This window comes from Muntiacus reevesi, chromosome 11, assembly GCF_963930625.1.
Source record: "Muntiacus reevesi chromosome 11, mMunRee1.1, whole genome shotgun sequence".
Lineage (NCBI taxonomy): Eukaryota > Metazoa > Chordata > Mammalia > Artiodactyla > Cervidae > Muntiacus > Muntiacus reevesi.
In genome coordinates this window covers 18,681,448-18,753,536 of record NC_089259.1, presented here as the reverse complement: position 1 = coordinate 18,753,536, position 72,089 = coordinate 18,681,448, and positions in this window count along the sequence as shown.

Below are 72,089 nucleotides of genomic sequence, written 5' to 3'. Positions count from 1 at the left end.
AAAGGTTTTCGTTGGATTAGTATACCTCCATCCCAACAGCAACTGGTATTATTGGAGAAAACTTCTCACCAAGCCTTTGTAAAGGCTGCTGGCTTCTCACATGTTTAGTACACATAGGTTTGCTCCTGGTTTCTCTATTGATTCCTGGTTCAGCCCACTAGAGACAGGGTAGCAAGAGTCATTCATAGAAAAAACGGAATGCTACTTCACTTTAAAATGTAGCCACTCTTTGGGGGGCTGGTAAGTGGGGGTTTGTTCAGCCCTAATGCAGCTATTCCAGTGCTGAATCCTCCCAGAATATGACTTATGAGAGTTTGAGCCCCAAGTGTCACAGCAAGGGGAGCTGCTGCTTTCCTTTCCTTCTCTAGAGCCCTTTGTATAAACCCGTCTCTTTTCTGATAGCCTGAGATAAACTTAGTGTAAAGTCCTTTGTCCTTCTGACGTGGGTTCGATCCCTGGGTCAGGAAGACCCCCTAAAGTAGGAAATAGCAACCCACTCCATTATTCTTGCCTGGAGCATCCCATAGATAGAGGAACCTGGCGGGCTACAGTACATTGGATGGCAAAGAGTTGGACATGACTGAGTGACTAAAAACAACAAAAATGTGTTTGCAGAGAGGCAGATTTATAAGCATGCACACATTCGAAGGTAGAGCCTGCAGAGTTCTATATACATACCTACTGAAGCACAAGAGGATAAAATGCACCCACTTTATCAAATAATAAAAGCTCATGTAACATTTATAACAGTGTTTTCCAAATGTACCCAAGGGTAAGTTTGAAAAGTTACCTTGGTTTTTTGTTAGACTTTCAAGTGCTCAGATCCATTGAATCAGAGTTGCTAGGAGCAAGTCCTGAAAAGCTGTGCATTCAATAAGTGTCCAAGGTGATTCTTATCAGAAAAAACTTAGGGAACCAATCCCTTCACTATAGCCACTTCTCTGGCCAGTCCTATAAATGGCCTGCAGTTGTCATCACCCATGCAAGATGGACCCCTTGCTTGGGTGAACCAATTGGATGTGCAGAAAGCAATTGTTAAACAGATCTTGATATTCAAAACAACCAAGGGAACTAATATCAATGTGGTCTTTCTTTTTTTTAAAATAAAGTTATGAGATAACCCTAGACAAACAGACCAAAGACAAGTGTTATGAACTCTGACCACTTTATGAAATAATATACTGAACAGAATTAATCTATTATGTTTTCCTTTCATCCAGGATTCTTAGAAATCTGTCTTTTTTTTTCCCCCCAATAAGAAATAATCCTGTAGAACATGCATTAAATTCTGGGCTATGTTCTTTGTTGTAAACTCAGAAGTGTAGCTGGGCAGCAATGAAGACTATATTACACAATTACTTAAATATGAGTCTTCAGCAAAGATGAAATGACTTGAGGCTTTTCAGCGAACACAGCTTTAAGCTCAGTAAATAATGGCTTGTATCAAATTTGTTTATTACCATGGGTAATTTGTTCTTAACTTAGACATGTTTTTACACTTGAAGTAATGTTTCACTAGAACTCCATAAAGCAACTGTGTAATTGATAATAAATATGTCACTACTGGTAAGTAATTAATTCATATGAAGTTAGTTAAAACCATGCAAGCACCGCCTAGAGTACAGAAAAAGAATGCATAACTAACTAAAGTAGTTATAGTCAAATAACAGATGGTATAAAGAAGTCAACAATGAAACAAATAAAGATGTGGACAAAGTATGTGTGTGTGTGTGTGTGTGTGTGTGTGTGTGTGTGTAACCATACTTATCAAGCACTTGTAACACACCTGACATCATGCCTGACCCTCCTCTCAGAACTTTTCAGGGAAGTATTGAATTCAATTATTATAGATGAGGAAACTGAAGATCTGAAATTTTAAGTCGTTTGTCGTATGACATACTGTTAACTAGCAGTGGAAATGAGGTACTGTTAATTAGTGATGAAATGAGTGCAGAAAGCAAATGTAGGTGTGCAGGCGTGCTTTTTCTACCTCTGTGTAGTGTAGTGTTACTCAAGCATGAGTTTCAGGGTTAGATATAGCCTGTTTGGGGCTTTCCCAGTGGCTCAGCAGTAAAGAATCTGCCTGTAGTGCGGGAGCCGCAGGAGATGTGGGTTCAATCCCTGGGTCAGGAAGATCCCAGGGAGGAGGGCATGGCAACCCACCCCAGTATTCTTGTTTGGAGAATCCCATGGACAGAGCAGCCTGGTGGGCTACAGCCGGTAGGGTCACAAAGAGTTGGACACGGCTGAGTACACACACATACATTCTTTGTGTCCTGGGTGAGCGACTCTCTAGGTATATCATCTTGGCAAGATGACCTAGTATCTCTTAGCCTTAAAAACAATAGCATCTACTACATAGAACTATTGTGAGGATTAAATGGGAAAACACATGGGTAAAGACAGTATCATGCCTGGTACATATCAAGCTCTAAGCAAAATTAGTTAATTATATGATATCTCCAGGAAAACCAATACAGAGTAAATAATTACTCAACAGAGTAAGAACTGAACTCTATTTTCATTTACAGTGAGAAAGATATTTTCTCTATACTATTCAGCTATTTGTGGACTGAATTTAATCAAAACTAATTAAACACAGACTTCAGATTTCTGAGGCAGTCTTTTTGCATGAAATTTGACTTTTGAAAAATATGTTTCATTTAATTCAACTCGATAACCATTATTTAAGCACCTGTGTCAGTTCCTTTCTTCAATGACCTCACAGTCACAATAACTGGCTATAAGATGGTAGTAGGACAGAAGAATAAGAAACGGCAGGTATATTGAAGGAGAAAAAGTGGAACTTCAGACTACAGAATATCTCAGAAGACCTAGTCCTACCTTTAAAATAGCAAACAGCTCCTAGTGAGCCTTACAAACTGATGGAAGAGGCATATAAGAGGCGGATTGTTATATGAATCTGCCTGCCAATGCAGGAGACACAAGAGACACAAGTTGAAACCCTGGGTCGGGAAGATCCCCTGGAGGAGGAAATGGCAACCCACTCCAGGATTCTTGCCTGGAAAATCTCAGGGACAGAGGAGTCTAGGGGGTACAGTCCATGAGGTCCCAAAGAGTCAGATATTACTGAGCGCACACGCAGCAGCACCCTATCAGGTCAGGGACGTAATCTGTCTAACTTGCTGTGTGATGAACATCTTTTGTGTGCTATTTGATTACGACAGTATGTCTGCATAACAAGCATATGCAGAGGTAACACTGAAAACAAGCTACAAAGGGTGAATAAAGGAGTGGGTCAAGTAGGTGACCAATGCAAGAGGCTGAATGTAAGAGAGAACGCTGTGGTCTGGCACATCAGAAATGGTTCCATCAGCTGCTTGGTATATGGGCTTGGGGGCCAGTGGGTAGGCCACACAGATTTGAAGGAATCAACTCACGAAGAAATTTGCACGCGCTTTATGCTCTGTCTGTGGTTTGTTACTGCAGGTGCCCATTAGAATCACCTGGGAGTTTTTCAAGATGACTGATGGAGTACTGCCTCCAAAACCAACTATCTAGCCTGTTTAGGTCCCACCCTTTTACTGAGAAAATACAAAACTGAACAAAATTGATTTTAAAAATGGGTTTGAACATCTGAAACTACCAAGAGCGTAAGAATTTAGAGGGCCAAGATCCAGATGAGAAAGAAATCCAGGAGTCATGATCTGACATTTGGGGCAATTTTTTCCCTCAAGAGGATTGACTGCCAGTTTCAAAATCAGTGCCTGAGAGACTGACGAGTTAGGGGGTTTCCAGTAGTTTCACAGGGCTGGGGGTTGGGGTGGTGAAAATTGGAGTTTAAGCCCACCAAGATGGAGTATACTTGGCATATACCCTTGGATTTCATTTGGGACCCTCAAAATCGACACAGTAAGAATAAGGGTGGCCTGGAAATAAATCAGACCTCATAAGAACTGGAGCTTCAGTATGATCATCTCATTCCTTAACTGGATAATGGTGAGCTTATCCTAGCCTAGTTGTCTCTTAAAAACAAAAGGAAATTCTCTCTGGTCAAAATAACATTAGAATATAATCCAGAAACTTCTATTACGTCTACAGTGCCCCACACAAAATATCCAACATGCAATCAAAAGTAACAAGGCTTCCAAAAAATGGAAATCTGGACTGAACACCATGAAAAAAATCAGCCACTATAAACAGATTCACAAAAAATAGTTATTATAAAGTCCATGTTTGGAATAGAGATAGACTTTTAATAGCCACAGTTAATATTTTTGAGGAATTACATAAGAGGGAGAATTTCAGCCAGAATGTAAATTGTAACAAATATGAAAATAAATAAAAAAAAACTGCAATTAAAATATCAATTAATAGACTTAACAGAAGAGTCAAAACACAGATAATGAAAAATAGGAGAAAATATCTAGCTGGGCATGTAGAGAAACAGAGTAGACAAAATAGATAAAAGAACCTAATACAAGGTTAACAAGTCTAAAATTCAAGTAACTTGAACCCCAGAAGTAGAAAAGAAAAAGTCTTGGAAGAAGTGATATTTGAGGAGATAATGGTTGTGAGTTTTTTTCTTAAATGGTCAAAGACACCAAACCATTAATACATGAGGTTCAGCTAACCCCAGAAAGGATAAACACACAAACAAATCATATATAAGCACATAATAATAAAACTTCCCAAAACCAAAGACAAAAGAAACAAACTCTTAAAGAGGTATGGAAAAAAATGACATATTACTTTCAAAGACTCAATAATAAGACTGCTGACTTTTCACAATGCAAAGATTATAAGCCAAAACCCAGCAGAATGTCTTCAAAGTTCTTAAAATAGCAGTTTATAAATTATATATTTTGTGAAAATATTCTTCAAAAATTAAAGGATTATATTGAGTTGGCCAAAAAGTTAGTTCAGATATCTCCATAGCATCACATGGAAAAACTCAAGCAAACTCTTTTGGTCAACCCAATACCTGTAAGAATCTTGTAATACATTATGTCAGATCAATACTCCAGAGACAATCAGATGCCACTATGAACATATTGCTGCTGCTGCTGCTAAGTCGCTTCAGTCGTGTCCGACTCTGCGCAACCCCATAGATGGCAGCCCACCAGGCTCCCCCGTCCCTGGGATTCTCCAGGCAAGAACACTGGAGTGGGTTGCCATATCCTTCTCCAATGCTTGAAGGTGAAAAGTGAAAGTGAAGTCGCTCAGTCATGTCCAACTCTTACCGACCCCATGGACTGCAGCCTACCAGGCTCCTCCGTCCATGGGATTTTCCAGGCAAGAGTACTGGAGTGGGCTGCCATTGCCTTCTCCGATGAACATACTAAAACGTCTAAAATTGGAAAGCTGACCAAAATTAATGTTATCAAGGATGAAGGGTAACTAGAACTTTTATATATTACTTGTCAGGATGCAAAAAAATTGCCACTTTAAAACAATTTGACAATTTCTTATAAAGTATAACATACTTCCTGTGTGAACCAACAATCTCACTCCTAGGTTTGTACCCAAAACAAACAAAAACTAATATTCACATAAAAATCTGTATGTTAATATTTACAATGGCTTTATTCATAATCACCCCAAACAGAAAAAAGCTCAAATGTCAATCAACAGCTGAATGGATAAACAAAGGGTGGTGTATCCATTCATACAACAGAATATTACTTAGTAATGAAAAGGAACTATCGATACAACACAGACTGATCTCAGATGCATTATGTTCAGTGAAAGAGACTAACCTCAAAAGACTACAATCTACATTCAAAACAGACAGGACTATAGGAGCAGGAAGCTTATCAGTCACTGCCAGGGCCTGGCAGTGGCATAAGAGGCTGTGAACGTAGTAGGCAGGTAATGGTCAAGCTGTCCAAATAAAAACTCTCTGATTTGTAGCATTTGCCGATTACTCTGGTGGAAATATTCCCACTACTGCCAACTTTAACCTCCCAAAGTGATGACACCGAACGTGGAGTTAGGAAGAGATGCAAAAGAACACAGTATTATAGGGTATTTCCACCACACAGATAAAACAGATATAAATAACTTCACAGTCACAGATAATGGTACAATGTAAAATAACTAGGAATCAACAAGTTTTTAGGCTTCCCTGGTAGCTCAGATAGTAAAGAATCTACCTGCAATGCAGGAGACCAGGGTTTGATCCCTGGGTCGGGAAGATCCCCTGGAGAAGGGAATGGCAACCCACTCCAGTATTCTTGCCTGGAGAATCCCATGGACAAAGGAGCCTGGCCAGCTACAGTCTATGGGGTCACAAAGAGTCAGACATGACTGAGTGACTACACACACACGAGCTTTTAGTACTTATTACCTTTTAAAAAGTATAATTATATCAATTATAAGTATATATAATTTAATTTTAAATAATAGTTGTTTTTAACTACTGGCTTCGAAAATTCCTTAAAGTTTAACAGTCTTCTGGTTTCAATACATCGCTAGGCACAAGGGAAGTATCTGAGGTGACAGAAGTACTCTTTACCTTGATTTTGGTGGTGGTGTACAACTGTAGGCATATGTCAAAACCTATAGACCTACATACTTAAAAGCTTTAAATTTATTGTGTATAAATTACAGCTCAAAAAACCTAGTCACAAAATTTGTATATCTCCTTTGACTCATCGATATCAGTTCTGGATATCTATCCCCAGTTATATTCCAACATGTCCACCACTGATTTTAATAACAGAAATTGGAATTAACCTGAAATTTACAGTTGGATAATAAATAACAGTGTCACATATCCAACAAGATATTTCATATTTCAAGAGATATTACTTGAGAATTTCCTTAGCAGTTAGAAAATGTGAGGCATAAAAAAGTAGTTGCTTCTGGAAAGTGGCTGAGGGATAGGAGTTAACCGAGACTTACCTATGTGCACACCTTGTTATAAAATTTTCTGTGTGCATATAATCCTTTTTCTAAAGATAAAGGGGCCCTAAAATGGTTTAATCAAAATGAAATTCAGATATTTTCAAACAAACAAACAAACAAGATAATTTACAACCAACACACCTTTGCTAATACTTAAATGCCTTCAGATATAGCCTCAAGCTTTGCTCGCCACTGTGTGGATGGAGAGGTGGAGGCCCAGAGACTGAAAAACTTCCTCAAAGGCACACAACAGTAGAAAATGCACACTTTAGCTTTGCTACACTACTTTTTTGTCAAGTTCAGGGAGAGTATGGGATTCCTCTGCAGAGCAGGGGGTATACCTGAAGTTGAGGTGAGCTAGCACTTCCCTGAGAGGGAGCTTATAAACAAGAAAGACAAAGAATCAAGGATAGAACCCTGGAGATGTTGATGCTTAGGAGGAGAAAGAGGAGGCTGACAAGAACACAGAGGAGAAATGATCAGAGAGAGACCATATAACTTAATGTGATCTATTGCGAAAAATTGGGCTTTTGCTTTAAAATGTGGGCTATTGCTTAAAATTGTTTCAAAGACGGTGGCAGAGGATGAGATGGTTAGATGGCATCACCAATTCAATGGACATGAACTTCAGCAAACTGGGGGAAGTAGTGGAGGACAGGGAAGCCTGACGTGCTGCAGTCTGTGGGGTCACAAAGAGTCAGATACGACTCAGCAACTGAACAGCAGTTGCTTAAAATGTTGGAAGAAAACACATTTGTGGGGGGAAAGTCACTTTATTCTCTGTTCCTTGAACTATATTCTTCAGACCTTGCCCTGATCTTTAAAGAGAAAACATGTTCACCATGTCAGTGGGCACATGCATGTTGGAGTGTGTTGACCAAATACCATGCCTAGGATTCTGGCTTCTCTATGCCCTTCTCTTCAACAGTTAGAACTGTCCTGTCCTCTTCTTGCCTTTCAGCCAGCAAAACAATTCCCCATTGTGTGGGGACTTAATTTCCTCGGACACTTTAGATTGGAGTTATGAAGAAATGGGTTTAAACCATCGCTTCTTCTTTTCTCTGTTCAGTGGTGGGAAAGAAATAAAAGTGATAGTACCTCCCTGATCCCCAAACAAAATGAAACCAGTAATATGGTGTGCGGAAGGAAGCTGGAGCAGGGAAATCAGGCACAGGTGGGCTTAAGGCGGTACAGTTACGCGTGTTCTTTCAGAAGGACAAATCAGGACCGCTCAAGAGAAGGCCGCAGCGACACACAAACTCCTAAACCCCTGGACTTGCCAGCTGGAGAAACAGATTGCGCTGGGAGAACTTAAGAGTCACTGGAGAGTGTTTAGTTCTTCAAGTGAGTAGCAGAACTGTGCTAATGAGGTCTTTAACACCTGTACTCCAACCAGCCGCCGAGTCTAAGCAGAACCAGGTGGGACAGCCAACAGCTTAGAGGTGGCCAAGGGGAACTCAGAAACCGAAAAAAAAAAAAACCCACTCTTCCTGGTTGGTGGGATTCCAATGACACTTGTCCTTTTTCATGGTCTGTTTTTTTTTTTTTTTTTTTTTTTCTATTTTCCACATATACATCAAGTGGGAAAAGAATGATATTTGGAAAAACAAAACATTGCTTTCAATTTATCTCTCCCAGTTACACATTCCCTGGTCGCTTGATTTTGTCTCGAGCATGTAGCAGTTCAGGCACTATAGATGCAGCTCTGATTCTGCCACTTGTCACCTCCAGTAAGTCTTCATACAGACAGCGGCAGGTGGCTAGTGCAGAGGAGACGAGATGGGGAAAGAGAAAATATCCTTCCAGGATGTCCCTCTTTGGCATGCTTTGTCGTTGTTTTCTGTATGTTTTCTGGGCTCTGTGAGCTCGAAGAAGACTCCTTTTAAGTACCCTACATCCCTCCCTCTCCTCCCCCTGCAAACACTCCATCTGTTCTTGCCTCTCTTTCCCACTCAGGTTTTGATGAAACAAATAGTGCTAATTGGGAAAATGAGACACAAAATATAAACTTATTAATCTGGGTAAGTAGTTGAAAACTGGAAAAGGCAAGACTTCAGATAAACTGGTTAGGAAAATCAAACTTAGAACCAAAGCAAATGTGAGGCTTACCACCTTGAATCTAAACCTTGCATTCTGTACGGTGTGGCGTCCTACAGATAGAGGGAAGAAGGAACCATGCCTGTCCCTGTGGAGCAGACGTGGAGGCTAATGACCCACCTGGGCACAGGTAGAACGGCAGGAGGGTGGACATTTGCAGACCATGCCCTCTGAAAATGGGGTCTGATCAGTTTCAAACTCTGACCAATCAGATCAGTGACTCCTGTAATGGCCAGTGTCAAGAGGTCACCAAGTGGGTATAGCCTGAGTGCCTTTTCATGGGCTTTGGCTGGTGGGCAGGGGGTGAAGAATGAGGAAAGCGTTTTTCTTGCCTTCTTTTCTCCTTTCCCAATAAAGATTGGAATCCAATTAGAGTCCCCTATCACTGGATTCTTTAGACCAGTGGTTAAAATTTTTTCTCAAGTCAAATCCTCATTTTAATTAAAAAAATATAAATGATGCAGATCTTTATGAAACTTCTGCACTCCTTTCAGCTCCAAATCTATTGAAACCTTCTGTACACTGTGTTCTATCTACAGTTTCCAAAAAATAGGAAAGGTATCTCATGGTATGATTACATTTGGTAAGAGCTGTGCATGGTGAGGAAGACAAAAGCTTATGGTTAAAATTTTTTGCTTTTTCTAACTTGAGTATAACAGGTTACAATTCTTTGGGTTACTGGAATTTTAATCAAGACTCCCAGATGTTATGGTAAATTAATAACGTATGATTGTTTCTCTTGGCAATTAATGTCAGCTTTTAAATCAGTGTTTGTTACATTTCATGTCACATTTACATTAAGTAATGAAATATTTGTTTATTGCACAATGTTCTTATGAATGCTCACAAGCATCCTCATTAATTATAAAGCATTGCTCTGGAAAATATTTCTTGTTGTGAGAATACTGAGATACATGTGTTCACGGTGTAAGTCTGCAATGCCTGTCTGGTCTAATGTTCATACATTGTATACACTAGAAAAGCAGGTGCTGAGGGCATGGTGTTGCACACACTCTAATTGAGCAGAGGTGGTTTTCACCCTCAAATGAATTGGACTGATGAACTCACAGGAAACACTGATTAGTTGGAACTGGGGGAATTTTTTTTCTAGTTATTCCTGGGATTTGTTCCATGAAAGTATTTTTTGGAATTGGCAGAAAAAACAATAAATGTCCTTTCTTTAACTGAAAGAACTAGGAAACTTCTTAATGTCTAATGTTAAAAAAGCATAAGAAAGCAAGAAGGTGTTCTGTTTCTTCCACACTGAACTAAGTAATTTCAGCTGTGTTTTGAGATGGGCCACCAAGGCGATTATGATATTGAGATAGTTTAAATAACAGCAAACCTTCTGCTGAGGACAAAGTGAACCTGTGGTGTTTAGATGATCTTTATATACTGCTGGAGACTTAAAAAATCTACTATCTTGTCCCCAATACATGATCTTTTCCCTAACTCTGAAGAAAGTCACACATAAAAGTAGAGTGTCCCACAGTGAATGAGTGACAGAACTCAGTCTAGTACAGGGCTCTTCACTCTTAGACAAAGGCTCTGTTGCACTAAGCCAGTGGTTTAAAAAATCTTTGGGGCCACAGAAATCTGTCTTCAATGACATTTCATCAGGAAGCCTAATATTTAAAGCAGAGTGGAGCTGGTTGATAATCCCAAGCCAGCTTCAGTGCCTCCATCAATTTTCAAAGTTCTTGCCAGGTTGCAAGAATTCCTAAGAAAACTGATTTTTCCCTACTTCATCTCCAAGAAATGGAATTCAAAGGACTTCTGAAAGCATCTTCATCTAAAGGTTTCATCACTGCTGATGGACAGAGCCATCGCCAGGCAGGTAAACACCACACACACTTCAGCAGAACCTGAACATGGGAAGCTCACATTGATCTTCGTAAATGGTAACAACTTCCATGCAGCTTGTATCACCTTCTACCTGGACATGTCCATGCATTTCTCTAAGTACTGGCCTTGCATTCTGGACCACGCAGAAAAATATCAAAAGGGAAGCCTAGCTGAATCCCTCAAGATTCCCATCTCTTGATAAGTTAACACATCCTCTCTCAGGCTCAAGAAAAGAAGAAATCCAGTACATATGAGTAGCTACTGAGGACAAGGTATTTTTACCCAGATGATTTTCGTATCTCACTTGACCTTGTGAGACATGTAATTTTGTTCTCATTTTACAAAGGAGGAAATCAAGACTCAGAGCAGCTTCATAAACTGCTCAGACAACTCTGTTGAGAGTTGAGATTTAGATCTGGGTGAATCAAATTCCAAAGCCCATGTTCCTCCCACCACCCCATCTCTGAGTCTCTCCTTGCTGACGTCTCTGATGAAGTCCAGACACAATATGCTGCCGGGCACAGGTTTTGTATTACTAGGTACCCTTTTGGCTATAAAAGCCAGATCTTCTCAGCAGACTGCATGCATTTTGAGAACATAGCATAGAGAAGAGATTCCTTGGTCAAATTCTCTCCTTCCAAAATGATAATGCTGCAAACCATTGTAATCTATATTTATGGTACATGTTATACTATTTATCAACTTGACAGACACTGAAGGGCATCACTAACAAAGCTTTCTAAAACATCTCTTTCCATTCTATTACAGGATGGTCTGTATTCATAAGATCTATGGGTCTGTTAGCTCGAATTTTGTTTGCTTAGAAGAAACAAGTTACTCAAGCTGATAACACAACTGCCATTCACGTACAGAGTGATTCTTTGACAGGAGAGGAGTACACATTTCTAAATACACTCATTGACTTTGCTATTCTTGAGTTTTCATGGCTATGGATGATTCTTTGCAAACATACCAGAGCTGTAATTTCTGAATGCACCAATGATGAATATCCCCTTACTGAATAACTCTTCCTGGAAGAGTTCCTAGAATTATATATCATTCAATATTACAATATCAAGAGCAGTTACCCATACAAAAAGACATACGATCATCTTTTTTCATTACCTGTAATTCTTTTGATCCATTTTTTTCTCTGCTCCCTCCTCTGTAAGTAATCTTAAGAGACAGGAAATTTGGGCTATTTTTTAGAGAATAATCACTTTTCCCCTCCAAGTTTTAACTTGCACTTGGCATTAAGTGACAGTAGAGGATTGGTATCAAATAATAAGCCTGGAGAATGTCTATACACGCACACACACAGAAGTTTGAATTTTAAAACAGATAATATCCTCTTTTTCTGAAAGCGAAGTTTCTTTAGTTGGAAGAAAAAAATCTGAATTTGCTCCACTCAACATTTTCTCCTCCTGTCTTAGCTCCAGCTACTGTAACAAATTACCCCATGCTTTAAACAATAAACACTTATTTCTTACTGTTCTGGAGGCTGGGAAGTTTGAGATCAAGGTGCTAGCAGATTCCATGTCTGGTGAGAATGCTTTTCTTGGTTTGTGCGTATCTTTCTCCTTGCTGTACCTGGTGGAGAGAAGGGGAGGACTCTGGTTTCTTCTTCTTTAAGGGCATTAATCCTATCATGGGGGCTCAACCCTTATGACCTCATCTTACCCGAATTACTCCCAAAGGCCCTACCTCCAAGGCTCATCATACTGTGTGTGTGTGTGTGTGTGTGTGTTAAAGCTTCAACATATGAACTGGGGGGAACAAACATTCAAACCATAGCATCTCCCTTCTCCCTCTCTACTTTTCACTTCATGCTCACACTGGACTCTGCAAAGCCAAACACAGAAGTCCCCATGTGCCCCACTGATGCTTGTTTCTTGAAAACACTCCCTGTATAACAAGGTAATTTCCCCTTTTCCATTTGTTTTAAACACAAAGCTTTGATGAACCAAACCAGTCACCCCCACACCCCACACCAGGCTCCAGAACAGTTCCCCTTCAAGACAATTGAATTCTGTAGGTCCCCCAGTGGCCACAGGAGGGGAGAGAAGAAAATTTGTAATAACAACGGATTTTTCATTTTTGAAAGGCCCCTTTCTGTTGCTAAAATATTTTATTTTCCCTGTAAGGAAAAAAAATAGTTCAGTGAACATTTTCAATAAATTGGAAAATAATTTTCAACATTACAAATGAATTTGTGTTCATTTAACATAGGACCAATAAGTTAAGGATATGTTTCTGAAGCAAACTTTGGGTTTTAAAAGCTTGTAAAAGCCTAATTATTTGCGGATGCCAATGCAGAGATGGGGGTTTGATCCCTGGGTCGGGAAGATGCCCTGGAGGAGGAAATGGCAATCTGCTCCACTATTCTTGCCTGGAAAATTTCATGGACAGAGGAGCCTGGTGGGCTACAGTCCATGGGGTCACCAAGAATTGGACACAACTGGACACAACACACACAAAACAAGATGCAGCTCTACAGCCAGAGATAACTCATTAGAATGTCCTGTGATGTTTCAGAAAAGGGCTGTGCTTTGAAGACCATCAGCAACAAAAACAAGTAAAAAGCAAAAACAACTGGCTAGATCAGAACAACGAGCATCCACCTGCATGAGGGTCGCTTGAAGCAACAGGGTCTGACTCAGAGTACAGGAGGCTGTTTCCAGGTCCTACATGAGTCTTCCCCTCTCTGTAGCTCCAGCACTTAAGCAAGTCTGCCAGACATGGAGCTGTCCAGACGGAAGGCTGTCCCTGCCTGCTTGGACCCTGGACGCTCAGAGGACAGACAAACCCCTTTGAGGCCTCCAATCTGTATAGTGGCAGATTACACAGCAGATCTCAGGGGGGGATGTTTGTAACAAGCAAACTGTTACTAAAAATAGTTAGAAAATACCAAATTTTTAGATGATCAACATAAAAACAGCAAGACTTCATCCCAAGTTACCCCTCCCAAAACACTTTGGTCCACTTGCACTCTAAGACACTCTCCTGAGCAAGGGAGAAAGCGGGGGGGCCTCAGCAGAGCTTCAGCAGACCTGCAGAGCTACGCTTCACTCCTGGTCTGTTTTATCCACGCAGCAGCCTGCAGTCAGCACCCTTGGGAGTAAGCCATTCCCCACCACGGGTGGTAGCAGAAGAAACGATGAGAACTGCCAGGTGATAAGACGCCCAGATGTCTGCCCTCTCTCCACACGGTGACTTTGCATCGCTGAGGTTTCTGCTATGAGGCCACAAATACTTGTGTGGTAAGAAGCAGCTAAAACACAAGGAAAGTTTACCCCTAACTCCTACCACTTAATTCCCCTAGAGAATTTTAGTGGAAATGTAATCAGATTAAGCTGAGGTTCTAAAGGAAATTATAGGTGGCCATGTTGCCAATTGGGAATTTACACACCAGTTTGGAGTGGCCTTGTGGATCTGTCCCTGAGCTATTTTTCTACTGAATACTCTTGTTATAGGAATAGCTCACCTTATCTGAAGAAGAAATGATAGAGTATTATTGTCCTGACAGAGAATAGCCACTTAAATTTTCTTATAGCCACTCTTCTTGTAAAGCAAGTAATTCTATACTGCCTTAACCTTTCTATTTGTTTATTGATTTGGAATTTCATGGATTTCATTGGCTTAAAGCAGAGCATCTCCATATTGTAAACCAGCCCATGAAATCTACAGTTTATTGCACGTTTTGTAAGAAGTGAAAATTTTCATGCTCTTTATTCAATGAGATGAACATGTCTTCATTTGAAATAAACACCGAATCTAAGGCAAAAATGAGACTGAAGACGATGGACCTGGACATCTAGCCTGATCTTTGTTTTGCTGTAGAGGAGTGGCTGGGGGAAAGGTCTCACTGGTGCTGACTCAGAGAGTTTTGACACCTTCACTGGTATGACTGCAGTTCATGTGGAAATCCATTTGCAGGTAGAATCCTGCTTCACTCCACAAAGACAGCATTCTCTGCCCCAGAAAAGCAGCTTCCCCTCTAGTGGTCATGGAAGCCTCCGCACACACACGTTGCTGACCAGAAGTTTCGTCCTGCAGGGTGAAGCTAGCCCCACTTATAGCTGCTGAGCCCTGGGACCTACTCCACGGGCAGGAAGATTGATCACGAGGTAGTTTATTTAGTCAGAGGATCACGGGTGAGTCAGGAGACAAGGAAATTCAGAAACCAAAGTCAGAAGTGATTGTGCATAGAAGAGGAAACCAGCTGCACCTGGCAGTCTGCTACCAAATCAGAAAGGGCTGTAATGGAAAACGGATGCGTTTACAGAAAATCCGTCTCCCGTCCTCCCCTGGCCAGAGTCGCTGCCCTCTTCACAGGGAGTCAGCGTATTAAGTTTGGCAGCTCTCGTAGAGCTTGCCATGCCAGGGAGGTTATTAAAACTGAACTGAAATGGTTTCATAACTCGGACTGGAAACAAGAGTGAGGAAAATGCTAACACCAAAGTGACAGACCAGAACGAAATGGAGCTAGATTCGTAGGCTCTCTGGCTCATGTTTCAGGAGGTTCCACGTGTTAAAATACGCTGAAAAGTTAGCTAAATAAAACAAAGTGCCAAGTGAGACATTTAACACCCTTGAGAGGGGGCTTACCAATGAGAGAATTCCGTGATTCGCCATGTTGACCGAACTGTACTGATGGGAGTCTGAAGACAAGAATAATTATAACCACATCCCCTAAAATATCTGTCACATGTGAGGGACTTCTCCCTTCCCCAGTGCTCCTCACTGATTCGAAGGATCTCAAAGATATTTTCTGGTTCTCAAGGATAGAGAGTACCAGAGATTGAAAAAGCAGACGAGTGATATGTTTTACTGTCACATATTACAGTCATTAAGAGTGTAGGCCAACAACTTCTTGGAAGGACATACTAATTTCAGAATTATACAATTTAAAACACTTGCTAAAAAAAAAAATAAAACACTTGCTAAAATTGTGGAGGGTCTGATATTAGCAGAGTGGTAGTTCAGGAGAGCCATCAATGGGCTATAGTTATTTTTCCAGGTGATCTTATGTGAGTCCAAATAAAAGTTATTTCTGCAAAAATATCAGCTGAGAGGACCTAAGTTGAGGAGCAGCAAACAGCTTTCATGTTTGAAGTCAAAAGAATGTTTTTAGGCCCATTGAAAAGGGTGGTCACAGGCTTTATCCATGTATGGCAAGACCAACTCATGCCAGTGCAACTCAGAGGAGTGAAAAGCCTGGGTCTATAACACCAGTGCCCATGACCAAAAATGGTGGAAAGAATTTTAATGAAGAAGACAGCGAATGTCAGAACAAATGGTTAAAATCTAATCTTCCTTGTGGCTTTTAGGACATTTCCAGGACTATTTTTGTTCATTTCAAAAATAGGCATTTATTATATTGACTTCCTTTCCAATGAGCTTTTATTTGCCTCTCATTCAATAGCAAATTCTGGTGGCTCCACCTTCAAAATACATCCAGATTAAAATATTTATCAGCACAACAACCCTGTGGTGGTCAAGTATGATCATTTCTCACCTGGATTATTGGAGTAGTCCCTTACCAGGTCTCCCCTTACCCACCCTGTCCTCCCTGTGGTCATTTCTTAATGCAGCATCCAGAGTGATTCACAGACACAGAGGAGCTCTGTTCAAAAACTCATCAATGGGAGAGGATTTGGGGAAGATGGTAGAGTAGGAATCACCAAAAATCTGTTTCCCCATCTAGACAACAATCGCACTGGAAGAAGAACTTGTCTGATGTAACTATTTTGTAACCCTGGAGTCTATTTAAGTCTTTCAACTTCCATGGGAAGGCTTGAACAGTAAATTGTGGTTAATTCTGATCAGCTTCAGTTCGTGCTACAGTACCATCCTCCCCTGCCCCCAACTGTATGGCAGGCAGCTGTGCCTGGGTTTCTGGAGCAGCTTGCACACAGCTTGTAGGAGCCAGGGTGGGCAAAATGCATCCTGTCTGCCAAATATCAGGCATCTGTTCTCTAATTGCTGTTTCTGATCACAGAAATGCAAAGAGGAGAGATCCATTGTTGTTACTTCTCCACCCCATGGTTGCAAGCCCTCTTCCCCTTTGGCTAAAGTAACTTGTAGGGGATTTAAAGGCCTGGAATACATCTCCCCTCATTATCCTCTTTTGTTAACTTTTGGAAGTCAAACATTAAGGCTAGGATATTCAAAAACAATATCATATATGGGGAAAATTAGAAAGTAACTATACATAACGAGGGAAAGGCATAGGCTCAGAAAAGACCTGAGATGATCTTAAGTTTATACCAGGATGATCCTTGGCATAGAGACAGACTACAACAGTTGAAAAAAAAAAACAAAAAAAACAGAAACCATAGCAAACCCCAGCAAACCCAGGAGAAAGGAGACAATATAGTTTCCAGAGTTCCAACATAATTTTATTCAAAGTTCTATTTTTCAACAAAAACTCAAAAAGCATACAAAAACAAGAAAGCATGACTCATTCAAGAGAAAGAAATAAATCAAGACAAACGGTCCTTGAAACTGATAGCAGTTGTACTAGACAAAGACTTTGAATCAATCATCTTAAGGATGTTCAAAGGTTGAAAGGGAGATGTAGAGAAAGTCAAGAAAAGGATGTGTGAAAAATGAAATATCAGTAAAGAACCTAAAAATAAATCAAAAAGAAAATTGTAACTGCAAAGTATAATACCTGAAACAAAACTTTCATTAGAGGGATTCAAAGGCAGATTTAATCAGTCAGAAGAAAGAACTGGTGAAGTTGAAGAAAGGACAAGCAAGGGCAAGAAAACTGTTGAGTTTGAAGAGTAGAAAGAAAAGGGAATGAAAAAACAGTGAACAGAGCCTAGAGGGTCTGTGGAATACTATCCTGTGGCCCTAAATATGCACGGTGGGAGTCCCAGAAGGAGAAGAGAGAGGGTAAAGTGTAGAGAGAATATCTGAAAAAAGAATAACTAAAAACTTCCCAAATTTAATCAAAGACATGAATTTAAACACGAAAGGAATTTAATGAACTTCAGGTAAGATGAACTCAAAGAAATCCACAGAGACACATTATAATCAAATAAAGAGAATTTTGAAGGCAGCAAGAGAGAAGCAACTCATCACGTGAAGTGATCCTCGGTAAGATAATCAGTAGGTTTCTCATCAGAAACTTTGGAGGAAGACAGTAGGCTGACACATTAAAAATATCAAAGCAAAAAAGCTCTCAACCAAGAATCCTATATCCAGCAAAACTGTCTTTCAAGAGCAGAGGAACTAACACATTCCCAGATAAATAAAAGCTGAGAAAGGTCATTATCACTAGACCTGCCCTGAAGGAAATGCTCAAGGGAGTTCTGCCGGATTAAACGAAAGGACATTAGAAAGACTAGAAACTGTATGAGGAAACAAATGTCTCAATAATGCAAATAACTGTAACACACGTGAGTAATTATAAAAACTGATATTACTGTAACCACTTTAACACAGTGCATGCATGTGTGTGCTAAGTCCATTTTATGTTTTCTACATGATTTTAGAGACTTGGACTTTTTTTTTTAATTATTAGTCTAAAAACTAGTATTATTCAACCTTGATTTGTAACCCCACATTTTGTTCTGTACATAATTTTAGACATTAATGCATTTAAAAGTTTTATTAAATTATGGTTTGTGCACACATGTATAAAGATGTAATCTTGTGACCACCAACAACTGGAAGGAGTGGGGACACAGTTGTAAAGGAGTAGGGGTTTTGCATGTTAAAAATTATTAAACTATTACTGTGTTAAAAAACTATTATTGAAGTTAAGCTGGTATAAATTCAAATCGGAGTGTTATAACTTTAGGATGTTAAATGTATTCCCCAAACTGAACAGAATATAGCTGTGTATACACAGAAAAGGAAGAAAGGTATCATTTCACTATGAAAAATCAAGTAAACACAAAAGAAAACAGTAATGCAGAAAATGAGGAACAAAAAGCTAGAAGGCAAGTAGCAAATGACAGAAGTGAGGCTCTCCTTATTAGTAATTAATTTACATGGAAATAGGTTAAACTCTTTAGCTAGAAAATAGAGATTGGCAGAATGGATAAAAACATATGATCCAACTATGTTCTGTCTGCAGGAGACTCAGCTTATGTACAAGATACAAATTAGACTGACAGTGAGAGGACAGAAAAAGATATTCCATGCAAATAGTAACCAAAGGAGAGCATGGGTGGCTGCACTAATGTCAGATAAAATACACTTCAACCAAAAAAGTTTTCAAGAAACAAACAAAAAAAATGACATTTTTATATTAACAAAAGTTTCAATACAACAAGAAATGACAATTACAAACACTTATGCATCTAATAACAGATTAGCAAAATATATGAAGTGAAAACTGAAAGACTGAGAGGAGAAATATCACTACAATAACAGTTGGAGACTTACATACCCTACTTTTAGCAATGGATAGAAAAACTAGACAGACAATAGTTATCTTAACACAATAAACCAACTAGATCTGATAGACGTATACGGAAAATTCAATAACAAGAGCATACCCTTTCTTCTCAAGTGACATGGGACATTTTCCAGGAGAGACCATAGGTTAGGCCGCACATTAAGTCTCAGTAGGTTTAAAAAGACAACTATGTGAACTTTCCAGTTGTACTTCTTCTGTTGTTCATTTCAAACTTCATCCCATTGTGGTCAGAGAGGATACTTTGTATATCTGTCTTAGGGTTAGGGTAGAACTTTTGGCCAACCCAATACTTAGGAATTGACTTAACCAGGCAGGTGAAAGACTCATATAACAAACTACGAAACATTTCTGAAAAAAATTAAAGACATAAATAATTGGAGACATATTCCATGTTTATGGATTGAAAGACAGTATTGTTAAGATGTCAATACTACTCAAAGTCAGCTACAGATTCAATGAAATTCGTATCAAAATCCCAATGACATTTTTGCAGAAATTGAAAAACCCATCCTAACATTCACATGAAATCTCAGTAGCCAAAACAAACTTAAGAAGAACAAAGCTGGAGAACTCACACTTCTCTTTTCAAAACTTACTACAAAGCTAAAGTAATCAAAACAATGTGGTACTGGCATAAAGACAGATGTAAACACCAATTAAACAGAATAGAGAGCTCTCACATGTATCGTCTAATGATTTCTGATAAGGTTTCCAAGACTATTCACTGGGAAAAGGACAGTCTTTTCAACAAAAGGCACTGGGGAAACTGGATATCCATATACCAGGAAATGAAGTTGGATCCTTCTTATCTAATGCCAACATGCAAAAAATTACTCAAAGTTGATCAAAGACTTAAGTGGAAATCCTAAACTATAAAACTCTTAGAAGAAAACATATAGCAAAACTTAAAGACATTGACCTTGGCAATGATCTCTGAGCCATGACACCAAAAGCACAGATGACCAAAGAAAAAGTGGACTTCATGAACATTAAAAAATATTGTGCATCAAAAGACACCATTAGGAACTTTCCTGGTGGTCCAGTGGTTAAGAATCTGTCTTGCAGATCAAGGAGCCAAGATGGTGAGGAGTAGGACGGGGAGACCACTTTCTCTCCTACAAATTCATCAAAAGAATAACTGAACGCAGAGCAAACGTCACAAAACTTCTGATTGCTAGCTGAGGTCAAAAGGTGCCCAGAAAAGCAGGCCATTGTCTTCGAAAGGAGGTAGGACAAAATATAAAAGATTAAAAGTGAGACAAAAGAGCTAAGGACGGAGATCCGTCCCGGGAAGGGAGTCTTAACAGAAGATGTTCCCAGACACCGGGAAACCCTCGCACTGGCGGGCCTGGGGGAAGTATTTGAATCTCAGAGGGCAACCTGACTGGGAAAGAAACAATAAATAAAACCCACAGATTACGAGCCTAAAAGCAACTCCCAGCAGAAAAGTACCCCAGACACCCGCATCCGCCACCAGCAAGTAGGGGCGGAACGGAGAGGAGCGGGCGGCATTACTTGGGGCAAGGTCCAGGCCTGAGTGCCCTGAGGGCAACCGGAGGGAGCTTTTGTGAGTTCCCAGCTTGAACTGTGGGAGAGCAAAAGAGAGAGAAAATTAACCGGCCGGAACACACTGCCGGCCGTTCACAGAACAAAAGGACCGAGATTCTGGATAGTCGACATCCGCCGGGAGGGCTGCAGCGAGACACAGGGCGCAGGCACCCGACCGGCGCTGGCGGGGACTGAGGCTGGGGACGCGGAGGGGGAGGGCAGAAGGGGCACGGACCGGACTGGCGCCGGCGGAAACTGAGACTGGGACCGCGGAAGGGAGTGGGCGCGCGCACCCGGGGAGAGTGCGCCCGTCAAGCGTCAAGCCCCTGGCTGCCTGGACCGCTCTGACGGGGAAGGCACAAAGAGCAGGCACAGCTTTTTGTTCCGAGCTTTTGTGGGACACCCGAGGGCTGGAACCGCGTGCAGCGCGGGGCGCACTCCATATAGAGCAGCCGGGAGCCTGAGCAGCGCCAGCCCCTCCCCGCAGCGTGAGGGAACTAGCTACCTGAATAAGTGTCCACCTCCGCCCGCCTGTGTCAGGGCGGAAATGAGGCCCTGAAGAGACCGGCAAACAGAAGCCAAATAAACACAAGGAACCGCTTCAGAAGGGACTGGTGCAACAGATTAAAATCCCTGTAGAAAACACTGACTACACCGGAAGGGGCCTGTAGATATCGAGAAGTGTAAGCTGGAACGAGGAGCTATCTGAAACTGAGCCGAACCCACACTGACTGCACCAGCTTCAGAGAAATTCCTAAATATATTTTTACTTTTTTTTTTTTTTAAGTAAGAAAAAAAAATTTTTTTTATTTTCTTTTTTCTTTTTTTCTCTTTTATTTTCCTTTAAAATTCTCTATTACTCCCCCATTACTCCTTAACTTTCATTTTCATAAATTTTTACGATTTTTTTCAATTAGGGAAAATTTTTTTTTCTCTTTTTTTTTTCTTCTCTTCTATTTTCTATTTTTTTCTCTCATTTCTTTTAAAGTCCTCTAGTACTCCTCTACTACTCCTTAATTTTCATTTTCAATACACTATAACCTTACAAAAAAAAAAAGAAGAGAAGCCCTATTTTTAAACCAAACCTCATATATATTTCTAAAATTTTCTTTGGCTGTTTTGGTTTTTGTTCTTAATATAGTATTTTTAAGAGTCTAACCTCTACTCTAGATTTTTAATTTTTGTTTTTCAGTATATGATATAAACTGTGAACATTTAACAATCCAATATTCAGTTCCCATTTTTATTCAGGAGTGTGTTGATTATTCTCTCCTAATCTTGACTCTCTGTTTTCTACCTCAGAACACCTCTATTTCCTCCTTTCCCCTTCTCTTCCCAATCCAATTCTGTGAATCTTTGTGGGTGTCTGGGCTACGGAGAACACTCTAGGAACAGACAACTACATAGATCTGTCTCTCTCCTCTTGAGTCCCCCTTTTTCTCCTCCTGCTCGTCTCTATCTCCCTCCTCCCTCTCCTCTTCTTCATGTAACTCTGTGAACCTCTATGGGAGTCCCTAATGGGGGAGAATCTTTTTGCCATTAACCTAGAAGTTTTATTATCAGTGCTGTATAGTTGGAGAAGTCCTGAGACTACAGGAAGAATAAAACTGAAATCCAGAGGCAGGAGACTTAAGCCCAAAACCTGAGAACACCAGAAAACTCCTGACTACATGGAACTTTAAGTAATAAGAGACCGTCCAAAAGCCTCCATACCTACACTGAAACCAACCACCACCCAAGAGCCAACAAGATTTAGAGCAAGACATACCACGCAAATTCCCCAGCAACGCAGGAACATAGCCCTGAACGTCAACATACAGACTGCCCAAAGTCACACCTAACACATAGACCCATCTCAAAACTCATTACTGGGCACTCCATTGCTCTCCAAAGAGAAGAAATCAAGTTCCACGCTCCAGAACACCGACACAAGCTTCCCTAACCAGGAAACCTTGACAAGCCAATCGTCTAACCCCACCCACTGGGTAAAAACTCCACAATAAAAAGGAACCACAGACCTCCAGAATACAGAAAGCCCATTCCAGACACAGCAATCTAAACAAGATGAAAAGGCAGAGAAATACCCAACAGGTAAAGGAACATGACAAGTGCCCACCAAGTCAAACAAAAGAGGAGGAGCTAGGGAATCTACCTGAAAAAGAATTTAGAATAATGATAATAAAAATGATCCAAAATCTTGAAAACAAAATGGAGTTACAGATAAATAGCCTGGAGACAAAGATTGAAAAGATGCAAGAAATGTTTAATAAAGACGTAGAAGAAATAAAAAAGAGTCAATTAAAAATGAATAATGCAATGAATGAGATCAAAAACACTTTGGAGGGAACCAAGAGTAGAATAACAGAGACAGAAGACGGGATAAGTGAGGTAGAAGATAGAATGGTGGAAATAAATGAAGCAGAGAGGAAAAAAGAAAAAAGGATCAAAAGAAATGAGGACAACCTCAGGGACCTCTGGGACAATGTGAAACGCCCCAACATTCGAATCATAGGAGTCCCAGAAGAAGAAGACAAAAAGAAAGACCATGAGAAAATACGCGAGGAGATAATAGCTGAAAACTTCCCTAAAATGGGGAAGGAAATAGCCACTCAAGTCCAAGAAACCCAGAGAGTCCCAAACAGGATAAACCCAAGGCAAAACACCCCAAGACACATATTAATCAAATTAACAAAAATCAAACACAAAGAACAAATACTAAAAGCAGCAAGGGAGAAACAACAAATAACACACAAAGGGATTCCTATAAGGATAACAGCTGATCTATCAATAGAAACCCTCCAGGCCAGAAGGGAATGGCAGGACATACTGAAAGTAATGAAAGAGAATAACCTACAACCTAGATTACTGTACCCAGCAAGGATCTCACTCAGATATGAAGGAGAATTCAAAAGCTTTACAGACAAGCAAAAGCTGAGAGAATTCAGCACCACCAAACCAGTTCTTCAACAAATGCTAGAGGATCTTCTCTAGACAAGAAATGCAGAAAGGTTGTATAAACGTGAACCCAAAACAACAAAGTAAATGACAACGGGACCACACCTATCAATAATTACCTTAAATGTAAATGGGTTGAATGCCCCAACCAAAAGACAAAGATTGGCTAAATGGATACAAAAACAAGACCCCTATATATGCTGTCTACAAGAGACCACCTCAAAACAAGAGACACATACAGACTAAAAGTGAAGGGCTGGAAAAAAATATTTCACGCAAATGGAGACCAAAAGAAAGCAGGAGTCACAATACTCATATCAGATAAAATAGACTTTCAAATAAAGGATGTGAAAAGAGACAAAGAAGGACACTACATAATGATCAAAGGATCAATCCAAGAAGAAGATATAACAATTATAAATATATATGCACCCAACATAGGAGCACCGCAATATGTATGGAAAACGCTAACAAGTATGAAAGAGGAAATTAATAGTAACACAATAATAGTGGGAGACTTTAATACCCCACTCACAACTATGGATAGAAACAGAAAATCAACAAGGAAACATAAACCTTAAATGATACAATGGACCAGCTAGACCTAATTGATATCTATAGGACATGTCACCCCAAAACAATCAACTTCACCTTTTTCTCAAGTGCACACGGAACCTTCTCCAGAATAGATCACATCCTGGGCCATAAATCTGGTCTTGGAAAATTCAAAAAAATTGAAATCATTCCAGTCATCTTTTCTGACCACAGTGCAGTAAGATTAGATCTCAATTACAGGAAAAAAATTGTTAAAACTTCAAACATATGGAGGCTAAATAACACGCTTCTGAATAACCAACAAATCATAGAAGAAATCAAAAAAGAAATCAAAATATATATAGAAATGAATGAAAATGAAAACACAACAACCCAAAACCTATGGGACACTGTAAAAGCAGTGCTAAGGGGAAGGTTCATAGCATTACAGGCACACATCAAGAAACAAGAAAAAAGCCAAATAAATAACCTAACTCTACACCTAAAGCAATTAGAGAAGGAAGAAATGAAGAACCCCAGGGTTAGCAGAAGGAAAGAAATCTTAAAAATTAGGGCAGAAATAAATGCAAAAGAAACTAAAGAGACCATAGCAAAAATCAACAAAGCTAAAAGCTGGTTTTTTGAAAAAATAAACAAAATTGACAAACCATTAACATCACTCATCATCAGAGAAATGCAAATCAAAACCACAATGAGATACCATTACACGCCAGTCAGGATGGCTGCTATCCAAAAGTCTACAAGCAATAAATGCTGGAGAGGGTGTGGAGAAAAGGGAACCCTCTTACACTGTTGGTGGGAATGCAAACTAGTACAGCCACTATGGAAAACAGTGTGGAGATTTCTTAAAAAACTGGAAATAGAACTGCCATATGACCCAGCAATACCACTTCTAGGCATACACACTGAGGAATCCAGATCTGAAAGAGACACGTGCACCCCAATGTTCATCGCAGCACTGTTTATAATAGCCAGGACATGGAAGCAACCCAGATGCCCATCAACAGATGAATGGATAAGGAAGCTGTGGTACATATACACCATGGAATATTACTCAGCAGTTAAAAAGAATTCATTTGAATCAGTTCTAATGAGATGGATGAAACTGGAGCCCATTATACAGAGTGAAGTAAGCCAGAAAGATAAAGAACATTACAGTATACTAACACATATATACGGAATTTAGATAGATGGTGGCGATAACCCTATATGCAAAACAGAAAAAGAGACACAGAAGTACAGAACAGACTTTTGAACTCTGGGGGAGAACGTGAGGGTGGGATGTTTTGAAAGAACAGCATGTATACTATCTATGGTGAAACGGACCACCAGCCCAGGTGGGATGCATGAGTCAGGTGCTCGGGCCTGGTGCACTGGGAGGACCCAGAGGAGTCGGGTGGAGAGGGAGGTGGGAGGGGGGATCGGGATGGGGAATACGTGTAACTATATGGCTGATTCATGTCAATGTATGACAAAACCCACTGAAATGTTGTAAAGTGATTGGCCTCCAACTAATAAAATAATATTTAAAAAAAAAAAAACAAAAAAAACCAAAAAACAAAAAAAAAACAAAGAGAGAAGAACCAAATTAACAAAATAAGAAATGAAAAGGGTGAGATCACAACAGACAACACTGAAATACAAAGGAATCATAAGAGACTACTACCAGTAGCTCTATGCCAATAAAATGGACAACTTGGATGAAATGGACAAATTCTTAGAAAAGTATAACTTTCCAAAACTGAATCAGGAAGAAATAGAAGATCTTAACAGACCCATCACAAGCAAGGAAATCGAAACTGTAATCAAAAATCTTCCAGCAAACAAAAGCCCAGGACCAGATGGCTTCACAGCTGAATTCTACCAAAAATTTAGAGAAGAGCTAACACCTATCTTACTCAAACTCTTCCAGAAAATTGCAGATGAAGGTAAACTTCCAAACTCATTCTATGAGGCCACCATCACCCTAATTCCAAAACCAGACAAAGATGCCACAAAAAAAGAAAACTATAGGCCAATATCACTGATGAACATAGATGCAAAAATCCTTAACAAAATTCTAGCAAACAGAATCCAACAACATATTTAAAAAATCATACACCATGACCAAGTGGGCTTTATCCCAGGAATGCAAGGATTCTTTAATATCCGCAAATCAATCAATGTAATACACCACATTAACAAATTGAAAGATAAAAACCATATGATTATCTCAATAGATGCAGAGAAAGCCTTTGACAAAATTCAACACTCATTTATGATTAAAACTCTCCAGAAAGCAGGAATAGAAGGAACATACCTCAACATAATTAAAGCTATATATGACAAACCCACAGCAAGCATCACCCTCAATGGTGAAAAATTGAAAGCATTTCCCCTGAAATCAGGAACAAGACAAGGGTGCCCACTCTCACCACTACTATTCAACATAGTCTTGGAAGTTTTGGCCACAGCAATCAGAGCAGAAAAAGACATAAAAGGAATCCAGATAGTAAAAGAAGAAGTGAAACTCTCACTGTTTGCAGATGACATGATCCTCTACATAGAAAACCCTAAAGACTCTTCCAGAAAACTACTAGAGCTAATCAATGAATATAGTAAAGTTGCAGGATATAAAATTAACACACAGAAATCCCTTGCATTCCTATACACTAACAATGAAAAAACAGAAAGAGAAATTAAGGAAACAATACCATTCACCATTGCAACAAAAAGAATAAAATACTTAGGAGTACATCTACCTAAAGAAACAAAAGACCTATACATAGAAAACTATAAAACACTGATGAAAGAAATCAAAGAGGACACAAACAGATGGAGAAACATACCGTGTTCATGGATTGGAAGAATCAATATTGTCAAAATGGCTATTCTACCCAAAGCAATCTATAGATTCAATGCAATCCCTATCAAGCTACCAACGGTATTTTTCACAGAACTAGAACAAATAATTTCACAATTTGTATGGAAATACAAAAAACCTCGAATAGCCAAAGTAATCTTGAGAAAGAAGAATGGAACTGGAGGAATCAACCTGCCTGACTTCAGACTCTACTACAAAGCCACAGTCATCAAGACAGTATGGTACTGGCACAAAGAAATATAGATCAATGGAACAGAATAGAAAGCCCAGAGATAAATCCACGACCCTATGGACACCTTATCTTTGACAAAGGAGGCAAGGATATACAATGGAAAAAAGACAACCTCTTTAACAAGTGGTGCTGGGAAAACTGGTCAACCACTTGTAAAAGAATGAAACTAGAACACTTTCTAACATCATACACAAAAATAAACTCAAAATGGATTAAAGATCTAAATGTAAGACCAGAAACTATAAAACTCTTAGAGAAGAACATAGGCAAAACACTCTCCGACATAAATCTCAGCAAGATCCTCTATGACCCACCTCCCAGAATATTGGAAATAAAAGCAAAACTAAGCAAATGGGACCTAATGAAACTTAAAAGCTTCTGCACTACAAAGGAAACTATAAGTAAGGTGAAAAGACAGCCCTCAGATTGGGAGAAGATAATAGCAAATGAAGAAACAGACAAAGGATTAATCTCAAAAATATACAAGCAACTCCTGAAGCTCAATTCCAGAAAAATAAATGACCCAATCAAAAAATGGGCCAAAGAACTAAACAGACATTTCTCCAAAGAAGACATACAGATGGCTAACAAACACTTGAAAAGATGCTCAACATCACTCATTATTAGAGAAATGCAAATCAAAACCACAATGAGGTACCATTACACGCCAGTCAGGATGGCTGCTATCCAAAAGTCTACAAGCAATAAATGCTGGAGAGGGTGTGGAGAAAAGGGAACCCTCTTACACTGTTGGTGGGAATGCAAACTAGTACAGCCACTATGGAAAACAGTGTGGAGATTCCTTAAAAAACTGGAAATAGAACTGCCATATGACCCAGCAATACCACTTCTGGGCATACACACCGAGGAAACCAGATCTGAAAGAGACACGTGCACCCCAATGTTCATCGCAGCACTGTTTATAATAGCCAGGACATGGAAGCAACCTAGATGCCTATCAGCAGATGAATGGATAAAGAAGCTGTGGTACATATACACCATGGAATATTACTCAGCCGTTAAAAAGAATTCATTTGAATCAGTTCTAATGAGATGGATGAAACTGGAGCCCATTATACAGAGTGAAGTAAGCCAGAAAGATAAAGATCATTACAGTATACTAACACATATATATGGAATTTAGAAAGATGGTAATGATAACCCTATATGCAAAACACAAAAAGAGACACAGAAGTACAGAACAGACTGTTGAACTCTGTGGGAGAAGGTGAGGGTGGGATGTTTCGAAAGAACAGCATGTATATTATCTATGGTGAAACAGATCACCAGCCCAGGTGAGATGCATGAGACAAGTGCTCGGGCCTGGTGCACTGGGAGGACCCAGAGGAGTCGGGTGGAGAGGGAGGTGGGAGGGGGGATCGGGATGGGGAATACGTTTAACTCTATGGCTGATTCATGTCAATGTATGACAAAACCCATTGAAATGTTGTGAAGTAATTAGCCTCCAACTAATAAAATAAAATTTAAATATAAAAAAAAGAAAAAAAAAGAATCTGTCTTGCAATGCAGGCGACATGGATTCAATCCCTGGTCAGTGAATTAAGACGCCACACGTTTTGGGACAAGTGAGCGCACATCACTAGAGACCCAGTGCACCACAATGAAGAGCCTGCATGCCACAACTAAGATCCGGTGCAGCCAAATGTTTTAGAAAGACACTATTAACAAAGTAAAAAGGCAACCCACAAAATGAGAGAAAATACTTGCAAATTGTATTCTGGACGAATATCCAGAATATACAGAAAACCCTAAAATCAACAACAACAAAAATTTCAAGAATAGGAAAAGATAAAGACTTAAATTTTAAAAAATGACTTAAATAGATAGATACTCTTTGAAGAAAAAAGATATACAAATGACCAATAAGAGTATGAATAGATTCTCAGCATCAGCAATGCTTAGGGAAATGCAAACCTAAAGTACAATGAGATACCACCTCACATTCATTATGGTGGTTTCTATCAAAAACAGAAAATAACAAATGCTGGTGAGAATATGGAGAATTTGCAGCCCTATGCATTGTTGGTGGTACAGGCACTATGGAAAACAATATGGCTATTCCTCAAAAATTAAAAATAGAATTACCACATGTTTCAGCAATTCTTCTTCTGGGTATATGCCCAAAATAATCAAAATAGTCTGTATACCCATGTACACCCATATTCATAGCGGCATTATTCACAATAGTGGAAGCAACTCTGGAGTCCATAGACAGATGAATAGATATATGATATATACATACAATGGAATATTGTTTAAAGAGGTAGTAATTAAAGAGGTAGGAAATTCTGACATATGCTACCATATGGATGAACCTTAACAATATTATGCTACATGAAATCAACCAGTCACAGAATACAAATACTGTATGTTTCCACTTACATGAGATACATGAGATAGACTAGTCAAAGTCATAGAAACAGAAAGCACAGTGGTGGTGTCAGGGGTCTGAGGCGGGAGGAGAATGAGGAATCAGTGTTTAGTGGGTACAGAGTTTCAGTTTTACAATATGAAAAGAGCTACAGAGATGGACTGTGGTTATAGTTGCACAATACGATGAATGTATTTAATACCGCTGAACTGTACATTTTAAAATTGTTAAGATGGTGGATGTTAAATGATATGTATTTTACCACAATAAAAATTACTTTTAGAAGCTTCTTTGTTGACCAACACTTCACTCAGGGTAAAAGTCATCAGGACCCCACATCAGTGAGTCTCATCTCACATGGGTATCTAAGTCATCTAAGGAACTTTAAATTCTACATATGCTTGTGCTACCTCTAACGGTTACATATGAATTGGTCCAGGGTGGGATCCAGGCAGAACCTGGTTCCTGTCCAGCATCATTTCCTACTACTTTCCCTCTCTCCCTGCAGGTGCACTAGCCTCTAAACACACTTCCTCCTCCAGCCCTACTTGTCTCTCACATGCCTTTCCTCCTGGGTCACTCCTCCTTGAGCTGACACTCAATAAGTATCTGTTAAATGAATAAATTTTTATTCTAATTCATGCAACATGATAAGTAAGGTGTGACTGAGTTTGGATGTCTGCCCCACTAATATACATACACTCTTTCCCTTGGGCATTTAAAATTTATCAGCCTTTTTTAGAAACCGATCCATTGCCTAAATTGAGAGAATCGAAATGAATACTGCCCTGTCCTCACCGTTTTTAAAGTTGAAGAGAACCTGCTAGGACATTTCTACTCAGCGCATTGTTTTAGAAACAATGATGAGAGGAAAGAGCAACCTCGTGACAGCTGACCACAGCTAGGGATTTTCTTTAGGGTCTCATTCATATTGATTTTCTACTGTATCCCATAAGATGTCCATGAATGATAAATATGGAGAAGTTTTCTTTAAAATTTTTATTGGAATATAGTTGATTTACAACATTGTGTAGAAAAAAGTTTTAAGTCACAGATCTTAGAAACATGCATCCTGATTCCCATAGTCCAGAGAATCCTTAGCTGCTACATATTTCAATGTCAAGGGTTCCCTAGACTGAAAAGCACCTACTCCCTAATTGAACCTGAAAGAACATAAGACCCAAAGGGCCAATGACTTAATTGAGATTACACAGTTAAATCCTGGAATTAAAACTGGAATCTGGCCCCCAGCCTTTGGGTACAAGGCTCTCCCTGTGTGCCTATTTTGTGTTCACAAGCACATGCAGAGTCCTTATCCCATTAAACACTCCACACCACCCCACAATTTCTGATTTCACATTATTACATGAAATCAACAGCAAGGAGGGTAACACTAAGAAAATTACCTGTAAGTTTTTCAAGCAAATATACATTTTCTGATGATGTGTTGGAATTTCTGTAGAAACACTCAGCAAGAAATCAAGTTATCTATTAATGAAATGCTCAGTAGGGTGACAGTCATGAAGCCGGACTTGTCAACCAACAGTGGACACATTGAAGGCAAAATTCTGACCTTCAATGGGAGCATGAGTGGATAAATTGTGGCAATATTTGAATCAAGGAATCTTTTGCTGCTTTAAAAAGCAGTGAAGAATCACTTGCTTGATTTCAGAAGAGAGCCGTCCATAGGTCACGTTAAGGGAGAAAAGCAATTGGAGTTATGCACATAGGACACCAACTTTAATAAAATTAATCAAATATCAACCCTCTGTGTATACTTAAATGAGTGTGGAAAAAGTTATTATGGGGATATACACAGCAACAGTTAACACAGGTTTTCATAGGCATATGGAAATGAAGGAAGCCTAGGGAAGGTTATTCACTTTCTCTTAAGGCAAGGTCTAGACCCCTTTCTCCTCAAGCAAGTTATTCTATTTTGAGTTCCAAAAAGTTGGGTGAAAATCATCTATCAGTGAAAAACCAAAGCATTTTAACTGCTTCAATAACAGTAATTTCATTAGGTGGACAGAGATACAAAGAAAAAGTCAAGAAGGCATTAATTGTCATGAATGAATAGATCTAAATCCCTACCAGGTGATGGAGTCAGCTCCCACAGAGAGAAATTGGTGGAGGGACGGGGGACGGGGGGGACAGAACAACACAAAGACAATGGGGAGTTAACAAGATTCCATCCAGAAAGAAAAGTAATTCAGGTAAAATCAAATGAGAACCTTAACTGCAATTTAGAGGTGGCAGTGCAATAAATTTAGATGCAATCTAAATTTAAGGACTAGACAAGATGATTTTGAGTGGAAGTTTTCTGTCCAGGCCCAGAAACATCCACAGACAACAGTGACTTGGAAAGATCTCAAAGAAACAGGTCTGACAATTATGACGAACAAACAGCTGAGGAGAAACACTGTCTTATCTTCTGAAGGGATTTGTCAAAGCTACCTTCAGGTTTTCTGAGAAAGAAAATGTGTAAGAATTAGCTTCTCGGCCTTTTGGCTAAGATCAAGTGTGAAAATGTGTAAGAATTATAAAACGGAGGTTAAGATTCTTTCATTCATTCACAAATATTATTAAACACTGACTGGTGGCCAGACAGTATTCTATGTGCAGTGATACAGTGGTGAATAAAACAAAACTCCTGGCTTCAAAGAGTGCCCATTCAAATTCATGATACTGATAAAAAGCAAACAAATAACATGACGGGTGAAAAAAGAGATGCCAAAGGGGCACAAAGTCAGGCTAAAGGAATAGTAGTGGATAGGTTCCACTTTAAACAAAATGGCCAGAAAGGATCCTCTGATGAACTTAGAGCAGAGGTATGAATAAACTGAGGAAGTAAGTCACGTGAAGTTTTGGGGAATAGTGTTGAGGGCACAGGAAACAGGAAGCACAGGGGCCTGGAGAGGCCCAGACTGGTATGTGAGGAGTGGCAAGCACGCTCGTGTGGCTGCAGAAGACTAAGCAAGCTGCAGCACCATAGGAGGTTAGGAGTGGCCTCTGGGCCAGGGGAAGGAATTTAGACTTATTTTAAATGTGGTGGGAAGCCACAGGAGGGCTTTGATGAAATAGTAACAGAATGTAAGTTACCTTTTAAAAAGGTCGTTCTGGTTATAGTATGAAGGACAAATTGTAGAGGAATATAAAGGAGCTGGCAGATTGGTGGGAAGGCTTTTGCTTTGGTTTATAGTGGTGAGAGACTGCTCCACTTCCTCCCAGAGCTTTGCATGCTAACAGGTGGTAGAAAAGACTTTGGTACATTTTTCTGGAACAGGCAGTGTCTGCTCATTTTATACTTGCTTAACCCAGTGGTCTTCACCCAGAGACTCAATGAAGGACAAAGCAGATTGAACTCAAAGTGATTTTTTCTTACTTTTCCTAGATTGGAAAGCAGCCGGCAACTTCACTGCTGAAACATTTTCTTTACTTGGGCTTCAAAATCACTGCAAACGGTGACTGCAACCATGAAATTAAAAGACACTGGTTCCTTGGAAGAAAAGCTATGACAAACCTAGACAGCATATTAGAAAGCAGAGACATCACTTTGCTGACAAAGGTCCATACTGCCAAAGCTATAGTTTTTCTGATAGTCATGTATGGATGTGAGAGTTGGACCATAAGGAAGACTGAACGATGAAGACTTGGTGCTTTTGAACTGTGGTGCTGGAGAAGATTCTTGAGAGTCCCTTGGACAGCAAGGAGATCAAGTCAGTCAATCCTAAAGGAAATCAACTCTGGATATTCACTGGAAGGACTGATGCTGAAGCTGAAGCTCCAATACTTTGGCCACCTGATGCAAAGAACTGACTCACTGGAAAAGACCCTATTCCTCAGAAAGATTGAGAGCAGGAGGAAAAGGGGGCGACAGAGGATAAGATGGTTGGATAGCATCACCAACTCAATGGACAAGAGTTTAAGCAAGCTCCAGGAGATAGTGTGAAGGACAGGGAAGCCTGACATGCTGCAGTCGCAAAGAGTCAGACCTGACTTAGTGACTGAACAACAAAGACACAGACTCACGCAGCGCCCCGTCACGCTCACGCAGTGCCCTGTCACACACTCTAGAGCCAGACCAGTGCACAGTTGGCAAGGGAAATCCAGAAAGAGGACAGCAAGAGGCAGAGAGAGGTGCTAAGTCCCCCTCATCCCCAGACTGTAAAACTGCAAGACTTCCGTGCAGTCTTAATTCTTGGAGAATTGACATTTCATTTTATTAAGAGGTTATGTTACAGCTTACATATCTTTTTTCAGAAATGAGAGAAGAGCATTAATTTTCCTCCTTACTCTTGCCTTGTTTTCTCCAAATACACCTGTAGAGTTAGTGAACTGCAAAATAATCACACAGACCCAATAGGGAATTGAAGTCATAAAGGAATAATTTAGAAAATAATTATATTTGCACTGTAATTTTTTCCAAATTCTTCTTAGTTCCAATTTTGCCAATATATCTAGAGTTGGACTGCTTTAATTAGGCAATAGGATCCATTGTAGGTGATTGATCTAGGAAGTGGATTGTGAATCTGTCTTTTTAAAAGTAGCACATTTATTGTATTACACCTGCCAGGTTAAAAGTTCAGAGGGGTAACCTTACAACACAGGGACCTCTGAGCTAGGAGTGTGGGTCATAAACCCAGTCCTACAACTGGGAAAAGTACTTTAAACTCTTTTCCACTTGCTCATCTATAAATTAGAATAACAACCTGTCCTACCTACTCCACAGAGTTGGATAAATTTTCTGACCACAAGTCAAGATGGAAACTCCTAGATGAGGGCGAGAAAGTAAAGTGCAACTCCAGAAAATGAGCAAGGCTAAGTGTGCAAAAAGTTGAAAGGAAGTGCTGAAGATACTAGAACTACCACTGGAGAAGTAGGACGCCCAATGGACAGGACAGCAAGACACTTGTTTTATAAGACAGAATATGCTTCTCTTTGGTCCTAACTGACTGGTTCAGCTTCATCAGAATAAAAAACAAAAAGTCTCAAACTCTTAGAAACTCAAAAAGTTCATAAACTCTGTCCCATGTGGTCCTACATCCCTTCCCAGAGGTTATCACTGGTATCTGTTTGGGACGATCCTTCTAGAATATCCCTAGGCAGTTACAATAGTATGTGTATGTATAACTAAATTAAGCATCTTAAACTTTATTGCAGGAATATAGACTTTTCAAGTAAATTGTTTTAATAATCTAAAACCACACTAAGATTTCTGGAATATCCTAGATCTTTTAAAACAATTTTAACTCTGAATTTTGGTTATTTTCATGGCCACTGACTCCAGTATGCTTGCCCGGAGAATTCTATGGACAGAGGAGCTTGGCGGGCTACAGTCCATAGTGTTGTAAATAGTCAGACACAATTGAGTGACTAACACTTCCACTTTCCATCATTTTAATTATAAGAACATATTGAGTACATATTCATGACCAGAAACATTTTTATAATTTTCCTCAAGTTGATTATTTTCTCTAAATTGAATTCTATTGCCCATTTTTAATATATGATAAATTGTCTATATAATGCAGTTACATTTTCATATTTTGCATTTATGTTAGAAAGTTACTGGGACCAGAGTTAATTACTTTCCTTTTGCCTTTTCACTTTTTCAAGGTTTTGTTCATTGATTACTTATTGATCTATTGTATTTAATATTTTTGACAAAGTGAATTTTATTCTGTATCTTTTATTTTTATAAAATTCAACTTTCCTGTGTCAAGCTTTGCATATGCAAAATTTACCAAGACTTTACTTTTCCTATCCATATTTGGCAACAAAAAATTTCATGTCGTGCAATTTTGGCCTTTGTCAATGCTGTTCTCTATTGATTCTTTTCATCAGCAATGTTTGTTATGAATTGAATGATTACTGACTGTTTGCATTTGATTTTCAGATCATCCATAAGACTCCCTCTCCCTCAAGTTTCAGAATGGCTCAGTTGCTTGAATTATTCTGTTGTATAGCTCATCCTATCTTTCTTACTTTTCATCTCTTTGCATACCATTGTGGGCCACAGAGCAAGCAGTGAAGTTAAAGACATTTGAAATGCCCTGAGCTGCTACAAGAGAGAAGAAGCAACAGTGACCTGAATGCATACATAGAAGGAAATAATTGGGCATCTCTACATGCTTGTTGGTTGGTATATGATGCTACAGTGAATCCAGAACCATCCTATCTACTGCCATCTCCCCTGGAGGCACTAACATAACAATGAGGTTTAGGCTGGCATCTGGGACCAACTTATCCATCAGACACAGCAATCTCTGTGCTAAGGCCACAATACTTTAAGGACCTAGAAGAATGCTTTAAATTCTTTTACAATCAGATGGGAAAAATAAACTTTTAGGTTGAAGAAAAGGTTGACATATAGTACTGATATATTCTTCTTTATACCAATGCAGTGATAAAATATAACTCTTAAAAATAAATTTAAAACATACTAAAAATATAATTTAAATTTAGTGGAGGGGAGAAAGAAACCTGCAAAAGTGAAAGTTTCTAGAGCTCATGAAGTCAAAATGTTGGCCTCCTGGCCTGTGTGTAGGCATGCTAAGTCGCTTCAGTTGTGTCTGATTCTTTGTGACCCCGTGGACTGTAACCCTTCAGGCTTCTCTGCCCATGGGATTCTCCAGGCAAGAATGCTGGAGTGGGTTGTCATGCCCTCCTCCAGGGGATCTTCCAGAGACTGAGCCTTAGCCTCTGATATCTCCTACATTGGAAGGGAGGTTCTTTACCACTTAGGGCCACCTGGGAAGCCTGGCCTCTTGGCTTAAGGGCATCAAATTGATACAGCAGCACATACCACCCACCTAAAGAGTATGAGAGGACTCTTGGGAACAAACATTTTATAACATGGTAAAAACAAAGCTTACTTATTTAAAAATACTCAACATTAACACAGCCAGTCTTTTCTCATTTCCCTTCCAAGGGAAGAAAGCTCAAGTGCCAGACTGGTTTAAGGTCAGATCCCTGGTTCCCTTGGCTCTGGTTGTCCCTACCACAGCTGGTCACTATATCCCATGTGTCTGGGTCTAGCTTTGAACAGAGAAGCCCTAGAAGACCCATGTCTGACCAGCTGGGTCATGCTAAGAGAAACCATGGTTTACAGGGATCTATTACTAGATAGATCCTCTGGGTTCCTTGACTTCACCTTTGTATCTTAGCACCTGACACACGAACTCAGTCAATACTGAGAGACTCGCCTTCACTGCTCTAGTAGGAGAGGAAGCTGTACACACAGTTAACAGCTGTACCTGGGACTTCTTTGGAGGTCCAGTGGTTAGGACTTCACACTGCCAATGCAGAGGCGGTCCCTGGTCAGGAAACGAGATCCCAGATACTATGCTGTGTGGCCAAGATAAAAAAAATTATAAAAATAAAAATAGTTGTACCTATTATTTCAGAAGAATAATTTTCTCTGATCAAATTCTGGTAAGAATAAAAATGCGAGAGAACAAGATGACGGAGGTGTAGGTGGATGTGGAGTACGTCTCTCTCCACAAATACATCAGGAATACACCTTCAGACACAGAAGTGCATGCAGAACACCAGCTGAGAGCAAACAGGAGCACCTGACCAGCGGAAAAGAATGTATAGACACATGCAAAATTTGGTAGGAAGAAGGAACTAGAGGGAAAAACAGGAGTGCTAGTTAGGACCGGGCCTGCCCTAGAGAGGTGGGGGAACGGCAACCGGGGTCCGATCCCCACATCAGGGCAATTGTTTGAGTCAGAAGAGAAAAATTTAAGGCTGAGAGTCAAACAGCTGATCTGTGGCAGCCTATATGGAATGAGAATCAGACAGTTCTTAGCACAGCCATACATACCCTGGACAGGGATGTAATCCCCTGGAAGGCGCAGTGGCTGGGAGCAGGAGTTTAGGAATTGTGGAGCAATCCCAGGGCAAGGGCTGCTGTTGACTGCAGAGAGATGAGTTGAGGGCATGTGAGGGAGGAGACTGTGGTGGGAAATGCCTGTGGAGGAAAGCCGGGCAGCCATGGAAGCAAGGCGATACTGCTGAGTCATACGTAGGGTGTGGAGCCATCACCATAGCCTCTCTCTCCCCACACGCCAGAATCCACAGCTGAACAATAGAGACGCTGGCCCATCAAATGCCTGACATACTGAACTACAGAGTAGGACCCCACCCAAGGTGCCCCTTTCAGTGCCTGACGCTCAAATCTGTAGAGTAGGACCTCATCCAGGATGCCCCTTTAAGTGATTGATGTGCCAAAGTACAGAGTAGGACCCCACCAAGGGTGCCTGATGTGCTAAACAACAGAGAAGGACCCCAGGCAAGGAAGTCCTCCAAGTGCTTGAGTGGGTGGAGCTACGGAGAAAGACTGGCCAAAGAAGCCTTCTGATCACCAGCAACAAGAGACTTGAAAAAAGACTCTGATAGGGCCATAACTCCTGTGGTACAGGCAGCCCATGTCCCTGCACACTTGGCGCCACCAGGGTCCCCAAAAGTCAAGCAGCTGCGCCACCTTCACGCTCAATTATCACTGAGGCAGAGCTGCTATAGACAAACAAGCCTTGCGGCTTTGCGCGCAGGGTCGCTTCGTAGAGTCTGACTCTTTGCAGCCCTGTAGACTGTGGCCTGCCAGGCTTCTCTGTCAGGGAGGGGTTCTCCAGGCAAGAATACTGAAGCGTATTGGCCAGTGCGGGTTGCCATACCCTTCTAGAGCATGATATTTCCTGCTGCCCTGGCCGCCAACTCCCCTGAGTACGTGGTGCTGCCAGAACCCCTGCAACCCAAGCAGCTGCACCACCTCCACACCTGGCCCTCAAAGGGGCAGACCCAAGCCCTCCAGGCAGCCTCAGGAGTAAACCCCAGTGGACGATCCACATGCAGAGGTGGAAATAAAACCATAATTGAAACCCAGGGGCAGTGTGGCTAAGGAAGAAGGCCCAAAACCTTCCCACCAGCTGTACAAGCTGCAGATTAAAGCCACAAGATCAACTAGGCAGACTCTGTGTCTATGGAATATATAAAAAGGTCATTGAGAGCTCCCACAAAAGAAAACACACTAGTCTAATAGCTGTGGGCATTGGAGGCAAGAATACAGAGGAGTAGGACCTGGGTAGGAAGAATCAATATTGTGAAAATGACTATACTGCCAAATGCAATCTACAGATTCAATGTGATCCCTATCAAATTACCAAAGGCATTTTTAACAGAACTAGAACAAAAAATTTCACAATTCATATGGAAACACAAAAGATTCAGAATAGCCAAAGCAGTCTTGAGAAAGAAGAATGGAGATGGAGGAGTCAACCTTCTTGACTTCAGATTATACTACAAAGCTACAGTCATCAAGACTGTATGGTACTGGCACAAAAACAGAAATATAGACCAATGGAACAAGATAGAAAGCCCAGAAATAAACCCATGCACCTATGGTACCTTATTTTTGACAAAGGAGGCAAGAATATACAGTGGAACAAAGAGAGCCTCTTCAATCAATGGTGCTGGGAAAACTGGACAGCTACATGTAAAAGAATGAAATTAGAACACTTCCTAACACCACAAACAAAGATAACTCAAAATGGATTAAAGACCTAAATGTAAGACCAGAAACTATAAAACTCTTAGAGGAAAACATAGGGAACACTTGATGACATAAATCAAAGCAAGATCTTCTATGATCCACCTCCTAGAGTAATGGAAATAAAAACAAAAGTAAACCAGTGACCTCATTAAACTTAAAAGTTTTTGCACAGCAAAGGAAACTATAAGCAAGGTGAAAAGACAACCCTCAGAATGGGAGAAAATAATAGCAAATGAAACAACTGACAAAGGATTAATTTCCAAAATATACAAGCAGCTCATACAACTCAAGGCCAGAAAAACAAACAACCCAATCAAAAAGTAGGGAAAAGACCTAAACAGACATTTCTCCAAAGAAGACATACAGATGGCTAACAAACACATGAAAAGATGCTCAACATTGCTCATTATTAGAGAAATGCACATCAAAACCACAATGAGATATCACCTCACACCGGTCAGAATGGCCATCATCAAAAAGTCTACAAACAATAAATGCTGGAGAGGGTGTGGAGAAAAGGGAACACTCTTGCACTGCTGGTGGGAATGTAAAATGATACAGCCACTATGGAAGACGGTATGCAGATTCCTTAAACAACTAGGAATAAAACCACCACATGACCCATCAATCCCCCTCCTAGGCATATACCCCAAGGAAACTAAAATTGAAAAAGACACACATGTGTATCCCATTTTTCACTGCAGCACTATTTACAAAAGCTAGAACATGGAAGCAACCTAGATGTCCATCAACAGATGACTGGATAAAGAAGTTGTGGTACATATACACAATGGAATATTACTCAGCCATAAAAAGGAACTCATTTGAGTCAGTTCTAATGAAGTGGATGAACCTAGAACCTATTATACAGAGTGAAGTGAGTCAGAAAGAGAAAGATAAATATCATATTCCAGTGCACATGTATGGAATTTAGAAAAATGGTACTGAAAAATTTATTTACAAGGCAGCAATGGAGAAACAGACATAGAGAATAGACTTATGAACATGGGGAGAGGGGAGGAGAGGGTGAGATGTATGGAAACAGTAACATGGAAACTTACATTACCATATGTAAATTAGACAGCCAAAAAGAATTTGCTGAATGGCTCAGGAAACTCAAACGGGCTCTGTAGCAACCTAGAGGGGTGGGATGGGGAAGGAGATGGGAGGGAGGTTCAAAAGGGAGGGGATATATGTATACCTATGGCTGATTCTTTTTGAGGTTTGACAGAAAACAACAAAATTCTGTAAAAACAGTTATCCTTCAATTAAAAAAAATGAAAAAATAAAATAAAAATGTGATTTCTTCAGAGGAAATATAAGGTACTTTCCTCTCATTATTTTTCTGTTGTTGGTTCATACCTTCCCTTCCCACCCCCTTTCCTCTCTGGCACTTCTTCTGCCCTTCCATGAAGTCAGGCATCTGGAAAGAATTTTTAGGGGCATCAGAGCCCAGTGGGAATATGCTCTTTGCCTTCTGGGGTAGGTTATTCCCGTTTCTTATAATTTCTCTCCTAAACCAAAGGATCTGAGTTTGACAATTTCTGCCCATATCTTCCAGGAACAACAGTTCCATTATTCTACCTCCCCCTCTTTGTTCTCTTCTTCTAAAGGGCACAAGCTCTGAGTTCCCACCAATTTCAGGCTTGCTTGGACCCTCTGAGGTGATGGCCAAAAGCAGTCCCCATACAGTTATCTTTGCCAATGTACTCACATTCTTTCCATGACAATGTCATTAAAGACATTCCAACTGCTTAAGACTCCCCTGTCCTTCTAAATGATTTTATACCATAGATGTCACCTCAAAGTTATTCACCACTAGTCTTTGATTACATCATGACATGGCAATTTTAACTTTTCTTCCCCTAGTTGGAACCAGGAGCTTTGTTTTGTTCAATAAATAAATATGTAGCTTCCCTTATAGGCAAGCAATAGGGAGACAGGATGAGAGGGGTTTATACTGTGATTATTGAATTGTTTGCTTTTGAATCATGATCAAATGGCTAATTTGGATGTACTATGAATTTGCAACCTGATACTGAGCTACCCACAGAAGTGCTTTGGAGTTTATACATCTGCACTTCTCAACAGAGGATGTGGTTAAACAACACTTCCAAAATAAGACAAAGGGTGCTTTACAATAAGAACGTGGAGAAATTGAAACCCTTGCCCACAGTCAGTTATAATGAAAAATGGGGCAGCAGGTTTAGAAAATAATATGGAAGGTCCTCAAAAATTTTTTTTAAAAACCCTAAAACTACTAGGTGATCTAGCAATCCCACTTATGGATATTTATCAAAAAGAACTGAAATCAGGACACAGGAGTATTAGGACTCCTGTGTTCACTATAGCACTGTTCACAATAACCAGGATATGGAAACATCCTAATTGCCAGTTAACAGATGAATTTGGTATTCATATACAATGGTATATTACTCAGCCTTAAAAACAGAAGGAAATCCTGCCAGATATGACAACATGGATGGACCTTGAAGACATAAAATACATGAAATAAATCAGTCACAGAAGGATAAATACTACATGATTCTACTTATATAAGGTATCTAAAACAGACAAACTCAGAGTCAAAGAGTGGAATGGTGGGTGCCAGGGGCTGAGGAGAGGAGAAAATGAGGAGTTACCATGAGGCTCATAAGCGAGAAGCATTCAGTTAAGCAAGATAAACAGGCTCCAGAGACCTACTCTAAAACATCATATCCTGATCAACACACTGAAGAGAGTTTGGAGAAAAGGGAACCCTCTTGCCCTGTTGGTGGGAATGTAAGTTGATACAGCCACTATGAAGAACAATATGGAGGTTCCTTAAAAAATTAAAAATAGGACTACCATATGACCCCAGCAATCCCACTAGTGGGCATGTACCCTGATAAAACCATAATTCAAAAAGACATACGTACCTAAATGTTCATTGAAGCACTATTTACAGTAGCCAGGACATGGAAATAACCTAAGTGTCCATTAACAGATGAATGGATAAAGAAGATGTGATACATATATAAATGGAATATTGGCTTGGGACTTACTGGCGTTCCAGTGGTTAAGACTGAACTTCCACTGCAGGTGAAGTGAAAGTCACTCAGTCATGTCCGACTCTATGCGACCCCATGGATTATACAGTCCATGGAATTCTCCAGGCCAGAATACTGGAGTGAGTATCTCCAGGAGATCTTCCCAACCCAGGGATCAAACCCAGGTCTCCTGCATTGCAGGCAGATTCTTTACCAGCTAAGCCACAAGGGAAGCCCAAGAATACTGGAGTGGGTAGCATATCCCTTCTCCAGTGGATCTTCCTGATCCAGGAATCGAACCAGGGTCTCCTGCATTGCAGGCGGATTCTTTACCAACTGAGCTATGAGGGAAGCCCATAGCTTCAGTGAAATCACTGAATTAACTCTCAATTCTTCAGATCAAAACATTAAAATCAAAGTGTGGTTAACCACTTGACATTTCAGCAATATGGTTACACATGCTGACTCAGCCATAAAAAAGGAACAAAATTGGGTCATTTGTAGAGATGTGGATGGATCTAGAGTCTGTCGTACAGAATGAAGTAAGTCAGAAAACAAATACTCTATATTAATGCATGTGTGTGGACTCTAGAAAAATAGTACAGATGAACCTAGTCCCAGAGCAGGAATAGAGATCAGATGTAGAGGACAGACATGTGGACACAAGGTGGGAAGGACAGGGTAGGATGAATTGGGAGATGAAGTTTGACATATACAAACTACCATGTATAAATAAGATAGGTAGTGGGAACCTGCAGTGTAGTACAGGAGCTCAGCTTGGTCCTCTGTGATGACCTAGATGGTGGGATGGTGGGCTGGGATGGGAGGGAGGTCCAAGAGGGAGGGGATATATGTATAAATACAGCTGATTCACTTTGTTGTATAGTAGAAACTAACACAACTTCGTAAAGCAATTATACTCCAAAAATTTTTTTAAAAATTGTGTAGTCATAGCAGCTTATATTTGAAAGAATGAACTGAAACCCCTTTCCCTCAGAAGCAGCTGTGTAACAGAAAGCACTCCAGATTTTATGGACTTCTGCTGCAGCCCATTCAGCACAATTACTATCCCCTTGTGACAAGACAGTGTTTTAATGTGTCAACAGCTATGGTCTATTTCAATTATTCCCTGTTAACCCATGACCCTGCCCCATTTAGCCAGATAGATATGGATAATCTATTGCCCACAAAGGTCACAGCTGATTGTAGAGAACAGAAATTAAATGTTAATTCTTAACTTTTAGCCTCAAAATCTGAGGTCCAGATGTGAGACAAGAATTGAAAGATTACATGAGCAGACAGAGCAAGTTTTCTGTCCACTGGATACTAGATACAATTTCCTTGGGTGTGGGGAAGAACAAAGAATAAAAGGGAAGCAATACTAAGGGAGTTTAATAAGGGATATTTCATGCAGTCCATCTTCTCCTGAGGTCAAAATCTACAAGGAGAACATTGGAACTGTTGGTCAATCGGAGGACATGAGAGTGGAGGACATCTTTTCTTGTTTCTGGAGTGAATCCTAGAAGAGCAGTAGGGGTGCAGAGCTCCTCCTCCCCTAGGTGGACAGAGCAGCACTAGATTAGACTGGGCAGTTCAGTGGGTCTGGGCACTGGGTGCTCAGACAGCTTCAGTGGTGAAGAAGAGCATCCAAGGGAGCTGGGCTCGGTGAGAGGCAGGGAACCTGAAGGATCAAGTGCGATGCAGAATGATCTGATCGAACTTTGGCCAGAGACCAGATGAGGGAATAGAGCTCTTAAATATGTATATCTGCCAATGTCTGGACACCAATATAGCTAAGGATACAGCAGCAGATTCCCCATGGATAGAAGGCAAACAAGACTAGACACTTCACCTGTCCTCTCCCAATGCCCCGATGACTTAAGGTGCCCAGACTTTGAATACAATTCCACTGAGGAGGAAAAGAAGTCAACAAGTCTACCATGAATTGACTTAGAAAACCCTTAAGTGAAACACAGAAGTGTAAAATCTCCTTTAACTCTATGATATTAAAAACTTAATCTCATCAATAATCTCTCTTTTTTATTATGAAAATTTTTTTAAATCTGCAAGAATAGATACAATAGTAGAGGATCCCCATGTACCTCACTTAACTTCAACAATTACTAACTTAGTCAATCTTATTTCATCTATGTTGTAATCCATTCCTCCACCCCACAGCATATTATTTTGAAGCATAGCCTGGAAAACATATCATTTTATTTGAAAATTTCAGTATACATCTTTAAAACATAAAGATTCTTTTCAAACAAATAAAACCAGGCTACTGTTATCATATTTAAAATTTTAAAACAATTCTTCAACATCATCAACTATATAATCAGTTTTTAAATTTATAATTATGTCAAAATTTAAATTTTTTGTAGTTTATTGTTTGGAGTCATTTTCCAGATAATGTCCTTACACTGCAATTGATTATATATCTCTTAAGTCTCTTTTAATTTTTACATTCTGCTTTCATCTTTTTATCCCCAGGCAATTTCTGACAGAAGAAAACTGGACACTTGTCCTGTAGAATTTCCCACAGCTTGCACTGTGCTGACTGAATTCTTGGATATTGTTTAACATGGCCCTGTGTCCTCTGGGTTTCCTGTAATTAGATCTAGAAGAATTCTTCATGGGTAGATTTAGTGCTTCCAACAGGTTGCATATAATATTTGGTTGTCTCTCTTTTGGTGAAATTAGAAGCTGTTTATGCTCAAAGCCTAAGTTCATTATGGGTTGCAAATTAATAGTATTCTAATTTTTATCTTCTTCATGTATTAGCAAAGAGTCTGGGACAAAGAAGCTGCTTGTTAAAAGTTACCTGCAATCACAGCACTTACACAGGTAATATAGGCAGTGCCAACTCTGTACAACTCAACATCAACTCAGAGAAATATCCATATACTGGGAGTAAGCCATGTTAAAAAACACATGGGAGCAGAAATATATTACTTAGGGTTCATTATACAATGGCTATACACTTCACTGCGTTTGTACAATTTATTTTTTTCAAATTCAAACCATCAGACCTGTCCAATCTTTCAACAAAAGAAGGCTATGCAGTTGGATGTGAGAACTGTTTCTCAAATGTCTTGAAATGTTTGGGTTTGGCTCCTGAGAAGCTTTTGTTTATTCTGAGCTTCCTGTCCTATTGCATATTTGTGTTGTGGCAACAGGAAGAAATTTCATGCAAAAATTGAAAATGAGTGAAATCTTGTGCATTGAATGGGACCTCCAAGATTCCTGAGAAAATGATGTGATCTCTTCTAGAATTCATTAAAGAGCGGGTTATGGAAGAGAGCTACATTAGTCCTCTCAGAGTAGGTATTCATCTGAGTCAGCTCATGCTGACGGCTCTAGTGAACCTCCATGTTTGTGACGTACATAAAGGAGAAACAGATCAAAGAAGTTTTGTTCTGTGAACCGCTGCAAACAACTACAAAGGCATTGATGAGTTCAGTCTTGTCAGTGCCTGCCTTTTGAACGCACAAGTTAATGCCTGACATATGTGAATCTATTTGCACTTAGGGTATCCCTGATACCTGAACAAAAATATCAAGAGCTGCTGCCTTTGGAAAGAAAGTAGACCTTCACCATTATCACACATAGTACTGCATGAGGGTGATTTCACTACAAAGAATGTTCCCCCAAATATTGAAGGCTGATTTGAACATTGTGGTGAACACTATAAATTTTATCGGAGACTATGCTCCAATCTTCTCCCTGACTCCAGGTTTTGACAAAGGAATTGGGACCAAGTACAGTGTACAGAAATGAGGTGACTTTTCAAGGGCCATGTGCATACTTGATTTTTTCCCCTCAATCACATGTTATTTTCTGATCATTTATTTACATATAAACAGAGATGAAAGGAAATCAATATAAAAACTGAATAGTATGTGCACTGATGCTGGGAAAGATTGAGGGTGGGAGGAGAAAAGGGTGACAGAGGATGAGATGGTTGGATGGCATCACCAATTCAAGGGACATGGCCTTGGACAAACTCCAGGAGATGGTGAGGGGTAGAAAAGCCTGGAGGGCTGCAGACCATGGGGTTGCAGAGTCGGACACGACTTGGCAACTGAACAACAACAAAAGTGTGTGCATATGCCATGACATAAGAAGAGGATAATTATTCAATATTAGGTGAAGGTCCCTGGAAGAGATTATCCGAACAGTATCTCCGAGTCACAGCTGGCTTTAGCTCTGCCAGCAAGGCACCCGGTCCCTTCCAGAAAAGTGAGGAGGCAAAGTGTTGAGTGAGTCAGGAAAGCATAGGCTCATGACAGCTTATTCATCCAACAGGCTGTCGTGTGGGTCAAGTGCTAGATATCCAGCAAGAAAATGGGAGGGGGCTATCTGTAGTTTCCAAGCTCCTGAGGTTTCCAAGAGCAGAAACACAACCTAGAGGTGAAAAGGACAAACAGATACAGGACAGAAGAGGAGGGCAGACATTTCATCAGTGCACAGCCAAGGCAGGCCAAGGACAGAAAAGAATCCAAGAGTTTGGACTCCTGATTCCAAAGTTAGTACAATGGCAGGTCCACCTTGCTGATGACAGCCTCACCTTGCCTGCTTCCTAAGTCAGGCTGCTTCAATTGGCTATTGGCAGGGTCTTAATACATAAGGAAATAAGCCTGCTTGTTTGAAACTGAGGCAGTAATTCAAGTAAAGAATTTTAAATAGTTTATTCTCTTATAATATATGGTAAGGGCAATTAAATTCTAAATAAATTTAACACACCTAAATAAGGAATTGTGGCTTCCCTGGTGCCTCAGATGATACAGAATCTGCCTGCAATGTGGGAGACCCAGGTTCAGTCCCTGGGTCAGGAAGATCCCCTGGAGAAGGGCATGGATACCCACTCCAGTATTCTTGCCTGGAAAATTCCAAGGATAGAGGAGTCTGGTGGGCTACAGTCCATGGGGTTGCAAAGAGTCGGACACGACTGAGTGACTAACACAAATAAGGAATTAGAATGAACACAGTAGAGCAGTTGTGCATGTGTATTAGGAAATTTCTAGCTTAGAAAAAGGACACTGACGAGATCAATTTTATCCTTGCATTTATTCTTTGGAGGAAGGAGGAGAAGCTTAGTAAATGAAATAGTAAGCCCAGCACGTGACATAACAACTCACTGACATGAGATGAATGATGCCTTTATCCATGCTTTTTCCATGGGAGATTCTGCCCTTTCTGTTTGACTTTTAAATTTCTGGATAGGAGAGTTTATTGGAGAAAGGGAAAGATATACCCAAATGAATGCAGAGTTATAGAGAATAGCAAGGAGAGATAAGAAGGCCTTCTTAAATGAATGATGCAAAGAAATAAATGGAAATAATATAATGGGAAAGACTAGAGATCTCTTCAAGAAAATTGGAGATATCAAAGGAACATTTCATGCAAGGATGTGCATGATAAAGGACAGAAACAGGACCTAAGAGAAGCAGAAGAGATTAAGAACTGGCGAGAATACAAAAAAAAAAAAAAAACCTATACAAGAAAGGTCTTTACGACATGAATAATCACAACAGTGTGGTCACTCACCTAGAACCAGATATCCTGGAGTGTGAAGTCAAGCTGGCCTTAGGAAGCATCACTACAAACAAAGCTAGTGGAGGTGATGGAATTCCAGCTGAGCTCTTTAAAATCCTAAAAGATGATGCTTTTAAAGTGCTGCACTCACTGTCAACAAACTTGGAAAACTCAGCAGTGGCCAAAGAACTGGAAACGGTCAGTGTTCATCCCAATCCCAAAGAAGGGCAATACCAAAGAATGTTAAAACTACCATACAATTGTGCTAATTTCACATGCTAGCAAGTTTATGCTCAAAATCCTTCAGGCTTCAACAGTTCATGAATTGAGAACTTCCAGATATACAAGCTGGATTTAGAAAAGGCAGAGGAACCAGAGATAAAATTGCCAACATTCGTTGCATCATGGAGAAAGCAAGGGAATTTAAAAAAAAACAAACATCTACTTCTGCTTCATTGACTATGCTAAAGCATTTGACTGTGTGGATCACAACAAACTGTGGAAAATTCTTACAGAGATGGGAATATAGCCAATTTTACTTGTGTCCTGAGAAACTTGTGGATCAAGAAGCAAAAGTCAGAACTGGACATGGAACAATGGACTGGTTCAAAATTAGGAAAGGAGTACAACAAGGCTGTATATTGTCACCCTGTTTATTTAATTTCTATGTAGAGTATTTCAGGCAAAATGCTGGACTGAATGAATCACAATCTGGAATCAAGACTGCTGGGAGACATATCAACAACCTCAGATACGCAGATAATACCACTGAAATGGCAGAAAGGGAAGAGGACCTAAAGATCCTCTTGATGAGGGTGAAAGAAGAGAGTGAAAACAGCTGGCTTGAAATTAAACATTAAAAAAACTAAGACCACGGCATCTGGTCCCATCACTTCATGGCAAGTAGAAGGGGAAAAAGTGGAAGTAGTGACAGATTTTACTTTATTGGCCTCCAAAATCACTGTAGACAGTTACTGCAGCCATAAAATTAAAAGACACTTGGAAGGAAAGCTAATGACAAACCTATACAGCATATTAAAAAGCAGAGACATCACTTTAGCCACAAAGGTCCATATAGTCAAAGCTATACTGGCTTTTCCAGTAGTCATGTACAGATGTGAGTGTTGGACCATAAAGAAGGCTAAGCACTGAAGAATTGATGCTTTTGAATTGTGGTGCCAGAGAAGGCTCTTAAGAGTCCCTTGGACATCAAGGAGATCAAACCAGTCAATCCTAAAGGAAATCAACCCTGAATATTCACTGGGAGGACTGATGCTGAAGCTGAAGCTCCAGCTCCAATACTTTGGCCGCTTGGTGCAAAGAGCCGATTTATTGGAAAAGATCCGATGCTGGGAAAGATTAAAGACAATAGAAGAGGGTGACAGAGGATGAGATAGTCAGATAGTATCGCCAACTCAATGGACATGAGTTTGAGCAAACTCATGGGAGATAACGGAGGACAGAGGAGTCTAGCATGCTGCAGTCCATGGGGTTGCAAAGAGTTGGACACAACTTAGTGACTGAATAACAACAGAGTTTATTGTTGTGTATTTTTGTCATTAATTTATATTTTTTTCATTAAACTAGGAGGATATAGTCCATTCAACACATTTTCAACTTGTGGGATTTATTGAGGATTCCTTTATCGTAGTTTTTTTAAATGTTGTAGAGTTAAAAAGAAAAGGCATTTTTTATTTTGGTGATATAATTAGAAAAACAGATTGTGTCTACTGCTTACATCTATCTTATTAATTATGTTTTTCAACCCCAGTTTATTCTCACTTTCTTTCCCTACTCTCCTGGGATGAGAGAATAAACGCTTCTCTATCAGCAAGTTCTTCCTTAGTTCTCTTTATATTTCCAGTAGCATTTGCTTTATGAATTTTGATGCTTTGATATTTGAAACATAAAGACTCATGAAAATTAGAGCTTCATTATGTACTATATCCTTTTTCATTATAAGATGTCCTTCTTTATCTTTAATAATTTTGCATAATTCACCCTGAACTGACACAATATTAGGAACCCTGCTTCTTTTGCTGCATTTCCCTGGCATGGTTTTAGCAGCTTCTGTCTGAGAATTAGCATATATTTGGACTATGCTTTGTAATCTAATTTTAGAATTTTTTCTTTCAATAGGTTTATACTTGATGTGAGAAAAATGTTAGGCTGCATCATCCTTCACTGCATTTTTCCTTTGCAATGTGGCACACACACAAATTAAAAACATGCACATATATATTTTTTCCTACATGGTCCTTAGTTTCTTTATTGTGTGTGCATTTTCATTCTGATCATTCTAAAGGTTTATAGTCTGTTCTAAGATCTTTTAGTTGTTATTTTTATAAGTTTACATATTATTATCATATTTTAAAATTCTTAAATAGAACCTGATGAATCACTACTACAAAAGATGAGACATGGGACTTTCCTGGTAGACCAGTGGCTAAGATTCTGAGCTTATGCACAGGACCTGGGTTCAAACCCAAGTCAAGGAGCTAGATCCCATATGCCACAATTAAGAATTTCACATGCTGCAATTAAGACCTGCTGCAGCCAAATTTTTTTTTTTTTAATGACGAGACAATTACTACACTTACACCTACTCCATCTTGCCTATCCTACACTGCCCAGTTTTGGCTTATTATATTATCATCATCATTAACATTGCTGACTGTTACCTTTGTGCTTTTAAATAATACACAGACACCTCTGTCACTTGGTTTATCATTTTAAATGGTAAGTTTGGAGACTGCTATAAAAGATGAGGAAATCATGCTTACACTGCTTTTCCCTCTGTCTCTCATTCTTGGTTTGTTTCACAATTACTAGTGCTTTACTGCTATTGTTATTATTTCTACATTATATTACATTCTGTAATCATAATTCCTACAGTTACTTAAACTTTTGCCTTTTCCCCCAAACCTTTTATTTTATTGAAGTATGATTGACTTACAATGTCATGTTAGTTTCAGGTATATAGCACAGTGATTCAGTTTTACATATATATATATATATATTCTTTTTTAGATTATCTTCCTTAATAAACTATTATAAAATATTGAGAATAGTTCCCTGTGGTATACAGTAGGCCCTTATTGGTTATCTATTTTATATATATTACTGTATGTGTTCATCTCAGCCTCCTAATTGATCCATCCTACCACTTTCCTGTTTGGTAACCATAAGTTTGTTTTTATGTCTGTGAGTCTATTTCTATTTTATAAATAAGTTCACTTGTACCTCTTTCTTTTAAGATTCCACATATAGATAATATCATATGGTATCTGATATTTGCTTTTGTCTGGTTTACTTCACTTAGTATGATAATATCTAGGTCCATCCATATTGCTGCAAATGGCATTATTTCATTCTTTTTCATGGTTGACTAATATTCCATTGTATATATACTACATCTTCTTTATCCATTCATCTGTCAATGAACATTAGGGTTGCTTCCGTGTCTTAGATTTAGTGTTTGCTCTCCTCACCACCAGAGCTACTCCTTTCATCTCTTGACTGACATCTTCAAGTAATTTTTTTTTTTAAATAAAGGATACAGAAGTTCTTTTTTTCCTGGCCCCCTTGCATGCCTGGAAATATGAAACAACAATTTGACTAGGTAAAAAATTTCTTGGGTCACACATTTTCTGAGAACTTGGCAACATTTTTTCATCACCTTCTAGCAGTTAATATTGCTAAGAAAAATTCTATAACCAAAGTTATATTTTCCCTCTTATTTCTGTTTGATGTTTTTTTTTAAGGCCTAGATTCTTTCCTTTATCTTTGAAGTCCAGGAGCCTTGCTAAGCCATGTTTCAGTGTTGATTTTGCTGAGCCTCCTTTTTTCTTATTTCCTGGAACAGCTGGGCCTATTTCAAACTATGGATTTAGGCCTTACTTATTTAAGGAAATATTTACTCTGTTATATCTGAATATTTTTTCTGTTTCCTTTATTAGAGACAAGATTTGTAGGAAAGTTGAAATTCTTTTTCCTGCTTTCCATATCCATAATTTTCTCAACAATCATTTTAAATATTTAAATATTCTTTCTCATTTATTTTCTTTTATTTTTTTTTCCAAATCTACTCTTTACTTCTTTCTAGGGCCTTACACTTTCTTTTTTTAAAAATCACTTCTGTAATTTAAGTATTTCTTACTTGAGCCAGCATAGAGCTTCTTTGAATTATTATTCAGAAAAGCTGTAATTAAACATTTTTAATGGAAAAGTGTTCCTCTACAATTTGTATCTACATTATGGTGTAATTTTTTGGAATGTTAACCTACCTTTTGCCAAATCTCTCTCATCTACTTATTGATTTTTCTCAGTATTTTTGCATCATGAGCCATACAAACCTCTTTGCATTAATACTCATATTTCTATGAGATTTCTCATTAATTTATCTGAACTAGTCTTACACAGGTGAACTATTTTCTAAAATGTGATAAGGCAGAGAGTACAGAGAAGTGAGCTAGGTCACTCCTCCACTTGGACTTCTCTCTGCCCTGTAGCCTTGTCTCCCACGCAACAAGAAGGAGTAGGCTTGGCCAGCTTGATGGTCAACAGGGAGGCACTCAGCACTTATCTCCCTTCAGCTGCAAGACCATTGCCCACCCCTCTGTGCTGCCTTTTAGCAAAGATAGCATGTTTCTTCACTTCCTCTTTAAGCTCTGAGTCCTCTCATGTGACTCGGGGACACCTCCAAATTCTTCTTCGTAGACACAGATCTCACTCTTCACGGAAACCAGTAGTTTCTCCCCTTAGAATTCTTGGCCCACTTCAGGCAGGCTCCATGTTACCTGAACTCTGAGAGTCCTGCCTTTCCTTTCAGCCTCCGCTCTAAGCCAAACCCAACCCGACTGTGTTAATAAGGAGTTGGGCTGTTTTCAAGTTTCATGTATATTTTCCTTTCTAACTTTCAAGAACTATTTTAGTCGTGCTCAGTGGATTTCAAAAAGAAAAGTGGGACCAGACGCCTTGACTCTGCCATCCCACTGAACACCTTGATGTGGCCAAAGAATGGCTTTGGATCTGTTTCTTCGAAAATTAGATTTCACAAATAATATGATCTGATGAAAGATGATCTCATGGAAACATGGGTCATGGCTGAATGCAAATAGAGTTACAGACAATAAAATTTGAAAATCTCCAATATGTTCAAACTAGTGCCGTTTCCACATCTTACAACAGTATCAGAGGGCCCATCTGCTGGTGTGACCTGGGGTTTTTATCGTACCTCTTTATAGACCTCAAAACAAGGCATGTGACTAGAAAAAGCTCCTTATTGCTGAATATCACTGACCAAATCACTTCTTGGAGAGTCAGTGAGTAAGTAAGCTTTTTAAAGTTTACAATTGTATAACTGCTTATGCATCCTCAAGCATTTTCTATTGAGTTAATTAAATTGTATTCTTTCTTAGCCTATATTACCTATGGTAATTTTATTGTGATAAAATATACATAGCCTTCACCAGTCTCATTCTTTTTGAGTGTATAATCCAGTGGCATGTAGTACATTCACATTATTGTGTAGTCACTGCCACTATTCATCTCCAGAACTTTCCATCATCCAGAAATGCAACTGAACCCATTAAACACCAACCTCCCCATTCTCCTCCCCTCAAACCCTGGTAACTATTTAATATAGTTTTCAATTGAAAGAACTAACCTTAACAATTGTTCCTCTTGCTATATTCTTGAAAATATAAGGGATGCAGACTGTAATAAATATTAAGACTTGCTTTGTTAGGTAAAGGCAAGGCACTCAACCTTGGGGGATGACATCTACCACTTCCTCTATGTGGCTCACTCAGTCTCTCTGTAAGTATGCTCTAGAGAGGTATTACTCTTTTTTTGAGTTTGCACATTCTCTCTCTCTCTCTTTTCAAACTGGAGCATAATTGCTTTACAATGTTGTGTTAATTTCTGCTGTACAAAAAAGTGAATCCACTGTACATATACACATATCTCCTCCCTCTTGAGCCTTCCTCTGACTCCCCCATCCCACCTCTCTAGGTCATCACAGAGCATTGAGTTGAGCTCCCTGTGCTACAAAGCAGCTTCCCACTAGCTATCTATTTTACATGTGGTAGTGTATGTATGTCCTACCTTCTCCTTCCCTCCCTGTGTCCACAAATCTATTCTCTACATCTGCATCTCTATTCCTGCAAAAAGGTTCAGCAGTACCATTTTTCTAGATTCCATATATATGCATTAATAGATGATATTTGTTTTTCTCTTTCTGACTTACTTCACCCTGTATGACAGACTCCATGTTCATCCATATCATTACAAATGACCCATTTTCATTCCTTTTTATGGCCGAGTAATATTCCATTGCATACATGTACCACATCTTCTTTATCCATTCATCTGTTGATGGACATTGCATTATCCTCAGTTTACAGATGAGAAAACTGAGGTAGAGCCAGATTAGGTCACTTGTCCAAAGTAATGACATATCTGGGACTGGAATCTAGGCACTGGGATCACAAAGGTAAAGTCTACACAAAACAAGCCAAGAGGGTTTAAGCTCTAAACATTGTGGTCCCGAATTTAGGTATTGTCTGGCCTTGGCCATTTTTCAGAAAATGTTCTCTTCAAGATTACTGCATGAACAACCAGTGACCAAATCCATGGGCCTCTCTAGGGTCTCATTTTCCTCTGTCTCTCTGAAGCTTTTGAAACTCTTAAGCAAACTTTCTTTCTTCAAATTCTCTCCTCACTCAGCACCAGCAGAGTAAGTTGAGAAGCATCACTATAGTAGAGAAACTTGAACATGCAGTGGCGATAAGGAAAAACCAGAGAGCCCTGAGCAAGGGAGCAACAGGCTGAAAGTGGTCCCTTAGGAAGGTCAGCCTGTAGGGCCTTCACGCCAGTGAGGCTTCTTGGCTGGGTGAGATGAGGAGCTGCTCTAGGAAAGATCAAGGAGGCAGCTGTTACAGGGATCTAGACATGATCATGACTGAACTCCAAGAAATGTTCATGCTCTAAGGGAGTTGATTCTCAAATGTACCATTAGAATACTCAGGATGTGATTTTAAAAAATCCTCATGAAACTCAGTGCTCTTGTATTTCAGGGGAACATGGAGGTCTATGGAGAACATGGTTTTTCCGATTACTCCATGTTCCTTTGTCTGGTTCTACAGGAAAATGCCTCTCAACTCTTGCTTGTCCTAAGCAATTTTGTTGTGAGCTATCATCTCTGAGTCCCACAAATGTGTATGTGCCTTCATTATAATGCCTGCTAGAAAACGCAAAAGGAAATGGGAGGCTCATGCAACTTCACAGCAGGTGTTCTGAGTCCTCACCCAGTCCTGGCTCCATCTGTCTTTTCTACTTGAATTCACCCTTTTGCCATATTTTCTCACTCAGTGTGGAATTAATTTGTTTCACTGTCCCATATGTATTTCTAAAGATCCTCTAAGTAGTTTCTAGAATAGGGAAGGAGAGAAAGAACAAGAGAAATGAAATTTAAAAGGAAAGAATGTAACCCAAGCAAGTCAACTCTAAGAAGACATTTTTGAAACAAGTGAGGAAACTGGAAAATAAATGGGTATTAGATTATTACAGTTGCTGGAATCGTGTCTGACTCTTTGTGATCCTGTGGACTGTAGCCTGCAAAGCTCCTCTGTTCATGGGATTCTCCAAGCAGGAATACTGGAGTGGGTTGATCTTCCCAGCCCAGAGTTGGAACTCGTGTCTCCTGGGTCTCCTGCACGGCAGGCAGATTCTTTACCCACTGAGCCACCCAGGAAGCCTTAGTAAGGGATTATTATTAATTTTCTTGGTGAGATAACAGTATTGTAGTTATTTTTTTAAAGTCCTTATCTGTAAGTAATTCATAATGAACTATTTATAAGTGGAATATATAAGCATCTAGGATTTGCTTTAAATTACTCCAGGAGGAAAAAAAAGAGTGGATGGGAATCAGGGGAGAAAAACATATAAACTTTTTTTTTTTTTTTTTTAATGTGGGAGACTGTAATACAATGACATTTCTTACAGCAATGTTTTTGAGAAAAGGCTTGGATATTCTTAGAGAGTCATGGTACACAGCTCTTTACCTGATTTGTGGGGAGGATTTTGCTAAATCTTTCATAGATACATGAATGGTCTGTTTACACTGAAAGCAAATGTGTTTGATTCACATGATGCTTACTGAAGTCAACAGAGGGCCCTAGATTTTAGATTTTAGTGAGAAAAAGAGAAAGGAAAGGAATAGATATTCATCAAGCACTTAATATATTCTAGGTACCATGCTCAGGGTCTTCACATGTATTATCTTAATTTTCCCATCAACTTGGTTTTCTCCTCTCCTCTCTCCTGAATGGATGTGTGGTAACTGGGTAGATCACTGAACTGTGAAATTTATCATCCTGTCTGCAAGGGACATGTAAGGAAATGATTACTGACTCCTGATTCTGACCTGTTGGAAGCCATCACGGTTGGAAATTTGGGACCTCATTTTCCCTCAAACCCGAGAGAAAGACAACACTGCACCTTTTGGGCACAGAGAACAAGCCCACTGTACACCCGAAACTGGGACCAGCATTTTAAACTCATCGTCTCTACCCCTCACCATAGCCCTAGAGGGAGATACGAATACTCCTCTCTACATGTGAAAAAAAAGTCCCATGGAGGGTACATGACTTGCCCAAGGCATCACAGCCAGTTAATAGTGCAGCCAGTGCATAAATAAAGTTCTGATGGCTCCAAAGCTCCTTTCTTTTCAAGATGCAAAGGCTTCTGGAACGTTCATTCTCATCATCTGTAAAATGGGTTGAATGATAACTTCTTTGCCTACCTAAGAGGAATGCAGAGAGGGTCAAGATAAAGCAGCATTTATTATCGCTAAAATGACAAGCATAGTGATAAGTGCATTAATAGTTGTCTAATGCTTTACCTTTTTTCACAGCACTTCTACATGTATCCTCGGTAAGGCAAGACAGTGCTCTGTGGCCCACACAAGGTACCCTACTGGTCACAGTCACTGGATTCTCATACACCTTTATGTGGGGAGAGAAAATCCCCTCCTGGACCTTTTAGGGAAGCAATACAATGTGAAGGTCAAGGAACCAGCTGTGGGGTCAGATTGTGCCCTGACTGACTGGGCGAATTTGAACACCAGCTACTTAACCTCTCTCTGACAGACAAATATAGAGCCTCCCTTATGGGCTGGTTTGAGATTCAGTGAAACACTGCATGTGGAGCCCATAGGAAGAACTCAGTAGATGTTAGCAATAATTAACGGGACGCTCAACAGCACTGCTGGGTTTTCCGAGAGGTGAGGCATTCATCTCCAGCCATCTCAGTTTCCTCCTCCTTTCTGCTCTTCCCTAACTCTAGCTACAGCTCACAAATCTTGCCTTCATTCCTTTTCAATTTGGTGGCAATCACAAGCCAACAGATCATTTTAGAAAGCAATGACTTAGTGATTACCAAGTAACAGTTTGCCACTTTTATATGTTAAGCAGATAGAATTATTCACCTCCCCTACGTCCATTAAAAAGTGATGTATTTTTACATATTATTTTGCTGGACAGCAAAAATGCACATTTTCCTGTCCGACTCCATCAATCATTTTGTCGCTGAACTGATGAGATCCCCACTGGGGAGCTGAGTGGTGATTTACTCTGCACCAGTGTATCCAGCTCGGTCTCCAATATGTCTCCTGAGGATACTCATGTCTACTAATCTGGAAAGGGATTTTGGCTCAATTTTGAGGAATTATTATCTATGAGGGATTGAACTAATAGAAGAACAAATTGTGGGGGACTAAGACAAAAATTCCAGAAAATAAAGCAAGATTCATGGAGTAAGTACTTAATAGGTCTTCAGTGCTGACTCTCATGAAGTGTCTCTTGACTGAGAATACAGCACTGTTCCCTGCTTTTCTCTAGACAGTGCATGGGGACAAGGTTGAATATTATCTAGAAATAGTTGTTTAAACATGTCAAAGCTCCAGTGAAATCCTCAAATGGGTCAAGTGATACTTCTGGCCCAGTGTCATTTGTGGAAGAACTGAAGGGAAGCCAGTGACCTTGCATAAGAAAACGGGAGGTGTTGGTGGGCAGCAGTCAGGTGAGCATTCCAGAGAAAGAGCAAATGAGCAAAGAGAAAAATTAAGAGGAGAGGTAAAGGAGCCAGGGGATTTTTTATCACCAGGAATGCCAGTCATTGTTGCAATATAAATCCCCTCCAGTTCCCCAAACATTCAGGAAAGTCTTACATAATGTTCCTAAGCGGGTTTTTGTTTTTGGAGGAAATCATGGAAAAGGATGCATTTAACACTGGAGCCAATGGCAAAGGCAGAGATTAAACCTCAAGTATGAGACAGAACAGAAAACAAGATACGGTGAAGACTGGAAGTAGGAGTTAAGTGTGGTCATGCAATGTACACCCTGTGGACACCTATGCAAACCTTGGTGTGGACGTTGGAGACATCACAAGGTTTGAAATGGGGATAACCTACCCTTCAGGAACACACGTCACCAGAAAACGTCAATGTTGTGTTTCAGTCGCTCAGTGGTGGGCAACTCTTTGTGACCCCGTGGACTGCAGCACGCCAGGCTTCTCTGTCTTTCACCACCTCCCGGAGTTTGCTCAGACTCAGGTCCATTGAGTCGGTGATGCCATCCAACCATCTCATCCGCTGTTGCCCCCTTCTCCTGCCCTCAGTTTTTCCCAGCATCAGGGTCTTTTCCAATGAGTCAGCTCTTCGCATCAGATGCAACGTCTATGTCGTAACACCTTAAGTGGAAAAAAACCTGCTCATTGAAAATTTCACTGAAGCTTTGACATTCCTTGTACAACGATTTCCAGATGATGTTCACCCTTTTCCCTCCTCACTAGTGGTCACCTAAACCAGCTTGTGCTTTTCCACAATGGGGAAGAAAGTACTCATCCAGTAGTAGTGGGAATGCTGATAACGATTGGAGAGTGTTTACATAAATCATCAAATGATTTTAGCACTGTTGATTTTTCCATAAGCCTTCTTAATCATAAATAAGAAAGCTGAGATGCATAGAAGAAGAAAAAAATGTCAAATTTACTCTGAAGAGAAACAAAGACACTTCAATAAAAGGAAACAATGGGATTTCTAAAGTAACCTTAGAAACTCGCAGAGCTGCCATCAAAAGCCCTTGATGAATTGTTCGAGTTGGATGTGAGTTCTGTGTGGGGAAAGGTCAAAAGGATAGTTTGTGTTAAAGCCTGCCCTGGACTGATTTTGACAGCTGCTGGCAAAGCTCTACTGTCGGCTGGGAGTTAACTCACTGGATCCCACCTGCTGCTGGGGTCCAGTTAGCAATGGAGGAGAAGGCAGGCAGGGATGGACCTCAAACATTGAACGTGCAAAAAGACTTGGTCTCTAACCTGGACACTCTTGGGCTGAGCATGTGATGTGGAGAGAACAAATGACTTTATGCTGCCACAGGTAATGAATACGAAATTTAAGCCCTTGAAAATGGAAAAGTCTATACAATTTCCAAGTATTTTTTAAATTAGATTATTATAACTGGTTAAAGTTATTTTCCATATGGTAATCTTATTAGTTAAAAAAAATCTGGAAAGGTTGTCTTGGGTTTCCTTACACATTACACGGCTTATGTTTTATAGCTGTGAGGTCATAGCTGTGAAATATCCCCCTTTGACAACTTGACTATGATGTATGCTGTTATATTTCAGTAGCTCAGGGTGATTTTTCAGCTGGATGAAAAGTTCATTCCATTCCATCACTGCTGATATCATCTTCATTTCCATTTCACCCATGAAACGCAAAATGCCAGAGATTTGGAGACAACATTTGGGACCAGTTGCAAAAGTAGAGATTGATAAGATGGTAAGAGAAATAAAGAACACAAGCACTTCATAAAACCCAATACTAATAATTAAAATGTCTTGCATTAGTTATGGTTGGCTCAACTCTTTGATAGGGTAAGATAAGAATCTCAGTTACAGGCAGAACTTGAAGGAGCTGCTGCTGCTATTTGAAATACAAAGGTTGGCTCATATCCCTCCTTCCTCATGCGTTTGCTGCAGCATCTACAGTACCAGCACGGTTGGCCTCCAATCTTAATTTGCCAAGATATCCAGAGAGAATCATGGTGGAGCTTCCTGGCAAGCAGTGAACATTTTAGGAAATATATAAGAGAAGATGGCAGTTGGCAAATACCACTGGAAAATCTGTTCATATCTATGTGTCTAGTGAAATCTATGGTTTGAGGTAACCTCAAATTACTCTTTTCAACCAGAGAAAAAGAAATACATGCAGAGATAGTTATTGTGGCTTCATTTATAATAGTGAAAAAAATGAAGACAGTCCCATGGGGGTTAAATTAAATAAATGGTTAAATACATTATGCTATAGTTATATAATAAAATATTGCACAGCTATAAAATGCATGCCTTAGAAGAATATCTGTTGAAAAAAAAGAAATGCTTATCATATACTATATTTTGTAAGAAAGTTATTGTATTTTATGAAAGTCACTCAATCATGTCCAAATCTTTGTGAGTTCATGGACTGTAGCCCACCAGGTTCCTCTGTCCATAGAATTCACCAGAAAGAATACTGGAATGGGTTACCATGCCCTCCTCCAGGGGATCTTCCTGACCTAGGGAACACTGGGTCTCCTGCATTGCAGGCAGATTCATTACAGTCTGAGCCACTGAAAGTTGTTTACAAAACTACATACATTTAAAATCAAAATGTGAGATATACATATATCGACGAAGCTATACTAAAAACAATTTTTTGTAATCATCCAAAAGCTTAACTACAAACACTTAAGAAAATGTAAAATGCTAAATGCATAATCTTTCCTCATGATTTGATGAATTTTAAAATGTATATCAAGTCTGAACTTTCAAGTTTTAGAAAGCTGATCACAAAAGGTAGAATTTTCCTTTAATCAATATTAACAGAAAATCACCAGGAGAGGAGAAATACTAATCAACAGCCCTATTGGCCACACTATAACCAAAGAAGCACTCACAGTTAGTCTCATTGCCAGTCACATCAAACAATATCTGGGTCTCTCTTTTAAATGGCAGGGGCTTTTGTTTGTTTCTCCCCTCCTTAGGACTCAGGGAATTAAACTTTTAAAGAAAGGCACACATTCTAGAGTACTTTCTATAAATATAAAAATCTAGCTCCTGCAGGAAGGAAATAGGCCCCCCTTGGCTTAAACCTCAGACCCTTACTCCTTGGAGAAAAGCTATGACCAAACTAGACAGAATATTAAAAAGCAGATACATTACTTTGCCAACAAAGGTCCATCTAGTCAAGGCTACAGTTTTTCCAGTGGTCATGTATGGATGTGAGAGTTGGACTGTGAAGAAAGCTGAGCGCCGAAAAATTAATGCTTTTGAACTATGGTGTTGGAGAAGACTCTTGAGAGTCCCTTGGACTGCAAGGAGATCCAACCAGTCCATCCTAAAGGAGATCAGTCCTGGGTGTTCATTGGAAGGACCGATGTTGAAGCTGAAACTCCAATACTTTGGCCACCTCATGTGAAGAGTTGACTCATTGGAGAAGACCCTGGTGCTGGGAGAGATTGGGGGCAGGAGGAGCAGGGGACGACAGAGGATGAGATGGCTGGATGGCATCACCGACTCAATGGACATAAGTTTGAGTAAACTCCCAGAGTTGGTGATGGACAGGGAGGCCTGGCGTGCTGCGATTCATGGGGTTGCAAAGAGTCGGACACGACTGAGCGACTGAACTGACTGATTGGCTTAAACCTTTAATTGATAATCATGTGTTTCTTGGGAGGTTCTGATGTTCTTGGTGAAAACTTTCACGACAGCATATGAGAGTCCAGTTAAGTCAGGCAGCTTGTTGACTTAAAGGGTAATTATCCAGCTTCTCTATCATTTCAGGTCTGGCTGCTCTTCCTTCTGCCCCTTCAAGCTACTGGCAAATTTAGCTCCACCACAGGATGGGAGCCCAGTGAAAGAAACCCAGTGACTGTGATGCACTGCAGGCACTAAGGATCTGAATCAGTCTGTAGTGGTGAGCGTAGACTCTCCCTATGGATTAGGTTAGAAAGTAGTCATGTATGGATGTGAGAGTCGGACTATAAAGAAAGCTGAGCCCTGAAGAACTGATGCTTTTGAACTGTGGTGTTGGAGAAGACTCTTGAGAGTCCCTTGGACTATAAGATCAAACCAGTCCATCCTAAAGGAAATCAGTCCTGAACATTCATTGGAAGGACTGATGCTAAAGCTGAAACTCTAATACTTTGGCCACCTGATGTGAAGGGGATGACAGAGGATGAGATGGTTGGATGGTATCACCAACTCAATGGACATGAGTTTGAGCAAGCTCCGGGAGTTGGTGATGGACAGGGAGGCCTGGCGTGCTGCAGTCCATGGGGTCGCAAAGAGTCAGATGACTGAGTGACTGAACTGAGTGACTGAAGAAAGGGCTGGACTAAAGAACAACAGGTCCTTCCAATAAGTCAATCAGGGGTGTTCTCAGACAGAGGAGAAGAATCCCAACAACAATCCCTTCACTTCTGGGGATTATGCAGGTCCACATGTTCCTCTAATCCTGGAGTCAGGCCCTAGGTATAATTGACGTGAAATGGTCTAATAGACTTAACATTCTCTAATGGAGAGAACTGCTCCAGGCAAAAGCAACAGTTTGCTGACTCCACACTGTGTGCTAGGTGGTAAGGGGAGGACAATAAAGATAGTTTTGTTGTCCTCATGAGAAGGACAACACAAACACAGTCTGATCTGCATTTCCATGGGGCCCTTCCATCTCTTCTGGATCCCCAGCTCCCAGGGCTGCCCTCTCCAATCTCCCCCCAGGTCTGAGCACCATGAAGTGTGGCCCATGCGCCCAAGCTCTCTTCTTAATCTTCCTCTATTAAAAGCTCCAAAGCAGCTTCCTCTGTAGCAATCATGCTAGACGACAAATCTGGGGAACAGCCTGATGACTAAGAGGTATTTAAGTGCTTTTATTGGTGACAAAACAGAAACCCAGAGAGTTTGAACTACTAGCTCAATAGCTCATAATGGCCCAGATGAGACCCCATGACTCTTATTATTTGTGTGGTACTTCTGTGGCTTCCCAGGTGGCTCAGCAGTAAAGAATCCGCCTGCCAAGCAGGAAACAGGGCAGATGCCAGTTCAGTTCCTGGGTCAGGAAGATCCTCTGGAGAAGGGCATGGCAATCCATTCCAGTATTCTTGCCTGGGAAATCCCATGGACAGAGGAGTCTGGTGAGCTACAGTCCATGGGGTTGCAGAGTTGGACACGACTGAAGCGACTAACCCACCACCTCCACCTCTTCTGCCATATGGCCTTAACACAAAGAACTCAATGAAACCCAGAATTTTAGCCCGAAGGAATGAGTTATTTCCTAAGATAAATTCTCAGGCATTTAGGTTCCCACATGAAAAAGAGATTTTTGGATTAATGGACTTTCTGGGCTTTTATTACACCACCTAATCCTACCCTACCTATACTTAAGACTAAACTTGGCAAATAAGAATTTAGAATTTGCTTTTAGGCACAAAACCTGTGCATAGTAAGTTGAATGACTTATTAATAAAAGAGAGGGAGCATGCAGTGATGCAAGGGAGTGTAGCTAACAGTTGGGAGTCTTCTACTTTCTCCCAACTGTGTGCCTTTGGGCATGAAACCAAGGTAGACTAGCTTTGCTATGAAAGAAGGAGAGCTAATGCAAATTTCCAGCACAGAATGTGAATTTTATCCAGTAACACCTTACTGTTCACACTCAATCAGATGTGAGCACCCAATGGTGCAGGATTGGGGCCGGCTCTGCACCTGCAGAGGTGGAAGTCTTGCAGCTCTTAGCACCCTTATTTTCACAGGGAGGCATCTTACGGTACCATCCTCATCCTCAGGGGCTCTCTCCCCTCCCTGGCCTTTCATTCTTTGGATCTGGAAGTTTCTGTCTTTGCCATATATGCAAGTAACTCAGACTCCTGGTTGAAACCCTCTTTTATTAGACCTGAACATCTACAGATGGATACTGTAAATCAGTCTGTGTCTGTTCTCCTGGGAGATGTTGGCTTTTACTGATTTTCCACAGCCTCCTTTGGGGGCTTCCCTGGTGGCTCAGACGGTAAAAGAATTTGCCTGCAATGCAGGAGACCTGGGTTCGATCCCTGAGTTGGAAAGATCCCCTGGAGAAGGGAATAGCAACCCACTCCAGTACGCTTGCCTGGAAAATTCCATTCCAGGTTCCAGAGGAACCTGGTGGGCTAGTCCACGGGGTCGCAAAGAGTCGGACACAACTGAGTGGCTAAGCATGTATGCACGCAGCCCCCCTTGGTTGGCTTCTACCATTTTGGGTGGATACTATTTATGTACAGTTTTATTCCTTTATAAAACGCATTGCAGTAAGTTGCTAGTGCTTATTTTTCTGATTAAAAAAGTAATACACAATAGGAAAGTTGGAAACAGAGAAGAGAAGGAAGAAAAATAATAATTTCCTATAATTGCATCTTCCAGAGAATACCATGGTGTCTGGTGTCTTTCTGGTGTCTTTCCTTTCAGTCTATTTTTCTCTGGATATAGCATACAATTAATTTTAGTTGAAATATACTTTTATACCCATGTTACCACAAATGGGTTTAGGGACATTCATTCACACAATGTTTTTGGTTACTTTAGACCAATATTTAAAGCTATTGCAGTAATTTCCTTAATATATACAGAAGGGTGTAAAATCAAACCTTGGAAAACAGCATAACCTCCCTGAATCTCAGGTTCTTCATCAATAAAATAGAAGGTAAACAATGCTGATCTGCAAGATCCCAACATGATTCTCTTAAAAATAAAATATGAACTTGGAAGAATATCTTCCCTCCCTTGATTCTACCACAAAAACCACAACCTCAAACACCAAGTTTCTACCAAATGCTTCCAAGAACAACAATTTGGGGCCTATTGTAAATATGGACCCATGTGACCTAAGAAACCAAAACTGGCACAATTTTGCTCTCAGCAAGTAAAGAATGAGTAGATTCAGACAAGTGAACCATGGTACTAAAAAAAGCAATTCATGTTAGATGTCACATATTGCATCTTTCTGGGGCACCAATTTCACTTTTTCATTTAAGGACAATAGTTAGAGGGTAGTAGAGCTTAGGTTTCCATTGAAGAAGGAATTTTCCTCTAGAAGGATGCACTTCCATATTGTCAGTGGTTTTTTGGTTTTTCAGTTTTCCTTACTTCAGTAATCTTTCTTCTGATGGTGTTGACTACCCTTGTTTCAGTTGGATTCCTGACTTTCTGCTCTCCTCATATAGTATTTTATTCTCCTTATTTAAACTATCTCCCACCCCAACCTTGCTTTGTCTTTTTGTCTTATTTTAAAAGGGCCTCCCTGGTGGTTTAGACGGTAATGAATCTGCCTGCAACGGGGGAGACCCAGGTTCAATCCCTGGGTTGGGAAGATCCCCAGAGAAAGGAATGGCAACTCACTCCAGTATTCTTGTCTGGAGAATCACATGGACAGAGAAGCCTGGCAGGCTACAGTCCATAGCGTCGCAATTGGACACAACTGAAGTGACTTAGCACACATGCATGCAGGGGAAGATTACTTGAAAGAAAATGATGGATAGATTCATCTCTAGGTCCCAAGACTCTCACTGAGTGAAGATAGATCAGATGGGACCCAAATCTTTCCACCATTAGGAGGATTCTTTGATAAAAAACCATTTGCAAAAACCAAAACCAAATAAATAAATAAAGCAAGACACAGACCTCATACTCTACACAAGACAGAACTCAAAATGGATCAAACACCTAAATGTAAAATAAAAACTTTTTTTTAAAATGAGAAGATATGCTCATAATACAAAACTTTTAAATTTCTAAAATAAAACAGGAGCAAATCTGCACAGCCTTGGATTTGGTGTTGAGCTTTTCCATATAACACCAAAAACATGAATCATGAAATGAAACATGGATGTGTTACACTTATTGAAATTAAAATCTTTTGCTCTGTAAAAGACACTGTTAGGAAAATCAAAGGTTAAACCACAGACTGATAAAGGACTTATATCCAAAATACCCAAAGAACTCTTAAAACTCAACAATAAGAAGACAAAGAGCCCAAATTTAAAATGAGCTGAAGATCTGAAACAGATGCTTCACCAAAGCAGATGCCAGAGAGTAAACGATGATATGAAAAGAGACCCAACATCATTTGTCTTTTGGTTTAGTTCAGTTCAGTCACTCAGTTGTGCCCGACTCTGCAACCCCATGAATCACAGCACGCCAGGCCTCCCTGTCCATCACCAACTCTGGGAGTTTACTCAAACTCATGTCCATAGAGTCGGTGATGCCATCCAGCCATCTCATCCTCTGTCGTCCCCTTCTCCTCCTGCCCCCAATCCCTCCCACCATCAGGGTCTTCTCCAATGAGTCAACTCTTCGCATGAGATGGCCAAAGTACTGGAGTTTTAGCTTCAACATCGGTCCTTCCAATGAACACCCAGGACTGATCTCCTTTAGGATGGACTGGTTGGATCTCCTTGCAGTCCAAGGGACTCTCAAGAGTCTTCTCCAACACCATAGTTCAAAAGCATTAATTTTTCAGCGCTCAGCTTTCTTCACAGTCCAACTCTCACATCCATACATAACCACTGGAAAAACTGTAGCCTTGACCAGATGGACCTTTGTTGGCAAAGTAATGTCTCTGCTTTTTAATATGCTATCTAGTTTGGTCATAACTTTCCTTCCAAGGAGTAAGCGTTTTTAAATTTCATGGCTGCAATCACTACCTGCAGTGATTTTTGGAGCCCCCAAAAATAAAGTCTGACACTGTTTCCACTGTTTCCCCGTCTATTTGCCATGAAGTGATAGGACCAGATGCCATGATCTTAGCATCATCTTTCAGGATTTGAAATAGCTCAACTGGAATTCCGTCACATCCACTAACTTTCTTCGTAGTGATGCTTCCTAAGGCCCACTTGACTTCACATTCCAGGATGTCTGGCTCTAGGTGAGTGATCATACCATCATGATTATTTGGGTCGTAAAGATCTTTTTTGTATAGTTCTTCTGTGTATTCTTGCCACCTCTTCTTAATATCTTCTGCTTCTGTTAGGTCCCTACCATTTCTATCCTTTATCGAACTCATCTTTGCGTGAAATGTTCCCTTGATATCTCTAATTTTCTTGAAGAGATCTCGTCTTTCCCATTCTGTTGTTTTCCTCTATTTCTTTGCATTGATTGCTGAGGAAGGCTTTCTTATCTCTCCTGGATACTCTTTGGAACTCTGCATTCAAATGGGAATATCTTTCCTTTTCTCCTTTGCTTTTCACTTCCCTTCTTTTCACAGCTATTTGTAAGGCCTCCTCAGACAACCATTTTGCCTTTTTGCATTTCTTTTCCATGGGCATGGTCTTGATCCCTGTCTCCTGTACAATGTCACGAACTTCCGTCTATAGTTCATCAGGCTCTCTGTCTATCAGATCTAGTCCCTTAAATCTATTTCTCACTTCCACTATATAGTCATAAGGGATTTGATTTAGGTCATACCTGAATGGTCTAGTGGTTTTCACTACTTTCTTCAGTTTAAGTCTGAATTTGGCAATAAGGAGTTCGTGATCTGAGCCACATTTGTCTTCAGGTAACTGCAATTTAAAACAACAAGATACCACTCTACTCATATCAGAATGACTAAAATCCAAACAACTGACCATACCAATTGTTGGTGAGAATACTGAGCCACAGAAACTTTCACTCATTCCTGGGGGGGTGGGGAGGGGATGCAAAATGGTGTTAACTACTTCAGCAGATAGTTTGGCAGCTTCTCACAAAGGCAAACACAGTCTTACCACGTAACCTACCAATTGTGCTCCTAAGTATTTACCCAATGAATTTGAAAGCTTACTTCACAAAAAGACTGCATACACACACAAAGATAAAAAATCACATATATTTCATGAAACAGGTAACAGATGAGCACATAGGACTACTCTGGGAGCAAAAGAGGATGAAAGTGAGATAGAGAAGCAGGAAGAGGTGCACCCAGGATCCAGCCCAAGGAGAAGAGCTCAGGGCATCAGCCAGGGCATGCGTGGCCAAGAGGAGAAAACAGGAACAAGCTCCCAGGGTGGCACCAGAAGGGCATGAAGGTACCTGCCAAGGGGAGGAAGGGAGGAGAAAAAGAATAGAGAATGAAAAGAAAAAGTCCCTGGCTTAGTCTTGTCAGGCTCTTTGTGACCCCATGGACTCTAGCCCACCAGGCTCCTCTGTCCATGGGATTCTCCAGTCAAGAATACTGGAGCGGGTAGCCACTCCTTCTCCAGGGGATCTTCCTGACTGAGGGGTCAAGCCCAGGTCTCCTGCACTGGCAGGCAGATTCTTTATTGTCTGAGCCACGTCTCTCAAAATTCTTCCAGACGGACCTTGTTCTGTGAAATGACCTCTCTCCTTTAGAGCCAGTCTCTGTTATCAAAAGACCAGAAACACTGAGCTCTTTTAAGAAAAATGACCACAGTCACATTTTCTTGGAAACATAGTTTAGATTTGTTCCTTTCAGAGCCAGAATATTGTTTAAACGACAGGATGGGATGTACTTTCACCCCTTTCCTTATTCTATACATTTCTACCTCTTGGGAGCCAGATGCTAAATTGTTTCCAGCCAGTTAATAATGGTTGTGGTAGTGAAGTTCCCAGGGGACCCAAAGAAGGAAACCTGCCTGCATTTCCAGGGCTCTGTTCCATGTGTTGGCTGCTGGGTGGATGTGGATTAGTCAAATAAAGGGAGGAAATAAGGCATGGAAGTCAATTAGTTCACCGTATAACCCAAGTGGGCAATCCCCCAGGTTACAACCTGCTCATCAGCATGCTTTGTGCTTTCCACCATCATGCCTGTAAATGCTTGCAATTTGCAGTCACTTTTAGTTTAACTGCAAAGGTCAGACTGAGTCAAATGACAAGATGATTGCCTCAAGAGAGCATTCTGTGTAGTACCGTTGATTATATTTCTGTTTATTTGGTCATTGAGGCTATCATCAAGCACCTTTCGAGGACCTGGTTGATGAGAAGTGACTGCTAGGTGCCGCAGAAGGTACAAAGATGAGTTAGTCAAGAGTTTGACCTAGAGGAAGCTCTCAGAATAAGGCTTAAGATAAAGAGAAATGTTACAAGATGTCCTTTTTATGCGGAGTCTAAAAACAAATGAACTTAGAAAACAGAAACAGACTCACAGACTTAGAGAATGAACTTATGGGGATCAAGGGTGAACTTGATGAACTTATGAGGGATGGGGGAAAGGGATAGTTAGGGAGTTTGGGATGGACATGTGCACACTGCTACATTTAAAACAGACAACAGGACCTACCGTGTAGCTCATGAAACTCCTGCTCAGCCTTACATGGCCCTTGGATGGGAGGGCAAGAATGGATACATGTATGTGTATGGCTGGGCCCCTTGGCCGTACACCTAAAACTATCACAATGTTAACCGGCTGTGCATGCGTGTGCGCTAAGTTGCTTCAGTCGTGTCCGACTTTTTGTGACCCCATGGACTGTATTCCCCACCAGGCTCCTCTATCCATGGGATTCTCTAGGCAAGAATACTTGAATGGGTTGCCATGCCCTCCTCCAGAGGATCCTCCCAACCCATGGATTGAACCCATGTTTCTTATGTCTCCGGCATTGGGAGGTGGGTTCCTTACTACCAGCGCCAACTGGGAAGCCCCATTAACCAGCTATACTCCATACAAAAGAAAAAATTTCAAAAAAAAAAAAAAAAACCAGATGAGACGTGAATATGTATAAATGCAACAACCTAACATATTTCACTTTTAGGTTAGCTGAAAGTGAAAGTTGCTCAGTAGTGTCCAACTCTTCGCAACCCCACACTCTATCCAGTCCATAGAGTTCTCCAGGCCAGAATACCAGCGTGGGTAGCCTTTCCCTTCTCCAGGGGATCTTTCCAATCCAGATCGAACCCAGGTCTCCTGCATTGCAGGCGGATTCTTTACCAGCTGAGCCAGAAAGGGAAGGAGGGGCGTAGAGTAATAATACCTGTCATTTACTGATCCCTCCACTTTGTGCTGTGCATTCTTGCTAATCATCCCAACCACCTTGCCAAGCAAATCACACACATTTCACAGAGAGGAAAGCTCAAACTCAGAGAAGTTACCTGGTTAGTAAGAGACAGAGCCAGGTTTTGAACTCTAAAGCATGTGCTCTTAACACAACAACACAGTGACTCTGAGCCATCTAGCTCCCATGAGAGGATCAGGTAAAGTTCAAGTGTCATGGGGGCCCAAAAGAGGGAGAGAGATTCCAGCTGGAGGAAGTAGTAAGACTTGTCTGTCTAGACTGCGCCTTGAAGGAATGAGATCAAACCAGTCAATCCTAAAGGAAATCAACCAATATTCACTGGAAGGACTGATGCTGAAGCTGAAGCTCCAGTACTTTGGACACCTGATGTGAAGAGCTGATTCACTTGAAAAGACCCTGATGCTGGGAAAGATTGCGGGCAGGAGGAGAAGGGGACGACAGAGGATGAGATGGTTGGATGGCATCACCGACTCAATGGGCATGGGTTTGGGTGGACTCCGGGTGTTGGTGATGGACAGGGAGGCCTGGCGTGCTGTGGTTCATGCAGTCACAAAGAGTTGGACACAACTGAGCAACTGAACTGAACTGAGGATAAGGGAGAGGCAGGGAACAGGTGGGGCAGGAAGATCTGCTGGAGAGAAGGAAGCCTGGAGAAAATAAATCCTTGGGAAAAGCCTAGGACCTGCCTGGGGAGGGTGGGATTATCTTGAGTACTGGAGGTAGAGTGATGAGGAAGTTGCAGAGGTAAGAGGGGCAAGTGAGGTGAGCCTGGAATAGCAGACCAGGATTTGAGAATATTGAGGGAAAAAAAAAGATAATGAGAAGTCATTGACGATTTCTGAGAAGGGGAGTGACCCAATCGAAGCCCAGTTTCAGGCGGCGGGGGCCATGCACAAGGAGATGGGGAGAGCCGGACGAAGTCACGGCCCCTTTGCAGGGCATGTGGGTCAGTGCTGCGGAGGGAGGGAAGGGGCCAGCTGCAAAGGCATTTACGGAACTCGAATCCACTGAAGTCAATCACCAAAACGAACGGCAACAGGAGGGGATAGAAATCCAACAGTCCTTTTGTGTCTGCATAACTGGGAAGATAACAGATACTAAATCAGCCTCTAAACTGCATCACTGACACGTTGCTGAAGTGTTGGTTCTCAGATCGTTTTGACATATGGGCAATTTAAATGGGCCCAAAATATGCTATTTAATCTCCATACTCTTGCTTCCTACAAAAAGAAAAAAAAATTTTTTTAATGAGGCTACTTTTTTGAGACTTAATGAACAGACACACAACTTTAAAAGTTAATTCATGCCCAAAGCCAAAGACTTGGACACTGAAACTCCTTAAGTAAAGTAGACGGTGTGCCAGCTAGGACCACCTGAGAATCCCAGGATGACTAGTGAACCTACACACCCTACTGAAGAGCCCTCAGTGTTATTTACCCCAGGGAGTGGGGGTTACTCTTAACTAAAATCCATTTAATAACTGTGATTGGGCACCACCATGTGCTTCATTCTGTGCTCAATGCTGAGGAGAGCTTTTCCTGACCAATTTTCTCTTCACCTATTTCAGCCCCCTAGCCTTCTCTCTGAAGCCTCCTGCCCCACCTCTTTCCAACACATCTTTCAAACAGGACAGGGACTTCCCTGGTGGTCCAGTGCTTAAGAATCTGCCTTCCAATGTAGGAGATGCAGGTTCGATCCCTGGTTGGGGAACTCACATTCCTACATGGTGCAGAGCAAGTAAGTCCGTGTGCCACAACTACTGAAACTGCAAGCTCAACCTCCGAGTCCTTGAGCCTCAATGAAAGATCCTGTATGCTGCAACTAAAACCCAATGCAGCCAAATAAGTAAATAAATATTAAAACAAACAAAAATAGGACAAAGTGCCATTCCCCACTTTATTCAAGCCAACAGACATAATCTGACGAACTCAGACCTTCACCAACCAATGGCTTCCAGATATTATTATCTCTCATCCACTTTCTTTTGTATATTTATGACACTGAACTCGGGAGCCCTGTGTTCCTGTTTTATGATTTCCTAGGCCTTCTATTGCCTGCACCAGCCCACAGTGTCCACTGTAGAGCCAGGCAGGGCTACAAGTCTG